This window comes from Dermacentor albipictus, chromosome 8 (genome assembly GCF_038994185.2).
Source record: "Dermacentor albipictus isolate Rhodes 1998 colony chromosome 8, USDA_Dalb.pri_finalv2, whole genome shotgun sequence".
NCBI classification, from domain to species: domain Eukaryota; kingdom Metazoa; phylum Arthropoda; class Arachnida; order Ixodida; family Ixodidae; genus Dermacentor; species Dermacentor albipictus.
Window position 1 is genome coordinate 68,612,074 of NC_091828.1, and position 52,231 is coordinate 68,664,304.

General features: G+C 46.0%; 1 protein-coding gene and 1 long non-coding RNA gene across 3 annotated transcripts; both read left to right on the forward strand.

Annotated features, from left to right (window-relative positions):
- Positions 1-847: 847 nt before the first annotated feature.
- LOC135914512 (uncharacterized) lies at positions 848-25,023 on the forward strand. 2 transcript variants are annotated; one of them, XR_010568329.1, is made up of 4 exons: positions 848-1,208; positions 2,365-2,745; positions 5,018-5,142; positions 6,542-6,740. It is a non-coding gene; the product is annotated as an uncharacterized lncRNA (long non-coding RNA). The 2 variants fall into 2 exon arrangements; XR_010568330.1 differs by lacking the exons at positions 5,018-5,142; positions 6,542-6,740 and adding an exon at positions 24,504-25,023.
- Positions 25,024-50,102: 25,079 nt separating this feature from the next.
- LOC135914548 (uncharacterized) lies at positions 50,103-51,314 on the forward strand. Its single transcript, XM_065447459.1, has one exon. The coding sequence runs from the start codon at positions 50,103-50,105 to the stop codon at positions 51,312-51,314; it is 1,212 nt and encodes a 403-aa protein (XP_065303531.1).
- The last annotated feature ends 917 nt before the right edge of the window (positions 51,315-52,231 follow it).

Sequence of the window (52,231 nt, forward strand, 5' to 3'; positions counted from 1 at the left end):
AAGGTCGATAAAATCGCAACAAGGTCACCAACCTTCACGAGTAGGGTGTCTACGGGATCGCCACAAGTTGACAATTCCGTTGGCACAAATACTCGAACTGGGCTCAAATTAAATCACCAAAATCATTTTCAGAAGCGGGAGCCGGACTTCACCGCTTACTCTGTTGTATTGCCAAAGCTGTTATTATTGTAGCCGCAGAAAAAGAATCATACCCACAAAAAAATTCACCAAATAAAATGAAAATAACGCAAAGTAATTAAAGAAACGATAAACAAGCTATAGAATCAAAGCGCAATTTTGTGAAGCATAATAAACAAAAACATATGCTCAGTGATTACGTCATCATTTATTTTCAACTCCCTTCTTTGTCCTCTTCTACTTAACAAAGGTAAAGACTGGGACAAATAAGTATATATAGTCCTGAAACATCGACTCTCTCACCAGAGCCATGACCGAGTTTGGACAACCACCGCAGGGGCTCGGTAGGGGGCGGGTTAGAGTAAAGCAATGCCCGCCACCGGTGGCACCTGTCGCCCAGGTTGGCTCCGATCCCGGGGGTCAAGGCGAGAACCCTACTCACTGGCCGAGCCGTGATTGGTTGGCTGGTGGGCTCGGTTGGAAACAGTGCCACTTTTTTTTCGCTTGAACAACTTTTATTTGCCCTAAATATTTGAGATTGCTCATAGCTTAGCATTCTTGCAGTGCCTATTTTTTTTACACCGTGTTTAACTTGTGGGGTATTAAAGGAGTTTAAAGGTGCTTCCTTTTTGTCACAACTTGCCAGAAAACGTTGAAGAGTGCAATCGCGATCTTCCGTAGTGGGTGTGTGCTGTAATTGAGGCTCGACAGCCACATCGGGGGTGTGGTCTTTGCGCTCTTTTGCCCTGCTGGTCGCCATTGGCCTAAGCTTGATCCTCAGAAGTGGATCGTTGGTGGCATATAGCTTTGCTACATCCTGTACACCAAGCTTCAAAACGTCGCTGTGTGCCCCCCATCTTTGTGCAATATTCTTTCCGTCAACGTAAGACTGAATTCTGCAAGAAAGCAAGATAACACTTCCCAAAAAAAAGCAGTTATCGTCGCCACGCATGCTGCAGGGCAGTGGAGACCACACGCGGCTCGGACACATCAGTTGGCACGCCACGCCGGTCCAAACTTTCCGACCAAATGGGAGAGAGTGCGTACTTGACGAGAAGCCCGATTTTCTGGTGAGTGCAGCGTGTTTGAACTTGTACAAAATGCAGTAGTCGTGTCCCGATTTTGATTCTTGCTGCACTCGTGTTATAACTGATCTTCCCTAAAGTATAGTATAAACGTCCTGGTATAGGTGTGCGTTGCATCGCCGTTCCTCTTTCTCTGGTCCTCCTACTTTAGATTGCAAACGACTCCGGACACATGGTTCAATGTATATCACTACATTGCGTCGAAGATATCGTTAGGTTGTTCTGTTTGATTGAACATCCAACCGCAAGACAACGAAAGACGATGTAATCTGAAGAACAGGCAAAGACCAGAACTTACATTGAAAATGTTAACATGTTGAAGTAAGGAAACAAACGTGCAGAAACACGAAAGAAGTGTAAAAAAATTAAATACCAATAAAAACATGAGTTGCTATCGCGTATGCTGCATGCCCATGCATCCTGAACAACGACGCATTTGTGCGATACATTCATGCTTTCAAGTGTTAAGCCTTCCCGCTTCATCTGAACTCTTTATGGTGGAAGGGTTAAACTTGCGCACTTTTGTGGCCGTGGCCGGGGCCCTGCAAAAGAAGTGCTTCAATATCATGTCGTGGTTTCAGCACGTGCGACACCAGATTTATTCACCGTGAATAAGCTGATCCGTAAATAAATCCATCTTTTGTTCTTTGTTAGGTGACATCTCTACCTCAGGGCCCACCCATACTCCATCTCCAACACGCATGTGACATTTGACGCACCTCATTGCGGCTGCAATCGCGATTGAGCCTACCCTAATTTTTTTTATTTTAGAACTGATAGTTCGCGTACATATGGTTAACGTATGCTAAAAAAAAGTGTGAGCCCGACGTCCGTGCAATACACTCCCATGTTGTCGCCTATAGACTATGAACACGCTGAACCTCTTTCCCAGACATCCAAAACATGCTTTCGTTACCAATTGTACAAACGGAGCCAGTAATTGCTAACGCTGGCACAAATATCATCCGGCTTTACTTTCCCCACCGACACTGGAAGGGCCTGCTCGATACCACAAAAGACGTTCATTCCAACAGAACCATCTAACCAGAACCAAAGAGCAGAACTGGAAACTAAAATGGTTGGGTCCGGCAGCAAGCTAGCGATGGCCCGTGCTAACGTACCACGCTTATTCCTGGTGCAGTTTCTCGGACTTTGGAGATTGCAGCTTCTGCAGCCTTGCAGCATTCGCGCCCCGTGCCCCGAATCTGTCGCCAGGCTAAGTCCCGGCGCAAAACTTCCGGTATACGGCGCCTTGCGGTGGAGCCAGTGGGACGTCCTGGGCTTCAGATCACCGGCTCACTGACAGCAGCACATCCCGGTCTGCTCAATTTGTACACTGCCGCCGACTATATCTGCAAGCATCATGGCATTCACTCAATCATCTGAACACCGGAACCTCCCCTGTGCATTCTGCGCAAGCGTGGAATTCTGGTTAAAAGCTACACCCGAGCAACCCGCCCTTCAGTCCAGCAACAAGCTATCTATGGCCCGTGCTTACGTTCCACGCTTCCTCCGGGTGCAGGTAACAAACTTTTATTCCCTTTACACAAAGCCTAGTAGCCACCTTGCACTCTCTGTGTTGCCGAGCCCACGGCGCTCTTGTTCCATTGTGTGTGAGTGTGAGCCAATGCTGTTAAAGCTTCTCATGCTAGCTGGTGATATCAAATCAAACTCCGGCCCTGACAAAGAGATTCTTAATGTTTTCAAAGAACTGCAACCTGGCCAGAAGATAAAGCTTGAACAACTAAAGTCTATTGAAAAAAACCTGATTGACCATGATAAAACGTTCAGTGAAATTAAGGCACGGTTAGACGAAATTCAGACCACCTGTTCTGGTATCGACGACATGCAGATTGAATCGGCCGAACTTCATGAGATAAGCACTGAAAACACGGCACAGATAGGTATACTGTCTGCCCGGATAAACGATGCTGAAAACAGGTCTAGAAGAAATAACCTTGTTTTTCTCAACATCGCTGATAAACCAAGATAATCATTGCCTGATTCTGAGAAAATAATTTTTGCGCATGGTAAACAATATTTAGATGTACAAATAGAACCGCCTGATAGTGAGCGTGCACATCGCATTGGGTCTTTCCAAATTGGGAAAGTGAAGGCCTATAATTGTGAGGTTCGCTCACTTTTAAAGCAGAGATCTTGTCCTTCCTTCGGCTCAGAAGGTCTAAGATATGTGCAATGCCGTTGCATAAGATCTGGCCCCAAGCACGCGCCTTGTCCAGAAACACCTCATCGAGTTTGGAAGGGCCGGTAAGCTGCAGTACGAGTTGCGACATAAAACGCTTACCACAGGCGAAAAAACCTAGTACTTCGACCACACTTTTAACCAGGTCATTGAGGAACGCCTTTAGCCATCATTGAGACCAAATTGTAGACGACATACACGGAACGATCAGCGTTTATCATTCCTGCTGGCTAACATTCAAAGTATTCTTGCCGAGCGTGATGCACTTTGCAGTCTCATAGGCTCAACTTATTGCGATGTTTTACTACTAACAGAAACATGGCTCAACAAATCAATCGATGATAGCGAAATTATCCCTTACCTCTCGCATTTAGACATTTTTCGGAAAAATAGATCCGATAACTAACGCGGTAGGGGTGTATTAATCGCCATTCAAGTTGTTCACTTGTAAACCTCTCTTCACAATTGGAAATGATTTGCATTCGATGCATTGCTACAAAACGCACATTTTGATTGGTATTTGCTATTGGTCTCCCCGTACCGACAGTTCTTTCACACCTTTACTTCATGAACACTCAAATATGTTAACAAAACATATCCTAACAGTCCTGTCCTTCTGACTGACGATATTATTTTCCAACAATGATTGGTCCAATCCTGCATCTACATTATCTATAAGCAGCCCCGCTAGCGATATCCTAAACACGTCGATAACATTCGGCTTAACGCAGCTCGTCACTGACTCAGCACGTGTTACTGCTTTCTCGTACAACCTTTTAGATCTCGTATTAACAACTCACCCTGATAACTTTACCCCTGCCCCCTTATTGCGCGGTTTGAGCGACAACCTGACAGTACACATTTCGTTTCATTGCGATGTGCTGAAGAAGCAAAGAAAAATCGAGAAACACTTACGCTGTATGATAAAGTGGACTATGTCAGCATGAACCGAGAATTATCTGAGTACTTCGATACGTTCGTCGCTAACTTTCCACTAAATTTTCTCTAGTCGAACTGGCTGCTTTTCAAAGCAGAGATGCATCGCCTTATACGTCTGTAGACCCGCACCATTACAATAACAGAAAGAACAACATTCCCATGGTTCAATGTATCCTTCAAACGGCAGAATAATAAGAAAAAAGGGCTGTTTCTTCCATATGGCAGAAGTAATATGCAGCCGAGAAAGCATATGACAAGTTAACCTCGAAAACTCAACACAACCTTGTTTCTACAACTTTACCAGCTATGCTACAAACTAATCCGAAGTGATTTTGGAAACTATTCATCCTAATCAACGGAATGAGATATCGCTTATCAATAGCTCCAGATTTCCGATCCCTGAGACTGAGGTCGCTGATCTTCTTAACACAACATTTGGTTCGACATTTCCTAATGAATTACGTGACGGCTTGTCAGATCAACCATACTTCGCATATCCGCTCATGCAAAATGTCCCATTCAATCCCATCAGCATTGTCAAAGTAATTGAATCATTGAAGAATTCGCCATCTACTGCAGTAGACGGTATCAATGCCGAAGTTAAAAAAATACTAAACATGTGCGTAGCCTGTTTTTATCACTCATATTCCAGGAATCACTTAACAGCGCTTCAATTCCACATGACTGGCAGGAGGGCAAGGTCATCACAGTCTTCAAGAAAGAAAGCCGCTGTCATCACCGAGTAACTGCCGCCCTATTGCCATAACAGCGTGTCTGGTAAAATAATGTAACACGTTTGATACTCGCCTATTGCTAACTTTCTAACATCCGTCAATTTTTTTCACCCAAGTCAACCCGGTTTCCACAAAAATTATTACTGTGACACTCAACTTCCTCTCATCTTGCACGACTTACATTTAAACCTATATCGTGACATGCCGACTAACACAATATTTTCACATTTTGAAAAAGCGTTCGATAAGGTCACACATGGTCACCTCTTAATGAAGTTATCCCATCTTGACATTCATTCTTGTGTTCTAAGCTTGGTTTCGAGGGTTTTTAACTAACCGTCAGTAGTTCGTATACGCTTACTCACACTCTTCAACCTTAACACCCGTGCTTTCAGGCGTTCCTGAAGGTACCGTACTTGGTCCCCTCCTTTTCTTAATATACATCAATTGCCTGCCCTTTCTTCTCATATCCGACGCTTTGCAGATGATTGTGTGGTTTACCGAGCAGGTACTAACCCCATCGACCATTTGATGTTACAAAATGACCTATCGCGCTAACAAAACTGGTGTAAAATTTGGCTCACGTCATTAAATGTAGCTAAAGGTATGTTAATGTCTATTCATCCTCGTCCTAATTATGATTTCCCTAATTATAGCATCAATAACACTGAGATTCCAACAATTGATTCATTCAAACATCTTCGTCTGTATATCTCGCTTGACTAAACTTGGGCCTGTCATGTTAGCCACATAATAAGTTCTGCTAATCGTACTCTAGGTTATCTACAACGTAACCTTTTCCTCGCTCCTCCCTCTAATAAACAATTTGCTTTTCTAACCTTCGTGTGACCCAAGCTGGAGTATGCCGATGCTATTTTTGACACCCACCACAAAATAACGTTAGTAACGCCCTCGAGTCGGTTCAGAACCACGCGACACGATTTATTCTGTCAACTTGTTCGTTCAATTTGAGCATCTCAGTACTAAAAGCCTAAATAAACTTAAATTCTCTAGCCTAATAATAATATTTGGGGTTTTACGTGCCAAAACAACTTTCTGATTATGAGGCACGCCGTAGTGGAGGACTCCGGAAATTTTGACCACCTGGGGTTCTTTAACGTGCACCTAAATCTAAGCACACGAGTGTTTTCGCATTTCGCCCCCATCGAAATGCGGCCGCAGTGGCCGGGATTCGACACCGCGACCTCGTGCTCAGCAGCCCAACACCATAGCCACTGAGCAACCACGGCGGGTCTTCTCTAGCCTCATGCCATAGAATAGGAAGTCTTAACCGTTTTAATAATTTTATCATTCTTTGCTTTTCGACAACCCGCACATAAAAAGAGCAAATCGCATTGCCCGTACCAGTCACCCTAACACAGTATATCCCCCATAAGCCCATACCGTGACTTTTAAGCAAGCATTCTTTCTGCACACTACAGGAGACTGGAATGGCCTGCCCACCGAAGTTGCCAGTATCACGGACCCACTTGCATTCATGCGATTTATGTAAAATATCCGTTTTTAATTTTTGGTATCTATCTTTGTCACTAACCCCCCACTCCTTCATGTAATGTCTGAACAAGAGACCTTTGAGGAAATAATAAATAAATGAATAAATTTATATTTGAGACTTTTTCACATCTACTGATTTTTTTCTTCGTACATTGAGAAACTGAGCAATAGTAGCCAGCGCTGAGCGCGGTTTTCTGTTTAGCCAGTGAAATGTTGCTCTCGGCTAAGCACCGGCGAAGACATGCGCCTTGGGAATATTTATTTTTTTTATTTTATTTATTTATATTTTATTTGTTATAAGAGTACCGAACGCGCCGTTACGGACGAGAGTGGTTGCAGACAAATAAAAGCAGGATGACAAACAGTTTCATCAATACACAATATTTTGCCAGCAGTAATAGAAATAATAATTAGGGGACGCAAGCGGCTTGCGTCCGCAAAGCTGGGGTCACGGCACTGCGCATGCGAAGACACAGACATAAGGTGCTGCGCATGCGCCGTACCATGGCCCCTAGTTCTTGCGTACGCAAGCCGCTTGAGTTCCCTAGTTTAGGGTTCTTGCGGTTTGCGTACTTAAGAACTAGGCGCCACGGTACTAAGCATATGCGCAGACACAGACTTATGTGTCTGCGCATGCGCTGTACCGTGGCCCCTAGTTCTGGCGGACCCAAGCCGCTTGCGTCCCCCAACAGTGGTGCTAAACACGAACCAATACAGATGCCCTTCTCTTGTAAGTTTGTCAGTCGTCAAAAATAACGCTACTTTTAAGATAACCTTGCAATAACGTCCAAAAATTGTCAGAGCTAAGACCAATGGCGTTTCAAAAATCCTATTCGCGACGTGCTTCAATGCGTGCTTTGATGGCAACAAACTATTGGCTATACGAAAGAGCATAAAATGATTCTTATATATCTACAGAAAAGCCAGAAGCAATGTTATGGCTAACAAGAAAAAAAAAACTGATGATATCGGCAGAGTTAGTACCTAGAAAAAGGTCACCGATTTCCTTGAGGCAATTCAATAAACGTCGGCTAATCTCGAGTTGCCAAATGCCAAGTTCACTAACAATAGCTCGTAAAAGGAGTATCTGGTTTGTTCGTTTTTCCACTAAAAAACATAGTGAGCGAGTCGTTTTTGCATTTTTCTATGCTTCATTGCAGTTTCTTTATGTTGTTGTCTTAGCAGAAACGAATAGAATATTTCCTCATGCGTGATTAACTGTCCGGACTTTTTGCAGGCGAAATTCTATAGTTAACGGCAATGACCGCTTTTTCTTTAAAAGTACCTTTAGGCGAAAAAATGAAGACGCCATCTTTGTCTGCTTGCAGCAGGCACAGGCCTTTCTCCTTGAAGTAGGTTACAATACGCTGAACTGAGCACTATTTATCCCCACAATTGCGAATCGCAGAGAGAGAGAGAGAGAAACTTTATTGTACTTGTAAAAATTTGAAGGAGGGGTGGTCGGACCATCTCAGTCCAGGGCCCCACTGGCCTCTGCCGCCTGCCTGACCTGGCTAATTAAGGACTTTTGTCCTGCCAGGTCGGAGCGGGCGAGCTGTGCCTCCCACTGCTCCATTGTCCTACTGGTGTTTGGCCTATGAGGGTGCTTAGTGCACTCCCAAGTTATGTGCATTAGGGTAGGTATGCCACCGCACCAAGGACAGTTGGCCCTATAACGAGTGGGATACATGGCGTTTAGCAATTTTAAATGGGGGAACACCCCGGTCTGTATTTTACGCCAATCGGCGGCCTCTTCCCCGTTAAGTTGTGGGTGAGGCGGCGGGTATTTTCTTCGGACTCCACGCTGATGAGCAAGGATGTCTTTGGCATTTAAATTGGTGGAATTTTGTGAGGGGTAGTGCGGGTGGTTGGGGTGGTTGGGGTTAGAAGAGGACGCCGTCGCTCGGTTAGTGAAACCTCGACCTAACGCGTTAGCCTTTTCGTTCCCCTGTACCCCCGCGTGGCCCGGGCACCAGAGTAGGCGATGATGGTGGGTGAAGGATTTGGGGATTATCGCGAGGCTAGTCGCATCGCAGAACTTTTCCGGAGAGAATTGGCGCCCTCAAGTAAACAGTTTTTAGCTGTTCCGCTTCCGCTTTTGCCGCCATACTTCTATACAGTGCAGCTTGTTCATGCGCTGTTATTTTCGGTTCCAGTCCGTATTTGGGTCCTTTTCGAAGCACGCGGCTGTCATCCGGGATCTGGGCGTCGTCCAAAACATGTAGCCGTGAACGCGAAATGTTAGAGGCTTACGAAATCCAAATCACTGGTCTAGCCAGCGTGGGTCAAACTAGCTGTTACGCTTTATGATTCGTAATTGAGATTGCTAAGCAATAAGAAGTCATAACAATGCCTTTGGCTGACTCGAGTCCTTTGCGTGTTTTATGCGTTTGCGCATATGTATATTTGTTTATATATAGGATGCTCTGTTTCCAGAATAAATAGTTGTAAATGTAGCGAGCGCTCGTGTTTCCTTTTCTTTCGACTATCGCTGTTTTCTTTTTTTTTCGAGTTTCTTGCGATAAAAAGCATCGCGTCAAGTAAACAGCAACTCGCCAAAAAAATGGTTATACTCTCTTACAATAGTTCCTTAAATACACAGATTTCTGCGGAGAAAATGTATGTAACAGACACCTAACCAAAAGAAAGAAAACAAAGCAACGAACATCTGGAACGATAAAACGCCTTACACGCTGCAACAATGTACGAGAGACATGAATACATGTTCGTTACGTGCCGCCAAATCAGAAGAAAGATGTATGTAAAATTTTGGCGACTAACACCGACGCCACCAAACTTAGCTGGAAGACTATAGAACTGCAGGGCTCGGCAAACCTGCAGAAATACTGACAAGCTCCACAGCCTTCCTTTGTCTTATCAGCGCATGAGAAGTAATTGCAGATAGGTTTTATTGTTTTGATAACCACGAGTATCTCTTCTTTAACGAAATAAGCTTCAGTTATTATAGCACAAGGTAATATTGGAAGCAGAAGTGCCTACTTCTAGTCTAGCACTGATTGCATAGCCTTAATTTTTGTCATCTCTACTTCATACCCCCGATCATCTTTTTTGTGGTTTAGCTTCAGCCTACTCCTAAATCTAACACGATTCCAGTAATGGTGAGGGCATGAAGCCAAGAAACCACGAATAGTACAAAAACGAAGAAGCCAACCTGCTAACCATGGTTAGGCAAGTAAAATAAGTTTAATGTATAATGCTTCAAGAACGTGAATAAAAAGTAAATCCTTAATAAACCAACACCTCACTGGTGCGCCTACACAACTGCCGTCCGAGTGTGACACCTTCGGTGCATTGCAACGTACAAGTGACTCAAGGTACTCGGTTATTGGCACAAAAACAAAAGTTGTGCTGCTTCCTTCAGTGCCCATTGTATGTTTATTGATGTTGTAACAATTCGAATTCAGTTCTTTGTTAATTAATAATATGCATGCTCGGAGCTTTAGAATAAGGCAGTTATTAAGGCGTTGATTTCATCGGACTAGGAGCACCGCAGCGGCGACAGTCTAGGCGTATAGCACGGACTCCGAGCGCGAGCGGCGTTCACGAGCAAAAGCGCTGAAGAGGACGACCCACTATACCGTTCCAATCCTTGTGTGTACACAGTTTACAGAAATACAAATTAGTTAACACTCATTGCATGCGTCGTTTACATAAGTTCTGTTTTGTGATTTCTATGGGACTGTCTATATTTCTGCAGGTAACTGTAGATATTTCAATCGCTTCTTCCATCGATTTGTGCGTAAAGATAGGTCGCAGGACCAACTACACGGTGAATAAATTTATCTTGTGTTCTCAGAAAACAATTGAGGCTTCATTTCCACTGTTCGTTGCTATATGCGAAGGTTCAGGTATACCCGGTACTTCGGCGTACACAGACGCAGTTTCTATACATATGCGAAGACGTGGGATCGTTCCCCACCCGCGGCAAGTTGTTTTTTTCATCCACTGTCATTTCCATTTCCACGTAGGCCAAAGTGAATTCATACTGCTCAGTCTCAGATTCTGTACACACGCGAAGCCGCCAATCAGGCAAAGCTCTCCACAAAGTGACGTCCCCATTGTTGTGTTGTTGTTGTTCACGTCCCCACTGCTGCTTCAATCCACAACGGAAGTTGGGAACTACCTGTTCTTGCTTTTCTTTTCTGCCAAATTAAGACAAGGACCCTGTGCTTGTGGTGTGAGGGTAGAGACGATGAAGGATCCAACCAAGAACGGTATCACAGAAAGAACACAAAAAAGCACTAAAGAACTTTCCTGAACCAGAAGAAAGCTAACAGAGGGCCCGACTTTTATTAGTAATATCATAAAGAGTCAAGGACACCAAGGGCAGCATAGGGAATATTACTTGCACTTATTAATTGAAATAAAGAAATGATAAATTATTGGAAAATAAGTGGTTGAAAATACAAATGCCAGGATCTGGGGCATGAATGCACGTCTTCGCATTGCACGTTTCGTGCTCTTACCAAGTCAGCCGTTTTCTCATCCTATTTCTGAAGTGCTTGTCGGTTTCCTATGATATGGCTAATAAAAATTGGGCCCTCAGTTTCTCTTCAAACCGTTCGTTAGATAGCGAGGCTTCGAATCTGACAGCATTAATGGCATCTTGTCCAGAGAGTCGATGCTTCGTGCTATCCGTGGTCCAAGGCATCAGTTGCGACGACCTTCCCCAACGGCATTCTAAGACACAGTCACCGCAGTGATGCCCCTGTTTCCAACCACAGCTTGACTCCGCGGTCGTCGCGCCAGTACCGCTCTCCCTCGCCGTGGCAACATTCATTGTCATCACCACCGCCGGGAAACTAGCCGGCGTTGCCAATGGAGGTGAGCTCGCCTGAAAAAATACGACACATACGCCTCTGCCGCTTACGACGTTGCGAAAGACAGTGCAAACGTTAATCAACTGTGTATCTATAATGCCCTCGGTGAACACTGGCGCAATAATGCATGTTATGAGCCTTTCTTTCAAGAAGAGCGTTTGTCGTAAAGCAGTGTTTGGACAATCATGTTCGATATTGCGCTGTACCCGACGAGATGCTTCGTTTCGTTGCTGTTTTGGCTGCGGATGTTTTAATGGCTCAGAATGGTTTATTAAATCACTTTGTAGTTCTTGAGCGGTGCACGCGTAAAATTATCCTGGACATGGACTTGATGCAAACACGCTGGGCAGCTGTTGATTGCGGTAGTAATGAGCTTTCTCTCAACAGCGTCTTTGTTTGACGAATCGTTGATGAATGACCACGACACCATACATTTCCTGTTGTTGACGGTGTGGCACTTCCTCCGTGGTTGCTAGCCATCGCTGCACTTGACACTGGCGGCTCATTTGACGCCACGGTTCTACCACCCACCGATTTCTCTGCTTAGAAGGACACATTGGTGCCAAGTAGCGTTGTGTCCGCGATCAAGCAAACCACGCCGTTGCAGGCACTAAACTGTTCTGTTGTACCTATGCTACTCCCCTACCACATGAAACTCCCGTTCTTCGAAGACGACACCTACAGTTTTTTAATGGTCGTCAGTAAAGAAATTAATTTCTCAAATTAATAATCTATATGCCCACTTGAACCAAGAATTAATGAACATGGTCAACAAGTCTCTGTCTTCGCGTCAACGTGGTGACTTGGTACAAATGCTATCCCAACATTCTTCCCTGTTTGAACTCTTCCAAGTTGAAAACTGTAGCACTCGTCCACCTGCGCGCGCTCGCAATCGGATTCATACCTCCTGAGCTCACCCTATCGTACAGAAACCTTATCGAGACGTTTCCTAGGAATGGAAGATTATTGCTGAGAAACCGCAAGAGATGTAAACGAAAAATGTCATCCAAGATTCGTCGTGCCTGATGGCAACGCCAGTTTTACTGGTGGAGAAAAAAAGATGGCCCTTGAAGGTTTTGCATTGATTACGGGAACTTAAACGCAGTCACAAAGATATGTACCCGCTCTCGCGAATCTGCATTCTGCCGCTACGCATTTACGATACGCACTCGATTTACGATTGGGAGATTCCAGATACCTATACAATGCGCCGACAAAGAGAAGACCGCGTTTGCGACATAGGACGGTTTGTCAGAATCTAGCGTTGTGTCGTCCGAGCTTCCTTCGTTACGCGTCCTCCCCCTTTGAAAGATTCACGGACGCAATTCTTCGCGAACTAAAGTGGGAGATATATGTCTGTGCTACCTCGAATGATGTTTTCATTTTCAGCCGTACATTTGTTGAGCATAACGCCCGCTTTATCCAGGTTTCGGATTGCGTGGAGAAAGCTGGCTTGATTTTGAACTCTAAAACTGCCGCTTTCTTAAGTGCCATACTTTCATTCTCGGTCACATAGCGAGCAAGGATGGCATCTGACTTGACTCAAGGAAGACTGAGGTAGTCAGCATCTTTAAGCCACCGTACACTGCACGAGAGGTCCGTTGTTTTCTCGGATTATGCTCGCATTTCCGCCGCTTTCTTTCTAGGTTCGCTGTCATTGTGCGTCCATTCAGGCGTCCGTTGCGAAAACATGTACTAGTTCGGTCAACTCACGATACCATTTACGTCGGATTCTATCCTGGCTCACTTCGACCCTTCTTCAACCCACCATCCATAGTAACGCCAGTTGGGTAGGCTTAGGACCAGTGCTCGTACAACGAATCAATTACGCAGAACGCGTTGTTACTTATGCTAGTCGTTGTCTCAGCGATTCTGACTTAAAAACGCTGTCATGGAGCAAACGAGAAGAGAGGGGGTTAACCGAGGGTCCAGATTTTTATTAGTCATATCATAAGAAACCAAGAAACACTGACACCAAGGACAACATAGGGGAAATAACTTGTGCTTAATAAACGAAATAAAGAAACGATAAATTAATGGAAATTAAAGTGGATGGAAAAACAACTTGCCGCAGGTGGGAACCGAACCCACAACTTTCGCATTTCGCGTGCGATGCTCTACCAATTGAGCTACCGCGGCGCTGTTTCCCCATCCACTTTGTTGGGTATTTATCTGTACTAGTAGAACCCTGGGAGTGTTAGCCAGCGTCACCACTCACAGACCTTGGTGGCGGAGGTTGTGGGTTCGGTTCCCACCTGCGGCTAGTTGTTTTTTCATCTACTTTACTTTCCATAAATTTATCGTTTCCGTATTTCATTTATTAAGCACAATAATTTCCCCTATGTTGTCCTTGGTGTCAGTGTTTGTTGGCTTCTTATGACTAAGAAAAATCTGGACCCTTGGTTAACCACCTCTCTTCTCGTTTATTACATAACGAGGGTCTCGAATCCGGCAACATTGATGCCTTCAGGTTGCTATGTGTGTTTATTGACCAGTTGCCTTCACCCAAAAAGATCACGTTCTCGTGACGCCTGCAGCAGAAAGGGTGTTCCACGTCCGCCGCCAAGGTCTGTGAGTGGTGGCGCTGGCTAACACTCCCAGGGTTCTACTAGTACACATAAATACCCAAGAAAGTGGATGGGGAAACAGCGCCGCGGTACCTCAATTCGTAGAGCATCGGACGCGAAATTCGAAGGTTGTGGGTTCGGTTCGTACCTGCGGCAAGTTGTTTTTTCATCCACTTTAATTTCCATTAATTTATCGATTCCTTATCTTATTTATTAAGCACAAGTAAATTCCCCGATGTTGTTCTTGGTGTCAGTGTTTGTTGGCTTCTTATGATATTGTTACGCATGACGAAAACGAAGACCAGTGAACGTGCTTGCGGTCCCGGGTGGAGGAAGGAAGAAGAGGACGACGCTCAGTGGATAAACCAGCTGACCGCTCTTGCGCTCACCTCCGCGACTTCAAGTAAACGGTCCCCTTCATCCGTAAGGGTTACAAACGGTCTCCTTCGCACGCAACAAAGTGGTGGAGGTGCCGGGGTAACGCTCCCAACAACGGAACCATCACTGCCGCAGCTTCGTCGAAGCCGTCGACTTGCCGGCCTCCCGCCATCAGCCGTGACCATCTTCGACATGCCAGAAGAAGGAGCCACCCCGAGGGCAGCGCCTAGCAGTCCACTGCCATACTACCGAGTTCCACCCACCTTCGGAGGCAAAGCGGGGGAAGATGCCGACGAGTGGCTCGTCCACTATAAACGAGTGAGCAAATCCAACGGGTGGGATGCAACCGCTCAGCTCACCAATGTGGTGTTCTCCCTGACCGATACCGCCCTCGTGTGGTATGAGAACCACGAGGACGCGCTTACGACGTGGGAACATTTTGTGGACGAGCTAAAGGCTTGTTTTGGGGACTCAGTCGCCAAAAAGAAGCGTGCGGAGCAGACACTGTCTCAACGGGCGCAGCTACCAGGTGAGACATGCACAACATATATCGAAGAAGTATTAAAGCTGTGCAAGGTGGTCAGTGCTCGCATGTCAGAAGAAGATAAAGTCGTACATTTGCTGAAAGGAGTGGCTGAGGATGTATACAATTTTCTAATTGGAAAGGAGAGCCTCAGTTCTGTGTCTGACGTCATTCGGCACTGCAGGACTTTTGAAACGCTCAAGATGCGTCGGATTGCGCCAAAGTTTGGTCGATTGGCAAACGTGACGACGGTTGCCAGTGTGGACACGAGTCCCTGCCTCGACCTTCCTTCCACCATCCGACAGATCGTCCGCGAGGAACTTTCCCGCCGCGAGGAGTTGTATTCAACTGCTGACCACCATGGCCTGTACACGTCACGTGAGGCTATGACGACGCCACATTCGGCCCCTTGGCAACCGATGGTTACCGCAGCGGCCGTAGAGTACAGCGCAGCCCCACAGCCGAGGATGACAACACGCCCTCCGACTCCGCGCTATGACCAACGCGCTCAACGTACGCCTACTCGACGCCCGATGTATCGTCGTGACACACGCCACGAACCAACCCACTACACGCGGGAAAATGATAATATCCGCTTCATCGACGAACAACCAAGGTTTCGACCTCTCCCGGTGTGTTATTCCTGTGGTGTCCCGGGTCATATATCGCGGTTTTGCAACCAGCGTATGACTACGTGGTATGGCCAGCCCTCAGAGTTTTCTCGGCCCTCCGAACGGTCACACGGTGCCCCGTGGCCAGCACACGTATCATCTGGCGACGAGTATTGGCCGAGAAGCTCCCGGAATCGCTCCCCGGCATCTGACAGGAGTTTGACACCCCCACCGCAACGTCGTGCTCCCCGTTCTCCCTCACCGCGGCATCGCACCACGTCCCCTTCGTCACCGGAAAACTAGCTAGCGCGGCCGATGGAGGTGAGGTCGCTGGAGACGTGCTACTGACAGAACTACCTCCTGTATTGATGCTGAAAAACAAAGTGCGCGTGCTTGTAGATAATGTCCCTGTGATGGCTCTGGTGGACACAGGCGCAACAATTTCCGTCATGAGTGTCTCGTTTAAACACGTGTTAGGGCGAAAGGTTTTGTTTAAATGGGACGAAGATTCAAAGTTCTGTGGAGTGAGTGGTGAGCCATTGCGACCTATTGGCGTGTGTAGTGCTGACGTATTTTTGGGAGGCCATGTTATTACGACAGAGTTTGTAATTATTCCTCGGTCGACTCATGATGTTATTCTCGGCATGGACTTCTTGCGGGAGTGTGGTGCTACTGTCGACTGCCGCACAGGAAAAGTATTCTTAAGTGGTAGGATTCCACCAGGACTCCTGGAGAACCCTGTAGATCGCGAAACTGCACTGTGTGTTTGTGGTGATACGGTCATACCTGCATCATCTACAGTTTGCGTTCCCGTTGTCTGTTGCGGCGCCGATTCCGACTGCTTCGAAGCTACCGTAGAACCGATGCACTTTAACTGTATGAAGAAGAATGTGTTAGTGCCACATTGTGTGGTGTCGATCAAAGGTGGACGCACTGGCTTATGGACCGTAAACTGTTCTAAGGAGCCCGTTATGCTATCAGATGGCATGAAATTAGCCTTCGCCAGGGAACACGCGTCCTTATCAGTGGCTGAACTTACAGATGTGCGGGAAGAACCTGATGGCCACAGTTCGGAAACGGCCCTTTTGTCGATGGTAAATAAATCGCTCAGCACGAGTGAACGCCGAACGTTAGTGGGTGTGCTTTCGAAGCACGTTTCGGTATTCGACTTTGCGCAGAAGGACAATATACCTGCAATCCCTGCGTCTCGGACGCGCCATACCATCAACACGGGTTCGGCAAATCCGATTAGACAAAAGCCATATCGTGTTTCACCATCAGAGCGCCAGATTATCAACGAACAAGTGCAAGAAATGATTAAAAAGGGAGTCGTACAAGAGTCAGCAAGTCCGTGGGCAGCTCCAGTGATTCTTGTTAAAAAAAAAGATGGATCTTGGAGATTTTGCGTCGACTATCGCCGTTTGAATGCTGTAACAAAAAAGGACGTGTACCCACTCCCACGTATTGATGACGCAATAGACTGCCTTCATTCCGCCTCTTACTTTTCCTCAGTAGATTTACGATCCGGCTATTGGCAAATTCCGATGCATCCTGACGACAAGGAGAAGACTGCCTTTGTAACCCCTGACGGGCTCTTCGAATTTAATGTGATGCCATTTGGATTGTGCAACGCTCCGGCTACTTTCGAGAGATTTATGGACACTGTATTGCGTGGCTTGAAGTGGAACATCTGCATGTGCTACCTCGACGACGTCGTCATCTTTGGCCGCACCTTCAGCGAACACAACTCGCGTCTGGATATTGTCCTGAACTGCATCAGAAACGCTGGTCTAGTGTTAAACTCTAAGAAATGCCACTTCGGAGACCGCCAAACCCTTGTGCTTGGGCACATCGTCGACAAGGATGGCATCCGCCCTGATCCCCAGAAAACAGCAGCCGTTGAAGCGTTCAGTGCACCGCGCTGTGTCAAGGAGCTCCGTAGTTTTCTGGGGCTTTGTTCCTATTTCCGCCGATTTATTCCTAAATTCGCCGATGTTGCGTATCCGCTGACATGCCTGCTACGGAAGGACACCCCCTTTGAGTGGACTCCGGAGTGTGACTCTTCTTTTCGTCAGTTGAAGTTCCTGCTGACGTCACGACCGGTTCTTCAACACTTCAGTCCTTCAGCTCCGACAGAACTCCATACAGATGCCAGTGGCATAGGTATTGGTGCCGTCCTAGTTCAACGCTACGGTGACCGCGAACACGTGATCGCATATGCAAGCCGCCCATTAAGTAGGCCCGAGCAGAATTACACTGTGACGGAACAAGAATGCCTCGCGGTAATATTTGCGGTTCAGCGGTTTCGTTCTTACCTGTATGGACGCCCCTTTACAGTGGTCACCGACCACCACTCATTATGTTGGCTTGTGAATCTTCGTGACCCTTGTGGCCGCCTTGCGCGCTGGGCGCTCCGACTGCAAGAATACAGCTTCACCGTCTCTTATAAGAGTGGTCGACGACACGCTGATGCGGACTGTCTCTCGCGTATGCCACTTAGTACTACGGACTGTGACGCCGACGACTTCGATCACCTCGTGGCTTCTGTGTCGCCGCGTTTTCCAGACGTCGACTGCTTCAAAACCGAACAGCGAAAAGACGGTAAATTAACACCGCTCTTCACCGCTACGACCGCCTCGACGACAGCAAACCATTTCTGTGTACGTGATGGACTCCTCTATAAGAAGAACTTTTCCAGCACTGGCGCACGTTTTCTCCTAGTGGTGCCGGAGAGCCTTCGCACAGCGATTCTGAGTGCTATGCACGACGACCCTACGTCTGGCCATCTAGGTTCGGCGAGGACGCTCTACCGGATTCAGGAACGCATTTATTGGCCTGGAATGCGACAATCTGTTGAGACGTATGTGGCCAGCTGCATGCAGTGTCAGCGCCACAAACGGCCATCTACTGCTCCAGCAGGTCTTCTGCAGCCGATCCCGCCTCCAAGCACGCCTTTCCAACAAGTGGGCATTTACTTCGTAGGCCCATTTCCAAAATCAGCCAAGGGAAACCGTTGGATAGTTGTTTGCGTCGACTACCTCACACGCTACTGCGAGACGGCGGCAGTGCCCTCCGCAACTGCCACTGACGTTTCAACATTCCTGCTGCAATATGTGATCCTGCGACATGGTCCGCCTCGCGCGATCATCAGCGACCGTGGACGACAATTCACAGCAGACGTCGTAGAGGAGCTGCTTCGTTTGTGTGATTCCCACTTGCGTCACTCGACACCATACCATACACAAACGAATGGGCTTACGGAGCGCACCAACCGAACAATTGTAAACATGCTATCTATGTACGTGTCATCCGACCACAAGAACTGGGATGACGTACTGCCTTTTATCACGTACGCGTTCAACACCGCCAAGCACGAGACCACCGGCTATAGCCCTTTCTTCCTGCTGTACGCACGGCCACCCCGGTACTCAATCGACACTGTTTTCCCCTTTTGCAGTCACGAAAATCCCACTGTCGCCGAGACTCTCTGCCTCGCCGAAGAAGCTCGTCGTATTGCTCGTTTGCGCACTTTGGCATCGCAGGACAGATCGAAAGCACGCTACGACATTCGCCACCGTCCGGTAACCTATCGCCCTGGTGATTTAGTCTGGCTGTGGACTCCAGTAAGGAAACGCGGGTTATGCCAAAAGCTTTTGGCCACCTACGATGGACCGTTTGTGATTATTGACAGACTCACGGAAGTAACGTATAACATAGCTCGCCTCACGGCGAGTGGTAGAAGAGCTGCCAAGACACAAGTGGTCCATGTCGCCCGCTTGAAATTGTACACGTCAAGACACATGGATTGACTCGCCCGGCGGGCTTCGTCTGCGACGAGAGGAATGTTACGCATGACGAAAACGAAGACCAGTGAACGTGCTTGCGGTCCCGGGTGGAGGAAGGAAGAAGAGGACGACGCTCAGTGGATAAACCAGCTGACCGCTCTTGCGCTCACCTCCGCGACTTCAAGTAAACGGTCCCCTTCATCCGTAAGGGTTACAAACGGTCTCCTTCGCACGCAACAATATGTAATGCAGCAAGAATGTCCTAGGTATACTGGCACGAAATACATTTCGGGAAAAGGGAAAGAAGAAAGAAGGCATACTGAAGCGCGAAATGTATTTTTCGCTAAATGTACTTCGTGCAACAGTCAAGTATACCTAGGAAATCTAAGCACCAACTTGCCCTAAGAACAAGTCCTTGAGCAAGTATATCTTGTGGCAGTTTTCCTGTTCAGAAATTGGGCTTTGATAATTACGGTCGCGCATTCAAGATCATCACCGACCAGCATTCTTTATACTTCATTGTAATTCATTGAGATGCGTCTTTTCGTTTGGCAAGATCAGATTTACGACTTCAAGAATGACTTCCTTGTAACTTACAATAGTGACCACCGTCGAACCGACGCCGACTGCCTTTTTCGCGTGCCACTAGTGATGACACACTGCGATGAAAACGGCTTCGATGGCTGCATGTAACTCTCCTGCAGACTGGGATGGCTTGAAGGTCGCTTGCGACGTGGCCTTCATTCAAAGCTTAACACAAATTTCTCTGTTGTGTGATGCATCTGCGGCAAGTAAAAGTGCCCCTTGACACGCTGCAGTGTGCGGTCGAATCACAAACGTATGTCGCTTCGTCATGCATGCCTGGTAGCACGTCACTTCGAAGACTTTCTGCCACAGCGAGACGAAAGCGAGCCCCAGTGGCGAAGTAGTTGGTTTTACAAAGTAAGCCATCGCGCATAGAGAACCTGCCACTAACTTTGGTAGTGTGATGCGCGAAAAAAGATGTTGCAAGCTCAGGTCGTTACGCAGTTGCTGCTGGAAAACGGTAGCAATATTAGGCTGCATAGACTCTTTCATCGCATTTTCCGCTGCTGACTCGATAAGTCGGGACGATTTAGCTTAATTTATTGCACGCTGCTTCGCAGTAACGTCAGAATATGCAAAGGACCTAACCTACACAACTGCAACAGCCTCTCTCCGTGAATATCCTCGCCTCTGCAATAAGTTGGGTATACAATAATTTCAGGAGCTATTGCCGAGCGTTTCGATAAAGCTGCTGGATAGCTTAATCCAAAAAGACAGGGCTTTTACAGCGATGTTGTGACCTCATTGGAGGGATCACATTCGCCATGGGCGTACCAGCATGAATTTAGGTCCCAACCTCCAGCACTAAAGCCAGAACGGGAACAGCTACGATAAAGAACGGAACTGGGAACGAAAGGTTTAAATCTGAAAATGAGCGGCTACACTATCTTTCCGATGGGCAGAAGATACCAGCAAACCTAGCGATAATGACACAGTGGTACATTTTTTAACAGTCTTCGAGGTGGTTATGTCAGTATAAAGCTAAGACGCAAAAGCAGGCACTTTAAAGAAAGCCTATCTTGGGGTTGACACGCCACGTCGCAAATGTTGCTTTCGTACATAATAAATGTGGCGGGACAAAACGCTCACCGGAACACATGCAAATGGGGCACATTCCAAGGCCTGCTATAAAGGTTCGATCTTCTGATGACATACGCACCATACCACATCTTCCGAAATTAACGGACATTGCTTACCATCTGGAATTTAAATGTCATTAACTTGAGCTCCGCCTGGAAAACTTCTCAGTTGTTCAGCACAAAAATCCCCGCTCGACGACTCCAGTGCCCCAGTAATGTCGCTAACGCTGCTACAGAAGAACGATGCCGAGGTCAAATCATTACGCTAGTAGGAGTGCTAACCAAGAACTGGGCCCTTTCCCACGACACAATTTATAGGTCAGCGCTGGCTTGATCGCCTGAAGAGGCATGACAGATTCAAGCTAAACAATTCACATAAGAGGCCTAATCAACCAAAACTCACGCAAACATTCGTTGAATGGGTTCTCTCAGCTGAGGCTTTCTATGTTGTTGCTGTTGTATTGCCAAAGCTGTTGTTATTGTAGTCGCAGAAAATGGATCACACCCACAAATGAATTAACCAAATAGAAGGATATAAAAATGACGTAATGTAATTAAGAGGCAATAAGCAAGCAATAGAATCACAGCATATTGTTGTGGGGCATAAAAAACAAAGAAAAAAGATGCTTAGTGATTACATCTTCAGTTATTTTCAACTCTTTTCTTTGTCCTCTTCTACTTGGCAAAGCTAAAGACTAGAACAGATAGGCCATGTCACCGCTTATTTTCAACTCTTCTTTGTCCTCTTTGGTTGATCAAGCTAAACACTGGGATTGAGAAGCATATATATAACTGCAACATCAACTCTCTCACCAGAGCCATGACCGAGTTTGGACAACCACCGCAGGGGCTCGGTAGGAGGCGGGTTAGAGTAAAGCAATGCCCGCCACTGGTGGCACCTGTCGCCCAGGTTGGCTCCGATCCCAAGGGTCAAGGCTAGAACCTTACTCACTGGCCGAGCCGTGATTGGTTGGCTGGTGGGCTCGGTTCGGAACAGTGCCACTTTATTTTTCGCTTGAACAATTTTATTTGCCCTCAATATTTGAAATTGCTCATAGCTTAGCATTCTCGCAGTGCCTTTTTTTACACCGTGTTTGACTTGGTGGGTTTCAAAGGAGTTTAATGGTGCTTCCTTTGCGAGAGCATAGCCAATTTAATCATCCGTCCGTCGCCCTCACCCCACCTGCATTTCGCGAATCTCTTTTACAACTTGCCAAAAAACGTTCAAGAATGCAATCGCGATCTTCCGTAGTGGGTGTGTGCTGTAGTTGAGGCTCGACAGCAATTATTCTTATTTTTACTATTATTGTCTTATACCGGTTTTCTTCTAATTATTTTCTTTTTCTCCAAACACAAAACATTCACTTTTAAACTCCAATGCTCAAATGGTTTACTCCCTTGTTGTTATTATTATTTTTATGCACCTAATTGAACCACCCGATTCTTGGCCAATCCCCCCATTGTGGGTATGTGCCACGGCCACTCATGACAACAACAACAACAACATCGGGGGTGTGGTCTTTGCGCTGTCTGGTCCTGCCGGTCGCCATTGGCCCAAGCTTGATCCTCATCAGTGGATCGCTGGTGGCATATAGCTCTGCTACAGCTTTACACCAAGCTTCGAAACGCCGCTGTGTGCCCTCAATCTTTGTAAACATTCGTTCCGTCAACATAAGACTGCCTTCTGCAAGAAAGCAAGTTCACACTTTTTCACAAACCGGTTATTGTCACCACGCATGCTGCAGGGCAGTGGAGACCACACGCGGCTCGGACACGTCAGTTGGCACGCCACGCCGGTCAAAACTTTCCGACCAAATGGGAGCGGGTGCGAAATCCACGTGAAGCCCGATTTTCCGTTGACTGCAGCGCGTTTAAAGCTGTACAAAATGCAGTAGTCGTGTCCTGATTTTGATTTTTGCTGCACTCGTGTTATAACTGATCTTCCCTAAAGTATAGTATAAACGTCTTGGTCTAAGTGTGCGTTGCATCGCCATTCCTCTTTCTCTGGTCCTCCTACTTTAGACTGCAAACGACTCCGGACACATGGTTGAATGCATATAGCTACATTGCGTTAAATATTGGGCTAGGTTGTTCGGGTTGATAGAACATCCAACCGCGAGACAATGAATGAAGATACAATTTAAAGAACAGACAAGAACTAGAACTGACATTGAAAATGTATACATATTGAAGTAAGGAAACAAAAGTGCAGAAACACGAAAGAATTGTAACAAAAACAAAATACCAATAAAAAACATAACTTGCTATCGTGTATACTACATGCCCATGCATCCTGAACAACGACAGATTTGTGCGATACATTCATGCTTTCAAGTGTTATGCCTTCCTGCTTCATCTGATCTCCTTATGGTGGCAAGGTTAAACTGCCGCAATATTTGTTCGTTTCGCTGAGATCGCGCTTCTAGAGGAGATGATTTTCAAACTCTCGCCTCTAGTAACATTTGCCATAAATAAGAAAAACAACTTCAATTCATTACCCTCGAGATGAAATTCTTGTAGTTGGCCCATGCCTGCCCGGCGTGGCAAATCCTGTTTCCTTGGCGAATACTTATTTGCTTCTTTGTTACAAAATGCACCTCCTTTACAGATGCTATCCATGGGATTTATGAAAAGCATCGTACTGACTGCATGGTTACTTGAGTTCGCACTACGTATCATAACACCCTCCAAACGAAGCGGGCCCACCACGAAAAAGGAGCGAGCACAATTGCGAAATTGGACCTCAAGACCTCTACTAGCTGTAGCATATATTCGGCAGACCAGTCGTGATGGCTTAGTGGTTTTGGCGTTTCGCTACAAAGCCCGAGGGCACCGGTTCGAAATGCGAAAAACTGGTCTACCATGCGAATGCTGCCCGCTAAAATATCCACGATAGTCCGAATTAGCTCGGACTCCACCCCGCTACGGAGTTCTTCATAATCGTGTCGTGTTTTCGGTGCGTGCGAACCCAGATTTTTTCACCATGAATTAGCTGATCCGTAAATAAATCAAACGTTTGTGCTTCTTAGGCCACTTCTGTACCTCAGTGCCCGTCCATACTCCATCTCCAGCACGCATGTGAAATTTTACGCACCTCATTGCGGCTGCGATCCCAATCGAGCCTACCCGATTTTTTTTCTATTAGAACTGATAGTTCGTGTACCTCTGGTTAACCTATGCAAAAGAAAAAAACGTGTGAGCCAAACATCCGTACATTACTCTCCCATGTTGGCGTTCACACACTATGAACACGCTAAACTTCTTTCCCAAACGTCCAAAACGTGATTTTGTTACCAGTTGTACAAACGGAACCAGTCATTGCAAAAGCAGGCGCAAATTTTCAGCGAACTTTACTTTCCCCACCGACACTGGAAGGGCCTGCTCGAAACGACAACAAAAGTCTATTCTAACAGAACCATCTAACCCGAACCCAAGAGCAGAAATGAAAATTAAAATGGGTGTGCCCGGCAACAAGCTAGCGACGGCCTGTGCTAACGTTCCACTCTTATTCCTGGTGCAGTTCCTCGGACTTATGAGCTTGCAGCTTCTGGAGCCTTGAGCTTTCGCGCCCCATGCCCAGAATCTGTCGCCAGGTGAAGTCCAGACGCAGAACTTCTGGTCTACGGGCGTAATGCGGTGGAGCCAGTGGAGCCGTCCTGGGCTTCAGATCACCGGCTCACTGACAGCAGATCGCTGTCCGCGTACTTTGTACACGGCCGCCGACTATATCTACAAGTATCGTGGCATTCACTCAGTCATCTGGATACCGGAGCTTCCCTTGTGCATTCTGCGCATGCGTGGAATTCTGTTAAAACGCAACGCCCCAGCAACGCGCCCCTCAGTGGGTCCGGCAGCAAGCTAGCGATAGCCCTTGCTAACGTTCCACGCTTCCTGCTGGGGCAGGTAACGAACTCTTATTGCCTTTACGCAAATCCTAGTAGCCACCGTGCACTCTTTGTGCTGCCGGACCCACGGCGCTTTTCTTTGATTGTCTGTGAATGTGCACAAATGCAATTAAAGCTCCTCATGCTACCTGGTGATATCGAATCTATCCCCTGTCCTGACAAAGAAATTCTTAATGTTTTGAAAGAACTGCAATCTGGACAGACGGTAATGCTTGAACAACTAAAGTCTATTAAAAAAACTAGTTGATCATGATAAAACGTTCAGTGAAATTAAAGCATGGCTAGACATAATTGAGACAGTCTGTGCTGGTATCGACGACATGCAGATTGAATTGGGCAAACTTCATGAGATAAGCACTCAAAATGCGGCACATATGGGTGTACTGTCTTCCCGGATAAACGATGCTGAAAGTAGATGTAGAAGAAATACCCTCGTTTTGCACAGCGTCCCTGATAAACCAAAAGAATTATGGTGTGTTTCTCAGAAAATCATTTTTGCACATTGTAAACCCTATTTACATGTACAAATAGAACCGCGTGATATTCAGCGTGCACATCGCATTGGGTCTTTCCAGATTGGAAAGTGCAGGGCTATAATTGTGAGGTTCACCATCTTTAAAAGAACGCATCTTGTCCTTTCTTCGGCTCGGAAGTTTAGAGATACGTGGTATGCCATTGCACCGGATCTCTCCCCAAGCACGCGCCTTGCCTAGAAACGCCTCATCAGGTTTGAAAGGGCCCGTAAACTACGGTACAAGTTGCGGCATGAAAAGCTTATCGTAGGTGAAAAAACCTACTACTTCGACCACACTCATAACCAGATCATTGCGGAACGCCTTTAGCCATCACTCAGACCAAATTGTAGACCACATCCACGGAACTCTCCGCCTTGATCATTCCTGCTCGCTAACATTCGAAGTGTTGTTCCCAAGCGCGATGCACTGTGCAGTGTAATAGGCTCATCTTCTTGCGATGTTTTACTACTAACAGAAACATGACTTAACAGATCAATCGATGTTACCGAAATTCTCCCTTACCTCTGTCATTCTGACATCTTTCGAAAAGATAGACCCGATAACTCACGCGGTGGGGGTGTATTAATCGCCACTAAGCGGCACCTGCATTGTTCGCTCGTAAGCCTCTCTTCACAAATGGAAATGATTTGGATACGATGCATTGCTACACACCTGCACATTCTGATTGGTATTTGCTATCGGTCTCCTAGTACCGACAGTTCTTTCACACGTTTACTTCATGAAGCCTTAAATACGTTAATAAAAACATATCCTAACAGTCCTGTCCTTCTGTTTGGCGATTTTATTTTTCCATCAATTGATAGGTCCGATCCTGCCTTTGCATTATCTATAAGCAGCCCCGCTAGCGATTTCCTAAACACGTGTATAACATTCGCCTTAACGCAGCTCGTCACTGACTCAGCACGTTTTACTGCTCCCTCGTACAACGTTTTACATCTTGTATTAACAACTCACCCTGATAAATTTACCACTGTCACCTTATTGCGCGGTTTGAGCGACCACCTGACAGTAGATACGTCGTTTCATTGCAACGTACTGACGAAACAAAAAATCGAGAAACACTTACACTCTATGGTAGAGGCGACTATGTAAGCGTGAACCGAGAATTATCTGAGTAATTCGATACGTTCGTAACGTTCCACTAAGTTCTGTCGAGTCAGACTGGCTGCTTTTCAAAGCAGAGATGCATTGCCTCGTACGTCTATACAACACCACCATTCCAATAAGAGAAAGAACAACATCACCATGGTTTAATGTATTCCTCAAACGGCTAAAGAATGAGAAAGAACGGCCATTTCCATCAGCCAAACGTGCCGATTCTTCTTCCACGTGGCAGAAGTATTATGCAGTGGAGAAAGAATATCACAAGTTAACCTCTCAAGCTCAACACAACTTTATTTCTACTACTTTACCAGCTATGCTACGAACTAACCCTAAGCGATTTCGGAAAATTAATAATCCCAATCTACGGAATGAAATATCACTTATCAATAGCTCCGGATTTCTGATCCCTGCGACTGAGGTTGCAGATTTTCTTGGCACAACATTCAGTTCGGTTTTTACTAATGAATTACCCGACGCCTTGCCGGATCCACCATACTTCGCATATACACTCACGCAAAATGTCACATTCGATCCCATCGGCATCGTCAAAGTAATTGAATCACCGAAGAACTCGCTATCTACAGCAGTAGACGGTATCAATGCCGAAGTGCTAAAAAATGGTAAACATGTGCGTAGCCTGTTTTCATCACTCATATTCCAGGAATCACTTAACAGCGCTTCAATTCCACATGACTGGCAGGTGGGCATGGTCATCCCAGTCTTCAAGAAAGGAAGCCGATCATCACCGAGTAACTACCGCCCTATTTCTATAACAAGCGTGTCTTGTAAAATAATGTAACACATTTTATACTCGCCTATTGCTAACTTCCTAACATCCGTCAATTTTTTTTCCCCCAAGTCAACCCGGTTTCCGCAAAAATTATTACTCTGACACTCAACTTCCTCTCTTCTTGAACGACTTACATTTAAACCTAGATCGTGACATACCGACTAACACAATATTTTTAGATATTGCAAAAAGCATTCTATAAGGTCCCTCATAGTTGTCTCTTAATAAAGTTATCCCATCTCAACATTCATCCTTGTGTTCTAAGCTGGATTCGAGGGTTTTTAGCTAACCGTCAGAAGTTCGTATGCGCTAACTCATACTCTTTATCGTTAACATCCGTGCTTTCAGGCGTACCTCAAGGTACCGTACTTGGTCCCCTTCTTTTCTGAATATACATCAATGACCTGCTTGTAATATTTCTTCTTATATCCTACTCTTCTCAGATGATTGTGTGGTTTACCGAGCAGTTACTAGCCCCACCGACCATTTGGCGTTGCAAAATGACCTATCTCGCAAACAAAACTGGTGTAACACTTGGCTCATGTCATTAAATATAGCTAAAACCATGTTAATGTCTATTCATCTTCATCGCAAATATGATATGCCTAATTATGGCATCAATAACACGCAGATTGCAACAGCTGATTCATTCAAATATCTTGGTGTATATATCTCACGTGACTTATCTTGAGCCTGTCATGTTAACCGCATAATAAATTCTGCTAATCGTACTCTAGCTTATCTACGCCGTAACCTTTTCCTTGCTCCTCCCTCTATTAAATAACTTGCTTGTCTAACCTTTGTGCGGCCCAAGCTGGAGTGTGCCGATGCTATTTTTGACTCCCACCACAATAACCTTATTAACGCCCTCGAGTCGGTTCAGAACCTCGCGACACGGTTTATTCTGTCAACTTATTCGTACAATTCAAGCATGTCAACACTAAAACCCCAAATAACCTTACCCTCTCTAGCCTCACGACGTAGAAGAGAACGTCTTAACCTTTTTCTTAATTTTTTTTACATTCTTTGCTTTTGACAACCCGTACATAAAAAGAGCACATCGCATTGCCCGCACTAGTCACCTTAACACAGTATATCCCCCACAAGCCCATATCGTGGCTTTTAAGCAATCATTTTCTCTGCGCACAACATGAGACTGGAATGCCCTGCCCACCGAAGTTGCCACTACCATCGACCCACTTGCATTCAAGCGATTCATCGAAAATATCCCTTTTTTATTTGTAGTATCTATCTTTGTCACTAACCCCCCACTCCATCATGTAATGTCTGAACATGAGACCTTTGAGGAAATAAATAAATAAAGAAAGAAATAAAATTATATTTGAGACATTTTACGTCTACTGATTTTTTTTCTTCTCAGATTCAGAAACAGAGCAATAGTAGCCAGCGCTAAGTGCGGTTTTCTGTTTAGCAAGTGAAATGTAGCTCACTACTAACCACCGGCCAAAAGATGCGCCTTGAGAATATTTATTTATTAATTTATTTATTTAAATTTATATTTATTTATTTATTTATTTTATTTGTTGTAAGAGAACCCGCAGCGCCTTTACGGCCAAACTGTGGTTGGGAACAAATAAAAGCAGGATGACAAGCAGTTTCACCGATACACAAAATATTGCCAGCAGTAATAGGAATAATAATTAGGGGATGCAAGCGGCTTGCGTCCGCAAGAGCTGGGGACACGGCACAGCGCGTGCGCAGACAAAGACGTAAGGGTCTGCGCATGCGCCTTACCATGGCCCTTAGTTCTTGCGTACGCAAGCTGCTTGTACTACCAGTTAAAAGTTTTTGCGGTTTGCGTACGCAAGAACTAGGGGCCATGGTACGGCGCATATGTGCAGACACAGACGTAAGGCCTGCGCATGCGCCGTACCGTGACTCGTAGTTCTTGCGTACTCAAGCCGCTTGAGTCCCCTAGCTAAAGGCTCTTGCGGCTTGCGTACGCTAGAACTAGGGGCCACCGTACTGCGCATGCGCAGACACAGACTTATGTGTCTGCGCATGCGTTGTACTGTGGCCCCTAGTTGCCGTTGTACCGTGGCCACTAGGGGACGCAAGCCGCATGCGTCCCCTAGCAGTGGTACTAAGCATGAACCAATACTGATGCCCTTCTTTTGTAAGTATAGTCGTTCGTCAAAAAGAATAAAACTACTTTTGAGATAGCCTTCCAATAACGTCAGACAATTGTCAGAGCTAAGACCAATTGCGTTTTGGAAATCCGGTTCAGCACGTGCATCGATGCGTACTTTGATGGCAACAAACTATTCGCGATGCGAAAGATACTGAAATAATTTTTACATATCCACAGAAAAGCCAAAACCAATGTTATGGTTGACAAGAAAAAAAAACTGATGATAACGTCAGAGTTAGTACTACAAAAGGATCATCGAGCTGCTTGAGGCAATTCGACAAAAGTCGGCTAATCTTGAGTTGCCAAGTGTCAGGTTCACTAACAGTGGCTCTTAACCTTGTTTCTAAACTTAATACCGACTTAAACAACGTGTTCAATTGGTTCAATAATAACCAGCTCAATATAAACTCGTCTAAAACTAAATTTGTTTTATTCACGTCCCACCAACGCTCATCCGCATTTATTCCTTCGCTCTACCTCGGTAATAATCTTATACCGCGTAGTACTTCCTGTAACTACTTGGGTGTAGAACTTGATTCTAACCTTAAATTTCATCAACACATAGCCAACGTTAGGCGGAGGGCAACATATGGAATAAGGACACTTTTAAAAGCTCGGTATGTGTTTAACCAGGAGGCACTACTCTCTTTATACTACTCATTTATCCATTCACATATAAAATATTGCATTGCATGCTGGGGCAATACGTATCGTACCCACTTACAATCATTACAAGTACTACAAAAGCAGGCTGTTAGAATAATTACATTTAGCCCTAACCATTTCAAGTCCAAATACTTGTTATATAACTATAATATTCTTACTGTGGACGAGCTTATTAACTTTAGTCTTGGTACATTTCTATATCGACAACTAGATAACGCTTCCCGCAACAGTCTGATACCTCAGTCTTGTCTAATGAATACTAATCTTACGCGATTTGCACTAAACACTAACTTTATTCTTCCCATGGCACAAATTATGGTAAGCAGAGTGTTCACTTCTCGTCCGTTTCCTTCTCGAACACACTACCTCCTACTATCAAGTCATGTAAATCATTTCAATTTAAACGCAACTAAGAGACCACATTTTATCATCTGCTACCACTTAGATAAGTATTTCTCCCCTCCAAATGTACATTTGGTTACGCAACACGAATTAAAGTTCATTTGGTTAGGTCTGATTATTCATTTACTTTCATAATGGTGTTATAGTTCTGTAATTAGTTGAATGTAACAATAATTATTATAGTTCCTTACTAGCATGTCTGCAGCTGATTTGTTATTACTGCCAAACCTAAAACAATAATAAGTTTTTATCTTTTGAATATTTTACACTATTTGTTGCAGCTGTTGATTATATTTTTATTTATACACTGTACAGGAGGTCCCATTACAGTCTTTGACCTCGGGACCTCCTCCTGTATATTATCGCCTTGTACTATACCTTGTCTATTAATAATAAAATAATAAAACCTCATTCAAAAGGGGTATCTGGATTGTGCGTTTTTCCCCTAAAAACATAGCGAGCGAGTCATTTTTGCTTTTTTCTATGCTTTTTCGCAGTTTCTTTAGGTTGTTGTTTGTCAGAAACGAATGAAACTTTTCCTCATGCGTGAAGTCCGGAATTTTTTGGAGGCGAGATTCTAGTTAATGGCAATGACCTCTTTTTCTTTAAAAGTACCTTTAGGCGAAACAACGAACCCGCCATCTTTATCTGCTTGAAGTAAGTTACAATACGCTGAATGGAGCACTTTTTATCCCCACAATTGCGAATCGCAGCACTTTTGTGGAGGCAATCGGCGCCCTCTAGTAAACACTTTTCACGCTGTTCCACTTCCACGTTTGCCGCCATACCTCTATTCACTGCAGCTAATTCATGCGCTGTTATTTTCGGTTCCAGTCCATATGTGGGTCCTTTTCGAAGCAAGCTCGCTGTCAACCGGGATGTGGGCGTCTTACATTACGTGAGGCCGCGAACCTGAACTGTTAGGGGCTTACCAAATCCAAATCACTGGTCTAGCCTGCGTGAGTCAAACTACTGTTCCGCTCTACGAGTCAGAATTGAGATTTCTAAGCAACAAAAAAAGGCATACCAATGCCTTCGGCTGACTGGCGTCCTTTGCGTGTTTTATGCGTTTGTGCATATGTAGATTTGTGTACATACAGGATGCTCTGTTTTCAGAATAAACAGCTGTATGTGTAGCGAGCGTTCGTTTTTCCTTTTCTTTATTCTCTCAATGTATTCCTTTTTCTTCGAGTTTCTTGCGCTAAAAAGCATCGTGTTAAGTAAGCACCAACTCGCCCCCCCCCCAAAAAAAAAAACTTATCCACTCTCACAATATTTCCTTAATTACATAGATCTCGCTGGCGAGAAAATTTATGAAGCACACACGCGACAGAAAACAAAGAAAGAAAACAAAGTATCGAATCTCTGGAACAATAAAACCCCTTACACACTGCAATAGTACACAAGAGACATGATTACAATTTCGTTACCTGCCGTAAAGACAGAAGAAAGGTGTACGTAAAATTTTCTCGACTAACAACGACGCCAACAAACATAGCTGGCAGACATCATTTATAAAACTGCAGTGCCCTGCAAACCTGCAGAAATACTGACAAGATCCCACTGACTTCCTTTTTCTTTTCGGTGAATGAGAAGTATTTACAAATATGTTTTATTGCTCTTATAATCACGTGTATCTCTTCTGTAACAAAATAGGCTTCAGTCATTATAGCACAAGGTAATATTGCAAGCAGAAGTGCCTACTTCTAGTGTAGCACTCATTCCATGGCCTTAATTCTTGTCATGTATTCTTCATTACCCTCCATGATCTTTTTATGGTTCAGCTTTAGTGTACTCATAAAAGTAGCATGATTCGAGTAATGGTGAGGCCATGAAGCCAAAAAATCACGAACAGTTCGAGAACGTAGAATCCAACCTGGCAACCATGGTTAGAAAAGTAGAGTAAGCCTTAAGTTTAACGCTTCTAAAACTTGATTAAACGCTAAATTCTTCCAAGATCAACCCCTCACCAGGGGCGTAGCCAGGAGGGGGCTTATGGGGCTTCAGCCCCCCCCCCCCGAAATTTTTTCGTGCTGTCCATGCACCGCCGACCAAAGCGACTCCCGGCGCCGGAAATCACTCTGGATTTTGTCTAGAATGTCTTTTTGACGCTCGAAAAGACATTTAACCGCGAAGATTGCGAACTCGGGCTGGATTTCGTGGCATGCCCGTACACCGGCAGTCATATAACGCCAAGCAGTCCCATCCGAGCACAAAGTTTCAAGGGCGCTTTGATGGTGAGCGGGCTCGCCGCGGCATCTCACTGATGCCACGGAATCTATGGAGACGCATGGATATCAATTGCGAAACTTTATGGGTATAAATCTCATAAGCTCTTGATGTGAAACGTGCATTGACATTTCCAAATTTGTGCTTTAAATTTTCAATTGCGGAACTTTGTGGGTTTAATGTTGTTATAAACATTTGACGCCAAAAGTCCATTGACTTTTCTAAAGTCTTACGTTGGAACATAGAACGAGACAAGCCAAATCAACACACTAGCCGACCAGTTGACAAAGCACGCAGCGAGGTCCAATGAGACGATGCGTCGGGATGGTTCATTTGTGCCGTCATGTCACATAAAAAATATCAACATTTTTTTTAACCTACGTCAGAACATCCATGTCAAGACACTAAAGCCAGCCAAAGTAACTACGTTCTTATTTATTTTTTCTACTTTGACTTTTATTCGCCGAGGACACATTGACCCTCTTCAATTTTTTTGTTCTCGCTATACCCTACCCGGTGGCTGCCAGAGCGAGCCATAGCGCATATGTTTTTCTAGTATGGCCCCGACCACCACGCGGTGCACTTCGGTGGGCGTTCGGTTTGCTCTGGCCGAGTGGATTTTCACCTGACAAAGTTTTGGAAGCTTTCTGGCTAGCAGACGAGAAAAAAACAAAGGTCGCTCGCCGCCATCACTGCGGGTACGCGAAGGATTGCACCGCGTTCCTTGAGCGGAACCTTTCCGGAAAGTCTTGTCTCGCCGCATACTGAGCAGTATGCGTATGGTTCTCAGTGGGTCAATCATCCCATGTTTTCTTCGGTATTAATTCCGTAGCCCCATTAGGTGCCCGTTGTAGGCATTCGATTCTGGCCAACATACTTTCCTATGCGTTCTTTTTTCTATTTCGTCTATTTCGGTGCCTCCGCCCTACAGAAAAAAAAATACATTGTTGTGGCGCAGCGAATTGTCGCATGGTGAAAGTTCGATTTTGATACTTCTTTTGCGGAAAGTAATGGGCGACGGGACGCTTCAGTTTCCGGATATGTTTATTATATTATTGCGAAAGCAATTATATGGACACTCCAGGCGCATTCCTGCCGTCGCCGTCGCCCTCATGTTTCGTATAAAGTCCAAGGGTGATAAAATCGTGACCATGCGCTGCATGCTGTATGTGCGAGTGAAAGCGTAGGAGGGGAGGTGGAATGGGTGAGCCGGCGATGGTGGCTCAGTCTTGTGTGCGCAAAGGAGAAAAGCGGGGAGCAAGCGCGCCGCCTTCCGTCGCGCGCAATACATCGGGGGGAGTGGATGGAATGGGGGCGGAATCTAGGATTCTGTAAATCTATGATTGTGCAACATGTTTATTTGCCTTGTTTGACGCATTACATACAGTTACTTTTTCTTACATACATAGACTCATTGGAGACTTATACGTATACTTAAATATCTTGTTGCGAGGTTTTGTGTATACATGAAGTGAACTTTCTTTCCAATGACACTTTTTTGTCCTTTATCAAGCCGTATTTTCGCATTTGTATATCCCATTGTATCGTTGCATTTCTAATGTACCAGGGCGAGTCAAATGAAAATGCGCCTACCCTAACCGCGCAATAATGGTTCGGTTCATTATCTGCGAGGCATGCGCGTAGGAGAACGGCATGTCTCATTTACAAAAGTGACACGCAGGTGTGAAGACAACTGTTCTTTAATGCTCTCATACACTGGGTTGAATATGGCTGCGTCGCATAATGGACACTTCAAAAGTTGAACAGCTCAGTGTCGCGAAGTTTTTGACAGCTAAAGGTGTTTCCAAAACAGAAATTAATCGCCGTATGGCTGCCGTTTACGTTGAACACGGCATTTCATTGACCACTGTGAAGCGTTGGAGCAAACGGTTTAAAGGACGTTGTAAAGACATTCCAAGACCGGGCCAAAACCATCGTGCAATCACCCCCCACACAATTTCAAAGGTTCATGAGCTGTTGAAACAAGAAGGGAGCATAAGCATCGATGAACTGGCAGACCGTCTGAACATCAGTCACGGTTCGGTTCACGCCATAATTCATGAGCTTCTCGGTTATTGGCTCTTTGGTGCGCAATGGATCCCCAAGATTTTGGTCCATCGCGAGAAGACGGAGAAGTTTCGCGCTGCCTTGACTCATGTGATCGGGTATAACAATGAGGATGACGACTTCTTGTTTGCAATTGTGATCGGGGACGAACCTTGATGCCACTACTACGAGCCTGAAAGACGACGGCAAAGCTTACAGTGGAAACATTCGAATTTACCACGCCCAAAGAACGCAAAGGCCATCATCTCCGCTGGAAAGGTGTTATTGACTTTTTTTTCGGTCGTCAGGGTCCATTACTGATAGAATTTGCTAAATCTTGAGAGGCTATCAATTGTTTCCAATATTGTGAAACGCCAGAACGGCAGTGTGTCGCAATCAAGAACGAACAACGTGGAAAATTGACGAATGGGGTCATCTTGTTCCACGACAATGCCTGTCCCCACGTCGCTTATGTGGTTAATACAAAACTGGCAAAATTCAAGTGGGAAACGCTTCAGCATCCACCATACAGCTCAGACCTGTCACCTTGCGACTTCTACATTTTGGGGCAGCCGAAAAAACAGCTCAAGGGAACCAGATAAAGACTTTTTGAAGCAGCAACCCAAGGAGTTTTATAAGACGGGAATCACGCGACTCGTTAGTCAATGGGACAAATGTCTAAATTCTCATGAAGGCTACTTTTAAATAAAGTACCACGTTGTTGGCTCACATTCATTTGACTTGCCCTCGTATATCTTGCAGAATTCCTGCTTTTTATACGTGCCCTCTGTTGCGACTATGATTTCGGTGCAATTACTCACGATACACGACCGGTGACAGCTGCTCCTGCGTAATACATTAAAACAAATTACAGCGTCATTGAGATTTTTCACTGGCCATTGCATATATACTAGAATGTAAGCGCGGTCCTTGAATGACAAAGTTTCGTTAACATATTTGTCCTCAACTTGCTCAGTTCATTGCGTTTTAATTTTTCATATCAGCGGCATGCACTGCTTTTCTGGTGTCGAACTGATATAGTTCTAAAGTTCGTGTGATACTTTCTTTACTTAGATAGACAAAAATATGGAAGCATTGATACCAGTTATATTGCGCAAAATTTTTGGCACATACGAGTATATTCTTTTATGAAAAACTACATTTTTTTATTGTTTTGACTGTGCGTAGCGTTCAAGAATTCGTTTGCAGCATCTTTGGCAATGACAATGCAGTTATTTTTCATGGATTTGATCCCTTGACAAATTGTTTAAGAGGAAGCTTTAGCTCGGGCCCAATCCGATGCGGCCTATTCAAATTATTGTAAAACGCAGAAACGCTTTTCTTAGATAATCCTGCTAATCGCTTTTGTTGAAATTCGTTGCATTTGAGAGAGAAAGTTAAATCCTAGTTCTGTTGGAAACACAACTTTGATTTAGGGCCTGAATTTTGTTTAAAATATTTTGAAAAATTCGAAAGTTTGAAAAAATAGAAGCACGACGTTTACAAACTAATAGCTATGCATGAAGAAGAGACATTGTGGTTCTGTAAACGGCATCTATTATAACAGTCAAAGCGGACAAGTTTGCTATGTCAATTTGTATCTTACGTGAATTGGTTACGTTGTGTACAAGGGTTCGGCACAAACCGTATTTCCACAATACTAAATTTTTTTTAGATTCATGTGTAACATATCCATTTTGTCCGCTGTATATGTACTATTAGATGCAATTCACAGAATTGTGATATCATTTTTCATTGTTGAGTCACGGAGGTTTAAACTTGATAGTTTCGTTTCCTGAAAATTTTCGATTTGGCCAATTTTTAATAAATAATTGACCACCTAAATGAAAAATTCGAAACCAGTAGTCACTAGAATTAAACATTTTCTTTTAAATGCAACAAACCTCCTCAAATTTGGTGAAGTGGTTGCAGGGAAAAACGAATTCCCCTTATACATGTATTTAAATAGGAGCACCCGAGCTATAACTTCCCCGAACAACATTTCTGGCTACGCCACTGGCCCCATATATATATATATATATATATATATATATATATATATATATATATATATATATATATATATACATGGGGCCAGTATATATATATATATATATATATATATATATATATATATATATATATATATATATATATATATATATATATATATATATATATATATATATATATATATATAAATATATATATATATATATATGTATATATATATATATACATGGGGCCAGTGGCGTAGCCCCCCCCGAACAAAATTTCTGGCTACGCCACTGCCCCTCACGGATGCGCCTGCGTAACTGTCGTCTGACTGTGATGCCTTAGAGGCATTGCGACGTACAAGTGGCTCAAGCAACCCAGTTATTTGCACAAAAATAAAAGTTGTGCTGCTGCCTTCAGTGTCCATTGTATGTTTATTATTTGGCAACTATTCGTATTCAGTGCTTTGTGCTCTAATAGTATGCATGTTCGGAGCTTTAGAATAAGGCAGTTGTTAAGATGTTTATTTGATCGGAATAGGAGCAGCGCAGCGGCGATAGTCTAGGCGTATAGCACGGACTCCGAGCGCGAGCGGTGTTCACGAGCAAAAGCGCTGAAGACGAGGACCCACTATACCGTTCCAATCCTTCTCTGCATAGTTTACACAAATGCAGATTTGTTAAGACTTATAGTGTCTGTCGTTCTCATAAGTTCTGTCGTTTGATTTCTACAGGAATGTCTGGATTTTTGTAGATATCTGTAGTTATTGCATTATGCGAAAGAGAAGTGAGGCGTGCAGACAGGACACAAGAATAGAGGAGTGGGCAATTCTGCTCTTGTGTCCTGTCTGCACGCCTCACTTTTTTTTTGCATAATGAATCCTTACCAACTAGCTCAGCAGCCTGTCGTTCTAGATGTTGCAATCGCTTCGTCCGTGTTTTCCTCATTCAATCGATTTTTGCGTAAAGTTATGTCGCAGCACCAACTACACGGTGAATATATCTATCTTGGGTTCTCAGAAAACAACTGGGCTTCATTCACACTGTTAGTTGCCATATCCGAAGGTTGCGGTATTCCCGCTAGTCGGACGCATGCAGCCGCAGTTTATATATGTAGTTATTCTGGGCATGGAATTTCTGCAAACGCACGGGGAAGCTGTGGATTGCGGTAGCAGTGAGCTTTCTCTCAACAGCGTCTTTGTCCCAGGAATCGTTGATGAATGACCACGACAGTATACATTTCCTGTTGTTGACAGGGTGACACTGCCTCATTGGTCGCTAGCTATCGCTGCAGTTGATACCGGCGGCTCATTTGACGCAATGGTTCAAACACGCACCGATGTCTGTGCTAAGAAGGACACATTGGTGCCTATAGTAGTGTCGTGTCCACTATCAATAAAACCACGTCATCGTAGGCACTAAACAGTTCTGCTGTAACCACGCTATTCCCCAACCACATGAAACTCGCTGTCTTCGACGACACGTACAATTCCGTTGTGGTCGTCAGTGACAAAACAAATTCACCAAATTAACAACTTATGCACCGACTTGAACCAAGAATTATAGAGTATGGTCAGCAAGTCTCTGTCACCGCATCAACTCATGCAAATACTGCCTTGGTACAAATACTTGGTACAAATGCTATCCCGACATTCTTCTGTATGAACTGTTCTAAGGCGAGAATTGTACCACTCTTACATCTTCGCACGCTCGCCACCGGATTCATACCACCTGAGCTCACTCTATCCTACAGAACCCTTATCGAGTCGCTTCTTCGGAACGTAACATTATTGCTGAGAAACCGCAAGAGATGTAAACGAGAAATGCCATCCAAAGTTCCTCGAGCCTCTGGGCTGCGCTAGTTTTACTGGTGAAGAAAAAAGATGGCCCTGGAAGGTTTGGCATTGACTACAGGAAGTTAAACGCAGCCACAAAGATGTCTGCCCGCTCCCGCAAATCGATGACCTGATAAGCTGCCTGCATTCTGCCCCTACTTTTCGTCGCTCGATATACGATCAGGCTATTGGTAGATACCTATGCAACGCGCCGACGAAGAGAGGACCGCGTTTGTGAGAGAGGAGAGTTTGTTAGAATGTATTCACAATTTATTTTTCATCTCGGATTACATATTTATTTTACCTTTCTTGTGTAAATTATTTATTAACCAATTTCGTTTATTTATTCAATCATATTACCACCCCATTCGTGGCATTTTCCCCAGAGTGGGTTTGTGCCCTTCATTGAGGCTTCATCATCATCATCACCATCTAGCGTTATTTTGTTCGAGCTTCGTTCGTAAGGCGCCCTCCACCTTCGAAACATACACGGACGCAATTCTTCGCGAACTCAAGTGGGAGATATGCCTGTGCTACCTGGATGATGTCATTTTCAGCCGTACGTTTGTAGAGCATAACATCCGCTTTAGCCTGCTTTTGGATTGTGTGGGGAAAGTTCGCTTGATTCCGAACTCTAAAAAGGACCGATTTCTTAAGCGCCAGACTTTTGAAATCTAAGGAAATCTAAGCACCAATTCTTTAAAACTGATGGTAGCGCTAAAAAGGAACGGACACACGATGAAAAGACGACACGACGACGAAGAAACGCTTCCGTTCCTTTTTAGCGCTACCATCAGTTTTAAAGAATGCATCACCAACTAGCCCAGCACCAAGTTTTATTGATCTAAGCACCAAGTTGCCCAAGAAGATGCCCTTGAGCAAGAAAGTCTTGCGGCTCTTTTCCTGTTCATAAATTCGGCTTTTATATTTACGGTCGCGCATTCATCACCGACCAGCATTCTTTATGCTCCCTTGTAAGACTTTGAGATCCGTCTTGTCGTTTGGCAAGATCAGCTTTACGACTTCAAGAATGACTCTCTTGTAACTTACAGGAGTGACCGCCTTCGAGCTGATGCCGATTGCCTTTGTCGCGTATCATTGGCGACGACACACTCCGACTAAAACAGCTTCGATGGCTTTCTTTCTCTCGTGCACACTGGGATGGCTTGAAGGTCGCTCGTGACGTTGGCTTTAATCCAAGTTCAGCAAGAATCGCTTTCTTGTGTGACACATCTGCGGCCAGTAAAAGTGCTCCTGAACATGCTGCAGCGTGTGGGCGAATCCCAAATATCCGTGTCGTCATCATGCATGGCTGGTAGCGCATCATCTCGAAATCTTTTTTGGCCAACAATAAGGAAGCGAGCCCCAGTAAGCCATCGCGTATAAAAAACCGGCCACTGGCTTTGGTAATGTAATCCGCGACAAAAAGAGGTTCCAAGCTTATGTCGTTACTGTGCTCCTGTCGGAAAGCGGTAACAATATTAAGCTGAACAGATTTTGTCGTTGCATTTTCTGCTGCTCACTCGATAACCTGAGACGATTTAGCTTAATTTATTGCGCCCTGCTTCGCAGTACCGTCAGAATATGCAAATGACCTACGCTTGACAACTGCAACAGCTTCTGTCCGTGAATATCCTCGCCTCTGCAATAACTTTGGTATAGAATTATTTCAGAAGCTATTGCCGAGCGTTTCGAGAAAGCAGCTGGATAGCTTGATCCAAAAAGACAAGACCTTTGCAGCGACGTTGTGCCCTCATTAGGGGGATGACATTCGCCATGGGCGTGACAGCATGAACTTAACTTACAACCCCCTGCACTATAGCCAGAATGCGAACAGCTACGTCACAGAACAGAATTGGAAACGAAAGGTACAAGCGTAGTAACGAGCTGCCGCACTATCATTTCGATAGGCAGAAGGTACCAGCAAACCTAGTGATAACCGCACAGTGGTACCTTTTTCATCGTCTTCGAAGGGGTATGTCAGTATATAGCTAAGACGCCAAAAGCCGACACTTTATAAAAAGCATGTGTTGGGCTTTACATGCCACGGTCCATGTGATGCCTTTCCTACATGCTAAATGTGGCGGGGCAAAAGCGCTCACCGGAACAGATGCAAATGGCGCACATTCCAAGGTCTGCTACAAAGCTTCGATCTCCTGATGGCATACGCACCATTCCACATCTTCTAAATTCACGGACATCGCTAACTATCTGAAAGTGAAATGTCAATAACTTAAGCTCCGTCTGGAAAACGTCCGAGTTGTTCAGCAGGAAAAATCCGCCGCTCGACGACACCAGTGCCACAGGAATATTGCTAATGCTGCTACAGAAGAACGATGCCAAGGTCAAACCGTCAGACCGGTAGGAGGGCTAACCAAGAGCTGGGCCCACGAGAGAATTTACATGTCAGAGCTGACATAATTGCCTCAACAAGAATTAACGAACCAAGCTAAATGAGTTACACAAGAGGCGTAATCAACCAAACTCACGCAAGCAATCGTTGAAGAGGTTGCCTTAGCTTAGGCTTTCTATGTTATCGTTGCTGTTGTATTGACAGAGCTGTTGTTATTGTAGTCGCAGAAAAATGGCTCATACCCACAAATGAATCGACCAAATAGAAGGATTTGAAAACGACTCACGGTAAGTAAAAAAACAAAAAACAACAGATAAAATCGTTAGAGATCGTTGTGAGGCATAATAAAGAAAAATTTGCTCAGTGATCATGTCACCGCTTATTTTCAACTCTCTTCTTTGTCCTCTTTGCTTGATCAAGCTAAACACTGGCTACGATAAGCATATATATTACTGAAACATCAACTCTCTCACCAGAGCCATGACCGAGTTTGGACAACCACCGCAGGGGCTCGGTAGAAGGCGGGTTAGAGTAAAGCAATGCCCGCCACCGGTGGCACCTGTCGCCCAGGTTGGCTCCGATCCCGGGGGTCAAGGCGAGAACCCTACTCACTGGCCGAGCCGTGATTGGTTGGCTGGTGGGCTCGGTTCGGAACAGTGCCGCTTTTTTTTTCGCTTGAACAACTTTTATTTGCCCTCAATATTTGAGATTGCTCATAGCTTAGCATTCTTGCAGTGCCTTATTTTTTTACACCGTGTTTAATTTGTGGGGTTTTAAAGGAGTTTAACGGTGTTTCCTTTGCGAGAGCATAGCCAATTGGATCATTTGTCCGTCGCCCTCACCACACCTGCATTTCGCGAATCTGTTACAACTTGCCAAAAAAAGGTTGAAGAGAGCAATGGCGATCTTCCGTAGTGGGTGTGTGCTGTAATAGAGGCCCAACAGCAACATCGGGGGTGTGGTCTTTGCGCTGTCTGGTCCTGCTGGTTGCCATTGGCCCAAGCTTGATCCTCAGCAGTGTATCTCTGGTGGCACATAGCTTTGCTACAGCCTGTACACCAAGCTTCGAAACTCTGCGGTGTGCCCCCCATCTCTGAGCAGCATGCCTTCCTTCAACATAAGACTGCCTTCCGAAAGAAAGCAAATTCACGCTTCTGGACAAACTAGTTATCGTCACCGCGCATGCTGCAGGGCAGTGGAGACCACCCGTGGCTTGGACACATCAGTTGGCACGCCACGCCGTCAAACCTTTACGACCAAATGGGAGCGCGTGCGTACATCATGTTAAGCCTAATTTTCTGGTTGGTGCAGCGTGGTGTTTGCACTTGTACAAAATGCAGCCAGTCGTGTCCCGATTTCGATTCTTCTTGCACTCGTGACCTTCCCTGAAGTCTAGTATAAACTTCTTGGTATAAGTGTGCGTTCGATCACGTTGTTCCTTCCCTGCTCCTCCTACTCTAGATTGCAAATGGCCCCAGACGCATGCTTGAATGTATGTACCTATATTGCGTCGAAGATGCCGCTAGGTTGTCCTGTGTGACTGAACTTGAAACCGCTTGACAACGAATGACGACATTAACTGAAGAGCAGACAAGGACCAGAACTTATATTGAAGCTATATGCATGTTGGAGTAAAGAAACAAAAGTGCAGAAATACGTAAGAAGTGTAGCACAAGTTAAATACCAATAGAAATCGTGACTTGCTATTACGTATACTGCATGCCCAGGCCTCCCAAACAACTGCAGATTTGTGCGATAAATTCATGCTTCCACGTATTGTCCCCTCCCGTCATCCAAGCTTCTTAGGTGGCACGGGCAAGCTGGCGGAATTTTTATCCGTTTCCCTGAGCTCCCCTTCCAGAGGAGACGATTTTCAAACTCTCGCCTCCAGTAACTTTTGCAATATATAAAGAACAGAACTTAAAATATTACTATGAGATCAAGTTCTTACAGCTGGCCCATGCTTGCATGGGGTGGCAAATCCTGTTTCGTTAGCGAATGCTTATTTCCTTCTCTGTTAAAGGGTGCACGTCCTTTACAGATTCCATCCATGAAATCTGTAAAAACATTGTACTGATTGCATGGTTACATGAGTTCGCGCTACGTATCACAAGACTCTCGAAACGAAGCGGACCGACCACGAAAAGGGAGCGATCACGATCGCTAAATTAGACCGTAAGATCTTTACTAGCTGTCGCAAAAGCGTGGCAGACCAGCCGTGGTGGCTTAGTGGCTTTGTCATTGGGCTCCAAAGCCCGAGAGCGCCGGTTCGAATCCTGGCCGCGGCGGCCGCATTTCCACGGGAGCGAAATGCGAAAACGCCCGTCTACCGTGCGATTGCTGCACGTTAAAAATATCCGAGATGGTCAAAATTAGCCCGGTCTCCCCCGCTATGGAATGATTCATAATCGCGCCCTGGTTTTGGCACGTAAGACCTCGTATGTATAAATAAGACAATCCGTAAATAAATAAAACTAGCTCTGGCTCCAGTTCCCCATTATCGAGGTAGAGAGAGGCCAACACGGCACACCCGCCGTGGTTGCTCAGCGGTTATGGTGTTGGCTGCTGCACGAGGTCACGGGATCAAATCCCGGCCACGATGGCCGCATTTCGATGGGGGAGAAAACATCCATGTGCTTAGACTTAGGTGCACCTTAAGTCACCACAGGTGGTAGAAATTTCCGGGGTCCTCCACTACGGCGTGCCTCATAATCACAAAGTAGTTTTAGCGCGTAAATACCATAGTTTTTTAATACGACTCGTTTACTTGCAGACGCTGCCAGCTTCTTGAGATGCTCATACAACTGGTTTGGTTCAAGCAGAACGGTGACGCTGTCACCCGAAATAGGAGAACCGGGGCCGAACGTCCATAGCCCGTGGAAGTTATTGATGGATGGTCCTCGACGACTCCATCGATGGCTAGCTGCATTCCCGGCTCGAGCGCATGTCATGGCTGACCCGCGAAGACGATCAGATGCAGCTCCTGAGGCACCTGAGCGCTCGCTGCACTGCGAACAACTTGGTCATGGTCGTCAGGCTCATCAAGCACAACATCCGCATAAATTCAGGACCCAAGCACATCCTGGAGGCAATGCACCCGGACGCATACCAGCCGTTCCAGGCGTCTCGGAACCTGAAGGATGTCGTGAGGTGGCACCGCCGAGCGTGAACAATTTTCGTTCGTTTCGCTGAGATCGCGCTTGCAGAGGAGATGATTTTCAAACTCTCGCTATGGTAACTTTTGCTATAATTAAAAAAGACAACATCAGGTGATTACCTTTGAGATCAAGTTCTAGCAGATGGCCCATGCCTGCCTGGCATGGCAAATCCTGTTTCGTTAGCGAATGCTTATTTCCTTCTCTGTTAAAGGATGCACGTCCTTTTCAGATTCCATCCACAGGATCTGTGGAAAACGTCGTACTGACTGCATGGTTACTTGAGTCCTTGGTAACTTCCGCTCCTGAACCGACCTTGAACTTGAGTGGGATTCGATTCACGTGGACCCATACAAACTCAGCCTTTGCCTCATGACTGCTCTTGAAAGCATGCATCTCGATGGTATGTGACTGTCGCCTTAGCGAGCGCTGTTTGGCTAAGCAAACTGCTTCGAGGTGTCCTTTCTTTCTATGGAACTTGCAAACAGCTCTGTTGGCAAGACAAAATTTCCGCTCACGCTCTTCTCGTCCGCAGATGTGACACGATCTGCGAGCGCCGGCGAGGAGCGTTTCTCTTGATCCCACTACGCGCCATGCGTTCTATGTATATATGCTATTGTCCAATAAAGGTCTGGGCATTCCTTCAGTCAATTCAGCTCCGAGTCACTTGGGTAGAGGCCGCTAGCGCCTGCCAGCACCCTACATCGTACATGGTGTCAGAAGTGGCCACCGTTCGCTCTATCTAATGACGAGCAAGCAGGACGCTGCGTTTTCCGGTGTACCTGGACTCCAACAGCGATCGACATTCGACTTCGGCGACCCAAGTGCATTATCTACCTGGATTGATGAGTTCGGGTACTACGCCTACCCTAGAGGATTGATCGAAGCTACCGACGAGGTTGAGGTACGAACGCTTCTTTATTGCAGCGGTACCAGCGGTAGAGACCCGCGCCTCCTACCCCGCGCGAGTCTCTCCCGCTGGGACCGCTCGTTTCTCCTTCGGCTGCGCGTAGGCTACTACAACACGGCCGCCAGAATGCACAGACTGCACGGAAGAGGCAGCCCCGCGTGCTTGGATTGCGGCAAGGAGAAGACGCTTGAGCACCTTCTGCTCCGCTGCCCGGCCTTCGATGTTGAGCGCACTGCGCCCTTTGCATCATACCGTCGTGTGGGACTGCCCTGTGACTCGGAGGGAGCACTTCTCTTTCCGGCAGCCCACCCTTCCATTGTCAAGAAAGTATTTCCTGCCCTACTTGACTTTTGTTGTGAAACGCAGCTGACAGCGCGGCTATAAGCCCCGCATTGCTTCTTCAACCTTCTTCTTATTTTTTTTCCGCCATCTTTTCCTTCTCTCCCTGATCTTTTTCTCCCCACTCCCCTTTCCCTGTGCAGTGCTGTTGAGGTGTCCTCCTTTGAGAGACAGTTACGGCACTGCACTTCTCTCTTCCTCTCCTTCAAATGTCCCGACTACACACACTTTATGGCATGGGTGTTCAAGCTCGACACATGCTGGCATCTTTCAACTTGTCGGCCGAAGAAGTTCAGTCGTACAGTGTTGTTGAAAGCAAGTTCACCTCGTATTTCGTGCACCCGCTAAATGAAGTTCACGAAAGATATTGTTTTCAGAAGTACACGCATCAAGGAGACGAAACCATCCATTCTTTTTTATTCCACCTTGGGATACATCGTAAAAAGATGCAACCATGGCTCAGCGTTCATCGAGGACAGGTTCGTTCGAAACCGATTTATGGTTGGTTTGCTAGCAGCAGTTTATTGAGACAACTCTGCCATACTTCCGGCTTGCTGCTTGATAAAGCGCTTCTGCATGCACGGCTGCACGAAGATGACCAACGAGAAAAACGTGAAAGAAAAAGCCAGTTATCTGGGCCAGTCGCCGTTGATATAGCGAAACACTGGCCAACGAGAATGCAGTCACGTAATCAAGCGTCCAGATCAAGGGAAACGATCCTTGCCGGCGCGCACAGGTCGTGTCACTTATACGGACGAGAAGAGCATCAGCGGAAATTCCGTCCTGCCAAAAAAGTGTTTGCAAGTTTTGCAAATACAAAGGACACTTCAAAGCAGTTTGCTTAGCCAAACAATGCACGCAAAGCCGACAGTCACATGCCATCGAGATGCATGCTAGCAAAAGCAGTCATGTGGCAAAAGCTAAGTGTGTTAGGGTCGATGTGAATCGAGTCCCACTCAAGTTCAAGGTCGACACAGGAGCGGAAGTTACCGTCGTTCCAAGCACTTTTTCAGTAGTACCGCCGCGGCTCGTAAAACCGGAGGGCAATCTCACCGGTCCAGGAAATTGTCCTTTGAAAGTAACACCTAGGCTATAGTTCACAGCTACGTTGGAGTGGAAGAGCCGCAGCTGTGTACAGTCAGTATACGTCATGACTCCGCAGTCTACACCTCTGCTAGACACCCTGCTATCCTCGCATTAGGAGTCGTGAAGTTCATCGACGCTGCCCAGTAACCTGAAAAACAAGCCAGTTCTGCAAGCGACGCAATCCCTGGCCAGGACATCTTCGAAGGGCTTGGTACTGAGGGGAAGAGTACACTATTCGACTGAAGTCAAATTCCAGGCCACTTTCTCTCAGTGTAGCTCTCACAATTCCCACTTCTTTGTACAACTAGGTAAAGCAGGAGCTGGACAATATGGGAAAACTACGTGTCATCAGGGGCAGTAGGAAGCCGACGCCATCGTGTGTCGGTCTGGTCGCAGTACCGAAGGCGTCAGGCGACATCCGAATGTGAATGGGCTTAACGAAGCTCAACAAAGAAGTTCTCCGTGAAATACATGTGCTTCCAACGGTCGAATGGGTGCTCGGTAAACTGGGCGACGCCAAAGTGTTCTCGAAGCTGGACGCGACTGCAGAATTTCACCAAGTGCGGTGGCCCCAAGAATGCCAAGAGTATACCACATTCATGACACCATTTGGACGCTGCGGCTACTGTCGTCTACATTTTGGCTTGACTTCAGCACCGGGATATTTTCAGAAAGAAAGGGCTCGAATTATGGAGTGGCAATTGAACGTCATCAACATAATACACGCCATCCTGTTTTTTTGGCAAATATAGAGGAGAGCATGACTAGCGACTCGTGGAGGTTCTTGAAAGTCTAAACACAACCGGAGTTAAATTCAACAAGTCAAAATGATGCTTCGGTCGAGACAAAGTAGAGTTTCTGGCTGTGGTGATCGACACCAACAATATCTCGCCAGGTCCCAGCAAACTCGAAGCACGGCCCAACTTGGAGCCACCGAAGGACGTTGCCGTGGTTAGGCGGTCCCTCGGCATGGCTAATAATATTGGTCGTTTCCTGTCCAACATTTCGCAGGCAACCGCCCCTATTCGCGCCTTGCTAAGCGAGAAAAATGCATAACAAATTGGACCGCTTCAAGAGGCCGCTTTTAGTCGGGTAAAAGCGATGCTCACCTCGGACCTGTTCGTCGCTAAGTTTCATCCCGATTGTAATACCATTGTTTCATGCGACGCGAGCTCATTTGCATGGGAGTTGTTTTTCTGCAGGAACAACCGTCGGGCGGGCGACGCGTGGTAGCGTTCACATCCAGGTCGCTTACTGAAGCGGAACAGCGCTACAGCCAAACAGAGAAAGAGGCGCTGGCGGTAGCATGGGCAGTGTACCTTTTTACCAAGACGTGCTCCGCCTAAACTTCACTGTAAAAACCAATCACCAGGCGCTGGTAACACTACTTGGAAACGCTGACTTGGACACGATGCCCCCACGTATTCCAAGGTTTCACATCGAACTTATGCGCTACCAATTTAGCGTAGTCTACGTTCCTGGCAAAAGCTAGCCACTGCGGATACTCTTTCCAGGGCTTCGGATGAGAAGTCGTCGATCAGTATGGTGGATGGTGGTAGAGGAGTTTCTGGAATTTCAAGTTGCTACGGTCACAGACACGAAGCTGGTTACTGAAGATGATGTTCGCAGGGACCAAAACTGGACTGGGAATGCAATCAGTTCGTCAAATACTGCACTCAAGGCTGGCCTCGTCGAGAGAGGCTTTCGGAGGACCTCAAGAAATAGTGGAGCCATCGAGGTGATCTTTGTGCAACGGCGTCCTGCTAAAAGGTAATCGCTTTGTCGTTCCGGCTTTGCTGCAAATGCATACGCTCGAACTTATCCAAGAAGGCCACCAGGGAATTAACCGATGCCGTCTAAGGGCCCAGGATTCCGTACGGTGGTACGGACTTTCGCAGCAAATACGGGACAGAGTACCTCGCTGCAGACAGTGTGCAGTCAAACGAGCGCAAAGAAGTAACGAAGACTCCAGAGCAACCGTGGCAAGACGTAGGAATGGACTTGTTTATTTACAAGGGACACAATTACCTACTAGTTGTTAATCATCGTTCTCGCTACCCTGAAGTCATCTACATGCGAAGCACGAACTCTGAGGCGGTCATCAATCCAGTCAAAAGCAACCTTGCTCGTTTTGGCATTCCCGCAGTAGTACGAAGTGATAACGGACCGCAATTTCCTTCACATGCCTTTGCAGTTGTCGCGAAATGATATGACTTCCAACACATCCCCTCAAGTCCAAAATACCCGCAGTCAAACAGGTAAGTTGAACGGACGGTGCGTACGATAAATAATCGTTTGCGAAAGCAGACAATCTTTTTCTGGCTTTTCTGTCGTACCGAGAAACTGCTGGCGTCACAGGGTTCAGCCCAGCGCAGCTACTGTTGGGTCGCAGCTTGCGAACCACCTGGAGCTGAAGTGGCCTGCGCCCGACAATGTCAAGTGCCAAGACGAAGAAGTTAGGAGGTGGCAGGAGAAATACTTCGATCACCGTCATGCTGCGACCATCCTTCCTCCGCTGCAGCCGGCAGATGCGGTGTGGATTCGAGACATCAAGGATACGGCGTGTGTCCTCAGCCCAACCTCCAAGCCCCGCTCGTACGTCGTGGAAACACCCAACGCGGTTCCTGTGCGTAATAGGATGCATCTAGTGCGCTATTCAGACCCAACTATGAGCCAGCTCAACGAGCCAACTCGGAGTAAAAACCTCGAGCAGCTCGAAGGTCAGACCACAGAAACAGACGTCACGGCAACAAAAACGCCCCAAATCTCCAATGATTGGCGATTGAGAGTCACCAGGTTTGGCTGCTGAGTCAAGACTCCGAGAAGACTTGCGAAGGGTTTGATGTTTCTTGTGAGGATATCTCGGGGGAGAGATGCAGATGGTGCTACGTGTCATGCGTTGTTTATATGGTGTTGTGCAATAAAATTTGGACATCCGTTTGGTCAACTCGGCTCCGAGTCAATCGGAAAGACGCGGCTAGCGTCTCCCAGCACTCTGCATTGTACACTCTGAGTTTGCCGCTCGACGGCCCCACTGCGACATGAGTGTTGCTACCACTGCTACAGAACAACGATGCCAAGGTCAAACCATCAAGCCGGTAAGAGGGCTAGCGAAGAAGTGGGATATTGCCCACGAGAGAATTTATACGTTAGTGCTGACTTGATTGCCTCCAGAAGTACTACAGATGCAAGCTAAATAAGTTACATGAGAGGCCTAGTCAACCAAAACTCACGCAAACAATCGTTGAACGGGTTGCCGCAGCTGACGCTTTCTATGTTGTTGCTGTCGTATTGTCAAAGCTGTTGCTCTTGTAGTCGCAGAAAATGGCTCATGCCCACAAATGTACTGACCAAATAGAAGGATTTGAAAACGACGCACGGTAAGTAAAAAACAAAAACTAGAGATAAAATGACTACAGATGGTTCTGGGGCATAATAAACAAAAAAAATATGCTCAGCGATTACTTCGTTTATTTTCAACCCTCTTCTTCGTCCTCTTCTACTTGGCAAAGCTAAATACTGGGACAGATAAGTATATATAGTTCTAAAACATCAACTCTCTCACCAGAGCCATGACCGAGAGGAAGGAGAGGCTTGTTCGAACGGCCACGTTTGCGATGAGCTCCGCTGGAAACAGCGCATCGGCCCTCGGCCGAGGATCACACCCGCCTTCAACTACTGATTCCGGTAATTATAAAGTCGTTCTCCCTCGTCTACCGACTGGCAATACCGTTCTCAACTCAGTTTTCCTGCATGCTGACCTGGCAGGGCGGCCGTATCGGGCCCCGGACTTTCGCGATGCACTCCTTTCAGTGCTAAATGCAACTGATATCCTTGGCGCTGGACAATACCAGATGAGCCATTTGTGGTTAGTCACATGTGTCAACAGCATCGCGAAACAGAAACTTGTCGACAAAGGCGAGTTGCTGGTGAAGGGCCTCAAGTGCCTTGTGATAGACCCGGAATGCAAGAATATCAAGATGAAGCTTCTTTGGCTTCCCCCACACCTCGAACAGAGACGGATTGTTGAAGCGCTAGAGCCATATGGCACAGTGCAGTCCATCACGAGAGAAATGTGGCGGTGTGACGGCATGGAGGGCTGGCAAATGACTAATCGAGACGTAGCGTTCACATTGAAAGATGGGGTTTCTGCCAGTAATCTGCCACATCTATTGAGCATATACGGCCACCAGTGTCTCATCTTGGTTCCTGGCCGACCACCACTTTGCCTCCGGTGCAACAGAGTTGGGCATATCCGGCGACAGTGTAGAACACCGCGCTGCAGTAACTGTCACCGCTACGGTCACCCTGCAGATGCATGCGTCGGAACCTACGCCGACAAGCTTCGTGGAAATAGACCATCTGAAGATGACACCATCACCGATCATCTAATGGATGTGAGCGAAGTTGTGGATGCAACTGGCGAAACACTCCCTGAGACTCGTGGACAAGAACAGATTAAGCCGTCATCGGCTGAAATTAGCCTCAGCCAGAAGCCTGCGAGCGAGGATGAGGCTAAGGCGCCTGACGACGAACCAACTGTGTCATGGGCAGAATCGCCACCAGTTCAAGATCGCCCACCGTCAGTGGAATCTGGATCTACGTGCGAGGCAGCTAAGAAGCGTCCAGCGCCATCTGACAATCCATCGCCCTCGGGAAAGGAGGCTCGCGTTCCCAAAGTGTCAAAGTTGACAGAACCGCTCCGGGGAAAGCCTACTCCTGCAGATGTACCTTGTGTTAACGTGCACCAAAAGGTCCATAGCGCATCACCTCATCAAGAAGGGAGTGGTGCACCTCTGGAGCAGCGTTTAAATGCTGCACCTACATAGGTAATCATGGCGGGCGCTCTTCCCTTCCATTTTGGCACTTTAAATGTCCGTGGCTTACGAAGTAAGCGACGGCAAGTACAGCTTCTTCATTTGTTACGCAGTAGAAAATTAGATATTGCTGCTATTCAAGAAACAAAGATTGAATCCGACGAAAACACAGAAGTAGCTCTATCTCCCTTCCTGTCTGACTATAATGTTTGTGTCAGTCATGCAGTAGGCGTTTCCGCAGGTTGTTTGTTATTTGTTAGCAAACATTTACAATGTGATTTGCTACATTTGTTTACAGACGGGGAAGGGCGCCTAATCTGTTGCGATATTGATATCAGTGGCACGAGCTTCAGATTTGTGTGTGTTTATGCCCCGAACAAGTTACGTGATCGCGAGTGTTTCTTCTTATCCCTAGAACATCATTTCTGTACTGATCGTGCATTGGTCGTCTTCGGAGACTTCAATTGTGTATGTAACGCGCAAGATCGTACGTCACTGAAGCTGAGACGCGATCCAAGTAGTGATGCTTTGCAACGCCTGATATGTGATTATCAGCTTGTGGACATTGGGGAAAATGAAAAGGCGGGATGCCGATATACACACTTCCAGGGTACCTCGCATGCAAGACTTGACCGAATTTACGTTTCACTTAGCGCACTACCTCTTATTTATGGTTACACTGTTCACCCTATATTCTTCAGTGACCACTGCCTAGTGTCAGCATCGTTTGGCAGCCGTCGTTACCAAAGTCGGCGTATGTGCTGGGAGCTGTGGAAGTTTAATAACCAGTTACTTTCGCGAGAGTGTTTCTTAAATCGTGTTACTGAGCTTATAGCTCATGTCTCATGCCGCAAGGACTTGCCACTCTTTGCTTTGTGGGAATTATTCAAACAGGAAGCTAAAATGATAGCTATCGAAGAGTCATCAAT

Coding starts and splice junctions, on each gene's coding strand:
- LOC135914548 (XM_065447459.1), top strand. CDS start 50,103: ATGAGCTCCGCTGGAAACAGCGCATCGGCCCTCGGCCGAGGATCACAC.